Source organism: Coffea arabica, chromosome 11e, assembly GCF_036785885.1.
Source record: "Coffea arabica cultivar ET-39 chromosome 11e, Coffea Arabica ET-39 HiFi, whole genome shotgun sequence".
Lineage (NCBI taxonomy): Eukaryota > Viridiplantae > Streptophyta > Magnoliopsida > Gentianales > Rubiaceae > Coffea > Coffea arabica.
In genome coordinates this window covers 48,735,746-48,805,786 of record NC_092331.1, presented here as the reverse complement: position 1 = coordinate 48,805,786, position 70,041 = coordinate 48,735,746, and the positions used below count along the sequence as shown (strand labels likewise).

Genomic DNA, 70,041 nt, shown 5'->3' with positions numbered 1-70,041 from the left:
GGCAACCCAATATTTAGGTTATATTTGTTAACTTGGTGTGATCTTGCGGTTTGAATCAATGTTTTAGCTAAATTGTTGTTTTTGTAATGTAGGGTTGGCAATTGAAGGCAAGGAAGACCAATTGAGTACAAAAAAGGCGAACTTTGATCAAACAACTCAACCCCTCGATTTGCGTTAAAGGTGTTTTTGATTCATTATAAAGGGGTAAAATGCATGTTTTTAATGTTTTACATTTGTTCCAGCCATTAAAATTGGCAAACAAATGATCTATGATGCATTTTGAGTCATTGGGGTACCTTTTGTAATTTTTCAAAAGTTGAAATTCTGCTAAAAATCGAAGCAGAAAACGCGTTTTCAAAGCAAACGCGACTACAAGTCGCGTTTCTAGGAATCGCGTTTTCAATTCTGCACCTGCAGAAAAGAAAACGCGCCTTCAAAACGCGACCCAAAGTCGCGTTTTAATGGAATTCGCGTTTTCAAGCCTGGATCAAGACTCAAAAACGCGACTTCAGAAACGCGACTCGAAGTCGCGTTTTCCAACACAGTCGCGTTTTCATTCCTGCAAGATTTGGGCAGGAAACGCGACTTCAAACACGCGAGTTGAAGGCGCGTTTTTAGTCGCGTTTTGTGTGTCTGAATATAGCCTTCAGAAACGCGATTTCAGCTTCATTTTTTCCTCTCTTTTTAATTTTTCAGGCGCGTTTTTTTTCTTCTCTTCTACCCACCTCACAAATCTTAGTCGATGACTCATGATTCAAGGCTTCACTGGACTGCAGTCATCTCACTTGGGGAGTCACTTGTTCCTTTCTTTTGTTTCTTTTCTTTTCTTTCCTTACACATTGAGGACAATGTGTATTCTAAGTGTGGGGGAAGAAATGTGTGGTACTTGTGATTTTAGTTGTGTTTGATATAATTCTTGTGCTTAAATGGTGTTTCTTGTGGTTGCTGGCAGGGAGATTTAGTCCACTTTTAAGGGGAGACTCTGTCAAAATTTTTCCAAAACCTTATACATATATATGTTATTAACTATAATAAATAAATAAAATTTTGTCACTTATCCTTTTGAAATAAATATATGCGGTTTTGATACTTCTTTTCTCATGAAATTTGGAAATGATTTTTATGTGATTATAATTTTTACATCTATAGGAAAGTATATCTAGTAAAGTGGAGAAAATTATGCCTACATTTTGTATATTTGATGAAAATTCTTCTTTTTATCTAATTTTATAAGATAAGAAATTAATATGGTTAATAAGTGTCATACTCTTCTCATGATTACTCTTAGAGGGAATTTTATTATATATTGTTAAAAAAAAAAAAAAAATGGTTATTTTACTCCAATGATTCTCGTACCGAGTAACCGGGGGTTGGCATCTACAAATGTCGACATTCGCGTAAAAAGGTACTTGAATTAAGAGTATGCAAAGCAACTTGAGTATGTGAAATGTTGAGTAACCGGGGATCTGCATCTAAAAATGTTGATCTTCGCGTCAAAAGGCATTTTTCACAACTTAAGTAATATTTAATCCTTAAAATATATATATATATATATATATATAAAAAAAAAAAGTAAATTAAATCCCTCTTTAAGAAAAATAAGAAGTTGATCATGAGATTAGTTAGCATCTTTATTGACTATAGGAGTTGCTTGCTTGCGAAATTGGATAAAAATAAGAAGTTGAGTTGAATTGGTAAAATTATGGTATACTTGGCTCTTCTTTGCTTGATATTATGAGTACTTGAACTTAATGGAAAGATCACATAAGGGTTATTTACCTTGATTCAAGGAAATGGAGTTGAAATACTACATATGTTTATTTTAAATTTTTGGATCATTGATGGTTGGAATTTTATATTGCTTGAGGACAAGCAATGATTCAAGTGTGGGGGTATTTGATAAGAGTTTATTTTACGTATTTTTTAGTGCATTTTATTAGTTAATTTTGAGTTGATTATTTAGTTTTATAATTAAAATAAAGAGGTTTTTGATAAAATTATATATTTTTGGTAAAAGTGGATAATATTGCATTTCTATTGATTTTAATAGTAAAAACTTCATTTTTATGCAGGAATAATGAATCAATCACCAAAGGAGGTCAATTGAGGTGAAAAATAGAGATTTGGTGATGAATTTAAGTGGCAACAAGAAGAATGAAGTGAAAAACGTTCAAGTGAGGAAATGCAATACAAGTCAGTTTTGACACTTTTCAGTATTTTGACCATATCTGGAGCTACACTTATCGGATTGAGGTGATTTTTATACCATTTTAAAGCTAAGAAAGAGACCTACAATTCGTATGAAGACATCGAAATCCATTTCTGCCATATTCATGGGCAAAACGTTGGAATACAGAAGCTGCACCCTGTGGTCGGAAGTTAAAACAGAGGTTTGAACAGGTGACAGTATTTCGATAATATCTCAGGCTACAAAGCTCCGATTTGGATGATTCTTGAAGCATTGGAAAGCTAACTCAAAGGGCTACAACTTTTGTGTTTTGCACAAAAGCTAGTTCGGCCTTTATGATAGAGAAAATCGCAGATGAAATAAGGCCAAAGTGAATACGCGAGTACACAAAACGTGACTTGTAACCGCGTTTTGTGTAGGCGCGTTTTATAGCCGAAATTCTGCAATTTGACTCAGCCAATTCTCTTGTGTTCATACCACTTTCCAGCTATAAGATGCAAGGGAATTCGGTGCACATGCTTCAGAAGACAAAAGGGCAAGAAAAGTGGCTTATTTTCAAGTCAAAAATATTGGTTTTTGACTATGCTAACAAAGTGGAGATTTGGGAATCAAAGGATAGAATTTGACTTGGAAAAATGGAGCATTTGAGTGTTTTTTATGCAGAGATATGGGGAGAGATCTAGGAACCATTCGTAGCTTAGTTTCTGACAGAAAAACATAGTCTCTCTAGCTAGGTACTTGCAAGGGACAATTGAGGTTTCATCTTGTAATCATCTAAGTTCAAGACAAGGAGATTTTTGGAAGGCTTCACCATATCTTGGCTAAGACTTTCTTTACTCTTTTTGTATTTGTAAATTTATGATGATTTGCATTAATGAAGTTATGAGTGTTTCATCATTCATGAGTAGCTAATTTCCTTTATCTAGGGAGTAGATGAAGCTTATGGCCAAATGATATGAAGTGATTGTGATTTATGCTTGTTATGTCTTGTATTAACTTATCTACTTGTGTATGTTGGATTACTTGTTGTTGCTTGATCACCAATGGCAGGTTTATAGTTGTTTTTACTCATTGAGAAATGGTAAAAATAATGGAATGACATAAGTAGAGCTTGAGTAGTATATTCATGAGAATAGAAATACATTCAAGTGGATGAAATCTGCATTTCATGTGTGAATAAGAACAGATTTAGTATTTACCAAGAGATTAGGAAAAACTAATCTGTTTTAACCCATTATTATCATGAGAATGTGATTTTGGTATTTCTGGAAATGAATCCTTGGTTAAACAAGAGCAGTAACAAGTGTTGAATTAATTCATTTTAGATCTTTTGTGTCATAAGTGGAATCTACATCCCTAGATCTTAATATTTAGTGAATTCTACTCCTATTGTGAAATTGCATTTATCTATTTAAGAATTTTTGTAGTTGAATTAAAATCTGAAGTTTCTGCTCAAATTAATTGTGAGTCTAAATAATAGAGTAAATTAGTATCTAATAATTGTTTTAAATTGCTCCTCGTGGGATCGACCCGATACACATCTCGTACTACAATTGCGACCTGTATACTTGCAGTCCAACGGGTGTAAATTCGGAATTAAACTTGCATTGATAAAAAAAATCCCGTCAAACATCACAGAGGCTAATTGGCCTATAGCTCTTCAAATTAGTAGGATTCTGAATTTTGGGTATGAGGGAGATGACCGTATGATTCCAAGACTTTGGCAAATTGCTAGATTGGAAAAAATGCCTAACGGCTGCAATTAAATCAGGTTTAACAACATGCTAGAATTTTTGAAAAAACAAGGGAGACATACCATCTTGACTTGGTGCCTTATTAGGATTCATGGAAAAAGAGCTGATTTAATTTCCATCTCATCTACCTCTCTAGTTAACTTAGCATTCATCTCAGTAGTGATAGTAGGAGGTATACCATGAAGAATCTCTGTTATACCCTCACTCCCTGAACTATAGAAAAGGGCTCTATAGTAGGCAGCTACTTCCCTTCCCAACTCCTCCTCACTGTTTGTCCAAGTTCCATCCTCCTTTTGAATGTTAAGCATTCTATTTTTCCTTCTCCTTCCTTTCACACAAGCATGGAAAAATTTGGTGTTTTTGTTCCCTTCTTTCAGCCAATCAATCCTTGCTTTCTGAGCCCAATCCTCTTTCAACTGCTTCTTCAAATATGCAATCTTATCCTTAACTCTTGAGTCCTTAGAGTCCTTGATCTCCTTAATCTGAAGCTTAACTTGATTGATTCTTAGCAAAGAGTTTCTTGTGAATTTGTTTTTCCATTTGAGTAGAGCCACTCTGCAATTAGGAACCTGTCTAGTAATCCTATACATATTGTTTCCCTCAATTGGTAGTTTCCAAGCTTGCTCAACCACTTGATTAATGTCTTCCCTTTTGAGCCATCTCTTATCAAAGAAAAATCTTGATCTTCGTTTTTCTGCTCTAGGCCAATTGTCTATGAGTAGCATGCTATGGTCTGATCCCAGAGTTTCCACATGTTCACATTTAGCTTTATCAAAATTTTGACCCCAGCTTATGGTGCTCAGACCTCTGTCCAATCTTTGCCTTATCTCCCCCTCACCTTCCCAATTGTTGCTCTATGTCCAGGGGTTACCAATAAATCCTAGGTCCACAAGGCTGTTATGCTCAATAAAACCGTTAAAATCCTTGAAGCTTCTATCATCTCTTGCTCTCCCTCCCCACTTCTCTTCATTAGAAAGAATGTCATTGAAATCACCTGCTAGAAGCCATTTATCCTCCCACAATTGTTGTCTCACAATCAAAACTGTCCACTGATGTTTCCTTATATTAGCATCACTGCTCATGTAAACACCAATAAACCACCACTCAAGCTGAGTATCCGGGTCAATCACTAGTGCCTCTATAGTGAGGGCAGTTGTAACAACTTTCCTAACCTCTATATCATTGTTCCAAAACAAGGCCATGCCTTCTTTCTTATCCATAGCTTCCACAATCACACTTTCCTCAAATCTCAGAAGTTTTTGGACCTTTTTTATATAACTATACCTGTTTTTGGTTTCACTTAGAAAGATTAAGTTTGGGAAGAGGAGGTTGTTAGCCTCCCTCAACTAGGGAATTATCAAAGGGCTCGCTGTTCCTTGGCAGTTCCACACCAGAACCTTCATTGAAACATGAGGGGCCAGTTGAGGTTGGCCCCTACCCCCTCCAGATTCTCACTCAGATTCCCCTCCCCCTCTTCCTTTTTGTTTCTCTTAGGACCAACTTCATTCACCTGCACTTCCACCATGTCTTCATCCACCAAATTCAGTTTCCTTTTCCCTTGTTGAGGTGTCATAGACCTGTTCCCCCTCAGTTCTCTCAATGGCTGTCTAGAGATTTTGGGAGATCTCAACTGTTTCTTCATATTCCTGTTATGTTTCTGGGCAGCCTTTGAACCCACGTCAGAAGATCCTGGATCAATTGGCATTAAGGCTATTTCAGGTCTACCAGAATCTTCCTCCACTACTGTTACTTGCATTAGCTCCTGTGCTTTTTGCTCCAGTCCATTCCTCTTCTCTTCACCTTTATTCTTCCCCTGTTTCTCTACCTTCTTAGAGATACTCATCCTTCCTTCTTCAATAACACTGTTACTCTTTCCCCCAATGAGTATTTTTGAAGCTTCACTGGAACAACTTTCCTTCTGACTTTTGCTGCTATTTGAATTGAAGCTATGCATTTTCTCTTTACTGCAGTTAACATCAACTCTTTGTTGTTGTACCTCATCACTTCCAACCTCTTTGGACTTCTCCCTATCTGTCTGTTCCTCTTCATTTCCCTTCCTATTGACTTCTTTTCTCCTTGGCATAAAGTCCTTTTGACTATATTTCATATTCACCTTTTCCTTAGGATTTAACAGAACCATCTCACCATCTTTATAGCCCCAATGATTATTCTCAGAGTTATACTTATTCTGTTGTTCCTTTTGGGGTGATGATTTTCCTGTATTGGTTCTCATCCAAGGACCGTACTGATGTTCCTGTTTCCTTTTGCATATCTGTATTACTTCCTTGCATGACTTTTCTCCATGTCCAAGTACTCCACACTTGTAGCAAAAATCTGGACATCTCTCATATCTGAAGTTCAGCCATTTTAGAGCTCCATTAACTTTAATTGTCGATCCCCTGAGTAGAGGTAGGGAGGTATCTAGTACCACTAGTAGCTTTAAGTGTCTACCTTTCTTCCCTCGAACTTGAGGCACCAGAACATCCTTTACTTCCTGAAATACAGAACCAATTTTCCACCCGGCTTCTTTTGTTATCCAGTGTACTGGTAGATTCCAAACTTGGACCCAGAGAGGTGCCAGGTCAAAAGCAGATGTGTCTTTCTCTACACCTTCAAACCAGTGTTTCATCACTAGAATTTGATTGTCCATGACCCACGGTCCACCTCCTACTATCCTATCCCTGTCCTCCTTATTTGGAACATAAAACTGAAAAATATTTGGACCCAATTCTATGATCCTTAGATTCCTTGGATACCCCCAAGCTGAGTTCACAAAGTTCTTAACTCCAACAAAGTTCACCACTTTCTCCCCTTTAATTCTCCCCACTAAAGTTAACTGACATTCTTGAATACCTCTATCTATCTCTTCGCCTCCAAGGTCAGTACCTTCCCATTCTTTATCTGAAAGGGCGAACTTTCTTATCGCATCTGCTAGTTCCTCCGCCATGGGGTCTAAACAGATTCTTAAGCTACCTCCTACTATCACTACTAAGACCGAGACTAGTCAAGCGAAGAGCCAAAGAAACTACCCAGGCAGACTTGGTCATATAAAAAGAAGGAGGACCACCCTCCCTGATTTTGAAAGAAACCAACAAAAATCTTTTTTTTTAATCAACTTTTTTTTTTAAATTTAGCTATGATCTTCCTTATCCGTAAGAAAAAAACTTTTGGGAAAGAGAGACACCAAAAATTCTAACAAAAAAGAAGCCCACATCAAGGAACAGTGGTAATAGTGGCTCTGAAGATACCTGTCAGCACCCTTACGTCTTCCATGGAGTCTGTTTCCTTGGGCCAGATTAGCTAAGATCGCTGCTGCATGCTCTCATATTCTGCCAGTGTTGATAAACTTAGGTGCAAGCTTTCCCGTGAATGGGGAACAAGATTCTCTCAAAGTTCTCGGCTTTTGTTATCTCACTCTTAATTGTTCGATCTTCTTAACTTCATCAACGCATTAAAGATTCTGGTTGATGTCCGAATCTTGGGATTGTGTGTGTGTGTCTTTGAGGAAATTTTGAAAAGTTTTGAAACTCTCAAGGTTGAGAGACTCGCACTCTTACCTAGAGAGAGAAACTCTCACTTTTGGAGGGAATCTGCTGATTTTATTTCATTTATTCATGTCACTAATGTCTCATATACTTCTTCCTTTTTGCATAATCGGTCTCAAATTTGGTATAATATACATAACTATTGTTTTGTACTATTAGTAATTAATTGATAATTAACCGTAATGAGTAAAAACACTTCATATTGTTATTTTGGTTACTAGTTTTTATAATTACAATTCCTACTCTAACAAATTAAGGACGCCATGCACAATTCATGCAAGAACTTGTGTAGTAGACTAGTGTGAATGCTAATAAATTTTATATTAATACTAGAATTCTCCTTTTCTTTTTATTTTATATATTATGTATATCTATTGTCATCCGATTGTAACTTATTCAAACAAAATAAAACTCTTTAAGTTCAACGATGCTATTGTGTTGACATAAAGTGTTTTTATGAAATTTTATAGGGATTTATGAAGGCATTTGCCATATCTTTAATTTAATTCACCTTTTTTTTTCATTTTAAAGCCCCTGGCTATAACTACTTGAAACTAAAGGGACCATATCGATCGAAACTTCAAACATTAGGAACTAAAAATGTAAAGTCAAAATCAGAAAATTTGGAGAATAGATTTATTTTGGCTAAAACATACGGAACCAGTTTGATATACAAGTCAAACATTGAGTACCAAAACCGTGCTTCTCCCTTTGGAAAAATTTGAGTAGTAGTAATAGAAAGATTTAAAATTGTTAAAGAGATAGAAGTTTTGGCAAATTCTTATATTCCTAAAATATAATAAAGCACATGTCATAATCAAAATTACCAAATTAACCTATCGAACCAAGCAAACTCTCATTCCAATCATCGGATCCCCAAATTCCCTTTCTTACTCATTTTGAGAGGGAATTGAATTAGCACCAAAATCTGAGGCAATCCTTCCCTTCTATTGATTTAAATGAAATTAAATTTAAACCTATAGTTTGCTACTATATTCTTTTGTACCCAAACAGCCTTTTGACCTTTACCCAAAAAACTACAAGTTATTTTCACCTTGATTAGAATTATTTCAAGTAATCATGAAAGTCAGGTCACATGATCCATTTTGTTGTCCAGGTTCTATTTTTCTTTTTTAGTTTTTTTATTCTAATCATAAAAAATGTTCATAATCGCAATAATACTATGATTGATCATGCAAGTATATTGTTTGGATTGCATTTTTTAAAAGGGGGTGTTTTAGAAACAAATTATTGTAACACTTTTTTTGGATGTGATGTATATGATATAAAAAGATCATTGAAAAATGTGTCAAGGAAATATTCCCAAAAAGCATGAGATTTTTGCCCAGAGAATGGCAATCCAAAAAGCTAGTATATTGGCATACTATCGCAAATTAACCTCTTTTCTACAAATATATTTTTTTATAAGTTAAACTATCCAAAAAAAAAAAAGATCTCTAATTAAGATATTGAATTCTTATGTTCAAACTTGTAACATATATGCTTCTAATCAAACTTGTAACATATATGCTTCTAATTAAAAAAATAATGAAAAAGATCAATCTTTAAAAATATTACCTATGGAAGATAGAAGCAATTGATAAAATTAAGGAATTCTTCTAGACTTGTGGTTTTCAAATATCATTTTATTTCCTCCAGTTTCATGTGATCTACTAGGCCCTTGCAATCTTAGTCTTTTGCCATTGCAAGAAAAATGTACAGTGGTAGGGAAAGAATGGTTTTGGTAGTGAAGAATAAGGCAAAGGAACTCTTTGATAGCAACTGTGAAGCCTAAGGGGAATTGACGTAGTTCATGTATAGACAAAACTGATTAATGGGCAATATTGCCTTTCACCCAGTAAAAGAAGAGAAAGAGTGCGTGAGACCTTTTTTTGGGGAATGCCAATATTATTTGCCTTTTGAAAACTCCAATTTTCCTTGTTTCAACTTTCCTCCTCTCATTTATTGCTATTGAGAGAAATCCAATAGGCACCGCTTTCTTACACAGTATGAAGGGTTGTTTTTAGATACTTCTTATTGTTTGCATTGCAAGTATTGAACCTGTAGTGAAAACTCTACCAGATTTTGATTAGTTGGGATTTATAATGTGTTCATGCATTCTTGGTTCTTGGGTTTCTGTGCTACATAAGTCATGATTCTGATAAGAAGATTTACTTTGATTACTTTTGAGGCTATAGGTACGCAAGTTTTAGTAGGGTTTATTGAAGAAGTCTTTTCTTTTTAATTGAGATTGGTCGTTCAGAAAATTGATAAAATAACTTAAGCCTAACACAAATAGAAGTTATTCAAACATTTCTCTTCTTTCCATTTCTAATCGAAGTTCTTTCTTCGCATTAAAAAAATAAAAAATAAGTTCACGAAGGATGTTTATGATTATTTAAAAAATCAATTCAAAAGGTTTATTCTTTTGAGAAACTCAAAGAAGAGATGGTGAAACAAGGAAGAAATGCAGTTTTGATCCCTAATGTTTAGCTTGCACGAAAATGATCCTTAATATTTTGACCCAAAAAAAAAAAATCTTGTCCACAAAGTTTGTGGTTTTGGGCAAATATAGAACAATTGATGAAAAATTCCAATAACTGATGGCCAAAATCAAATTGTTTTAATCCATTGACAGGCATAACTAACCCATGACCACAGTCTCATCCTCTGTTTCTTCAAAAGCATCTTCATTCAATTTTTTTTTCTTTTAATCTTTAGCAACATGTTGGTCAAGGTCATCATTATTTTGCAGATTCTGTGCCTAAAAACTCAAATGCTAAACACTGTTAGAAATTGTATGAAGTTACAAGCATTGCTCAATTTAGAGTTGGAAGCCGGACTTCAGTTTCAGATTATGATTTTGAACATCTTCTTGATCTCAAAACTTCCGTGCCAGAAGAAAAAGACGTTTGAAGCTAGTTTCTTGATAGAAACATATGAAAACTTTTCAGCCGAATAAGAAAATGCCTCATCTTATAATCTGGTAGTCATAATGCTGCATTGCAAAAACAATTTGCAAACAAGATCCATAACTAGGATAAAAGGTAAATAACTATGTAATTCATGTGATTTCGTCAATTACCACATGATTCCTTTAAAGTCTAACCATTCAAAATATTCACATAATTCCCACTATAATTTTATGTAAAGTAAAAATTTGACATAAAGGAGTCTTCATAGAATCGTTATTGCCATTACTCAAGTGTGGAATAAATTTTTGGGGGGAGAAGGAAGGGGGAGGGGAAGGGGAGGAACAATTTTTGTAAAATTATAGGGAATTTTGTGGGCAGACATGAGATAGTAGGATGATTAAATAAATATTATAACTTCGTTGAGATAGTAGGATATGATTGGAGTTACTTTCTGTTCATTTTCAATTTTATATAAAACTATATAGATTTATATGACTATGTGATCGTATATGAAATCAGGGGGGGGGGGAGAGAGAGAGAGAGGACTTTTACAAGTTCTTCTGCAACTGCCCATAGAAGTTTTCCTCAAATACATTCCAAATAGTTCAGTTTCCAATTTCCATTGGCATTTGAAATGAAATATGATGTGGTCTTTTCCTTGTCAACTTTTTCTTTTCAGCTGGTTTTATTTAGAATCTTAGCTACATGTTTGGAAGCCAATCAAAACAACATAGAAGGGGAGTTGAACATTTCTCGAGAATATTGTTAGATTGACTATGACAAATACCTTGCTTTCCTACTCAACTAATCAAAATTTTATCGTTGCCTTTCTTAGCATGAGAATATATGTATTCTAATATGCTTTGCCCATTTCTTAGGTTATGCCCAATATGCTTTTCGTTGCAGGTAGGCAAATCTTTCTTTGTTTCGTTACAATGAATTTATGTTATTTTGCAAGTATTACCAGAGTGCCAATTTAAAAAACGATCTTCTTTGAAATTAGTATCATTTTTGAATTGATTAGATAATGTAAAACACATCCTTTATGGCCCGGAAAACATAAAAGACATTTTATTTTCAAAGCTTGTAAGCGAGAAGATATAAAGGAAAGACATAAGAGGCAAATCAAGGACTTTACCTTTACGTGATTATCATCCCTACTAAAGTAAGTTGGATCTTAGGGACAACATATTTCTTTTTCCTGTCTATTACTTTTACTTAGAATCATAGCTAGCCATTTCTTTTGGGGCAAATTATGAAAACATTAGAAGGGAGCTGAACATTATCTGAAGATTGTTAGATTCCACATGACAAATACCTTCCTTTCCAATTTAAACAATCAAAAGAAATCCAAAATTTTCTCTATGCCTTTCTTAGCCCAAGAGAATAGTTATTCTTTAGCTATGTTTTTAGGTTATGCTCTGTATACTTTTTCTTTTGAGTAGACTGACATTTCACTTTTTGACTACAATAACTTTTGATACGTACTACCAAAATGCCAAATAAAACTCCTTGTCTACACCACAAAGGGAAAAAAAAAGCATACGTTCCCAAATTCATATCATTCTTGATTTCAAATTCATATAATTCTAGAATTTGCTAGCTCATATAAACCGCATCCTCTATACTACAAAAGAAAGAAAGAAAAAGAAAAACAGCATATCTTCTGAAATTTGGATCAACTCTCAAAATTTTTTTGATAAGAAAACCAGCTGTTGAGAAATTTGATTGAGCATCATGGCAGAGAGTGCTGCAGGTTTTTTGATTAACCAGCTCTCAACCTTGCTTTCCCAAGAGATCACACTTTTGGGGGGGCTTAAATCAGACGTTCAATTCATCAAAGATGAACTCGAGAGCATGAAGGCTTTCCTCAGAGAAGCTGAAGCAAAGGAAGACAATGATTCTCAACTCCAAGAATGGCTAAAGCAGGTTCGACAAGTTGCTTATGATACAGAGGATGTTCTCGATGATTTTACCTTCCGCTTTACTCGTGGTTACGTGGATGGATTCTGTGGCAAGGTTGGAACGATCTATAACTCAATAAAGAATTTGAAAGCTCGCCATCAAATTTCTTTGGAGATAAAAGACATCAAGGGCAGAGTTGGAGAGATTTCAACAAGGCATCAGAGGTACGAGTCCCTATATGGTACTCAAGAAAGAGGCTTCAGCTCTTCCCAACAGGCAAATGCAGATTTTGACATTCGTGCTCAATCACTCTTCATTGAAGAAGCTCAACTTGTTGGGATTGATAAGCCAAAAGCAGAGCTCATCTCAAAAATCCTTGATGACCACTCCCAATTGAAAGTAGTTTCGGTTGTGGGAATGGGGGGACTCGGCAAGACTACCCTGGTGAAAAAAGTCTATGATGACGCTGCAGTGAAGAAACAATTTCAGAGCCATGCCTGGATAACTGTTTCTCAAAATTTTCAGTTCAGTGACATCATCAAGAATCTGATCCAACAGTTGTACAATGAAATCAGACAGCTGGTCCCTCGCCAAGTGGAATCCATGGATGTTCTGATGCTGAGTGAATTTGTCAAAGACTTCCTCCAGGAAAAAAGGTACATTCTTGTCCTTGATGATGTGTGGCGTATAGATGCCTGGGAAGCTATCAAATGTGTATTGCCTGGCTGTAATATCACTAGTCGTGTTGTCATTGACAACACGAATAGCCGATGTAGCTTCTGCGTCCTGTTTAGGATCACTTGACTTCGTCTATAAGATGGAGCCTCTTTCTGATAAAGAGTCTTGGACTCTGTTTTGCAATAGAACATATCAGAGCAATGACTGTCCTCCAAATGTAGAAGAAGTTGCTAAAAAAGTACTGAAAAAATGTGAGGGCCTACCGCTTGCAATTGTTGCAATAGGTGGTGTTTTGGCTCTGAAGGACAAGGAAAAGACAGATGAATGGGAGATGATTCTTCATGATTTTGGTGGCGAGGCAGATGGCAGTGGTAAGCTTGACAGGATCAAAAGGGTACTCTTACTTAGCTACAATGATTTGCCTCACTATCTTAAAAGCTGCCTATTGTATCTAAGCATCTACCCTGAAGATTATCCAATTGATGTGGTATCTATACTTCTGAAGTGGATTGCACTAGGATTTGTAGAAGAGAGAGAAAGAATAACATCCACCGATATTGCTATGAGTTATATGAAAGAACTCATCAACAGAAGCTTAATCCAAGTTAAATCCACATTGAACGATGGCAGATTGAATAAATGTGGTCTCCACGATTTTCTGCGTGAAATCCTAGTTTCAAAATCCAAAGAGCAGGACTTCACGACTGTAGCCACCAGGTATTACACAAGATGGCCTGAAAAAGTTCGACACCTAGCAATCCACAACTTCACTGATAATCCACAAGAATTTAGTAGCTTAAAGTGTCTTCGGTCTGTGGTAATATTTGGGTATGAAGATCCTCTCACAACTACAATTTTGTCCAAGTTCTTAAGTGGTGATCCCAAGTTGCTAAAGGTGTTGGATTTGCATGGAGCTGAATTGGACAGCATTCCAAAGCAAGTCTTCAAACTATTTCATCTCAGGTATCTTAATCTTGCAAGAACTGGAGTTAAAATTATTCCCAAATCTATTGGGAAGCTTCAGAACCTTGAAGTAATAAATCTGGCAGGAACCAATGTAACAGAGTTGCCTGTGGAAATTCTAAATCTAAGAAAACTCCGTTTTCTTTGGTTAGGCGGATGGGGTGATTATTCAAATGAGTATGCAATTTGGGGCTGTAAATGTCCACTTGGAATTGGAAAGCTTATTTCTTTGGAGGAGCTGACTAATATAGAAGCAGATAGTGATAAAATAGTAAGGGAGATTGGGAAGCTCATGCAGCTGCGGCGATTATCCATCACAAAGCTGAGAAGAGAAGATGGAAAGGAGTTGCTCTCCTCCCTCTTGAGGCTGACCAACCTTCGAGTGTTGACCATCTCCTGTATTAAAGAAGATGAGACCCTTGATCTCCAACATTCCGTCTCTCCAAAGCTTGAATTCCTCATATCTCTGTGGTTGAAGGGGCGTTTAGAGAGAGTACCGCAATGGGTGACATCACTTCAATCCTTGAGAACCTTACGGTTGGTCAATAGTAGGTTGAGAGAAGATGAGAATGTAACAGGCTCCCTCGGACATTTGCCCAATCTGGTATCACTTACTCTCTATGGTGCTTATGAAGGGGAGACAATATGTTTCAAAAAAATTGGAGGATTTCAAAAACTCCAGAGCTTAGAGCTTGTGCAATTAACAAGACTGAAATGGGTGAGAGTGGAAGAGGAATCAATGCCTAGTCTCAGAAGTCTGCGCTTAGGTGATTGCAAACTAATGCAGGAGTTGCCTTCTGGCATCCAAAACTTGACCAGACTTGAATCTCTTGGGTTTTTTGAAATGTCTGATGAGCTAGTGCACAAAGTACAGAATTTGGATAAACAAAGTGAAGATTATCAGACAATTTCTCATATCCCTCAAGTTTTCATTGGTCACTGGATTGATGGTCGGTGGGAAGGCACGTTCCTCTAAGAGAAGAGAAGCTAAAGAGATAACTCTTTGCAGCTTTCAACATGAATTGGTATTCAGTCAACTCATCTCTTCTATAAGTCTCAGGTTGCTTACTAGCTTTTCCTTTTATTTCATTGAGTTCTCGTTTACTTTTTCCGTTCTACCGCTTATTACATTTGTATCAAATCATATCATGAAATAGCTCAATTCCTCGAAATAGTATGTGTTCATATATCGATTTAGATTTCCTTTTTATAGTTGACCCCATCAAACTTGCTCTCGCTAAGTAAAACATAGATCAGAGCACCTACTACAGAAAAGAGAAGGCAGTCTTCATTAAGTTAATTTTGAAGTGTATGAAGCAGTTAGTGAAATTAGTTTGCATGTATAACACCTTTTGAAGTCCAAAGTCCGGACTTGAAGGTTCTTTTTGCATTTTTTTTCCCCTAAATTCTCAGTCTGTATGCATAACTTTCTCAAATGAAATTTGGTTCTTGATCTTAGAAATGCATGCCTATAACATATTATTTTTATTCTTGAGCTAGTTTCTCAATTGTGAATTTGGAAATGAAACAATTTTTCAGAAGCTAAGGGCGATTTTATCCTGGTCTCAACCTCAGCCACAGATTAATGTGCCTTTAGTCAATAAACAGGTTTAGTAAGCACATGCCAGTGCCTTCAGTTCCTTAAGGTGTTAAGTTTACAATGAGAATTTAGATCCATTTAAAATTAGTGGGTGGTTTTCGATGGGTTATTAGTGTGTGGGTATAGACGAATTAACGTAATTGGGCTGTGACTGACACTTTCCTCCATCAAACTTGTTTTGGTTCAATAAGACATAGAACAGAGCATCTGCAAAAGAAAAAAAAACATTGAAGTGTATGAAGCACAAAAGATGAAGTGGATAACACCTTTCAAAGTCCAAACTTGAAGGTTTAGTGTGCATTTATTTATTTATTTTTCTAAATTCTCATATTTTTCTCAAATGAAATTTGATTCTTGATCTCAGAAATGCATGCCTGAAATATATAATATTATTCTTGAACTAGTTTCTCAATTTTGAATTTACAAATGAAAAATTTTTCAGAAAATAAGGGATTTGCCCCATCTTAACCTTAACTGCACTAGAGATTAATGCCTTTAGTCAATAAACAGGATTAGTAATCATATGCAAGTGCCTTCAGTCCCTAGAATAGATATTACTTGACTGTTAGCGTCAATAGAAAGCAAAATTGGATAGGATCATAAAGGATAGCTAAAGTATTATTTCACATAATATTACGCTTGAATTATAAACACATTTTTATATTATCAACTATCTTTTTATCTCACATACGTTACATCACAAAAAGTGCTACAGTAATTATTTCAATTAATATTTCAAATAATACTCTATCCAAACACACTAACTATTCAAGCTTATTTACAACTTATTACTTTCTATTGAAGTGAAATTACAGTCACCATTTCTCCAAAAGCAAAAAAAAAAAAAAAAAAAAAAACTACGGTTTCCTTACTCAAAGGAAATTATAATACGTTGTTTGCATCTTTGATCTTTCTTGATTTGTACTCATGCATAGGTTTTTTCTATCACACAAAAAATTGCAATCGAGGAACATAATAATAAAAAAAAAAGACAATTGACTTGAAAAGAGAAATATAGAAAACAAAATTTCTTGACTTGTAAATGTGAGATACCCTCCTTTCCAACTTGATAAACAAAAATTTCATCTATGCCATTGAAAGCATAAGAGCATATTTATTCTTAATAGAAAAGTGCATGTGCTCCGAACTTGTCTAAGTGATGATTAATTAGAATCATTTAAAATATAATGAATAAATAATGACATTGTAGGCAAAAAAAAAACAAAATTGATGGAGTGACATAGTACGAACTATGGTTTGATTGAGTAAGGTGTTCTCCTGGCTTCTACTTTTTCAATCCTCTTGGAAATTATGATCATTCCTTTTCATGTTTTGGTATTTACGTGGTCTTTTGAGTTTTTGCCTTCATCACCTTTGGCATTTCTCTTCGTTCTTCCTCTGTTTGATTTGTTTTCTTTTTGGATGCAAATTGTTGTTTCCTTTGGTTGTTTGTTTTAGCTGTACTTGTTGTAGTACTTCTGCAACAACGGCCAACTATACTTGTTATGGCGCTTGTGTTCTTGGACTTGAAATCTATAAACTCCATTTTATCATGATGTAAGATCTTTATCTTTTCCGAAAAAAAAAAAGGATCTTTATCTGATTTTACCCCAAAGGGCCAAGCAATGTGATTGAGAACACGCCATTAATGCTGGGATCGATGTTTTCCAAAATTGAATTTGAATCCTCCCTCGATTTTTGAAGTAAATAACTCTAAGCAATTCTTTGTCATTATCACAACACAGAAACTTGACAGGGTTGCAATGAACATGTTTCATTTCATGCGATTAGACACCACAGGCCATGTAAAGTAAAACTGATGGAAGAGTTGCCTTTGGGTTCACTCTACAGCATATCTGTTGAGCTAATGATCCCAAACTTCAATGGGCTGTCCATAACCAAAGGTAATTTGGGCGGGATGGATTTAATATATATGGGAATACTTGGGTATTGAGCGGGAGTCTTAGGGACCCAATCTTTTGAGTTTTTGTAACAAATAATTTTATTTTTCCTGAGTAAAAGTATTTTTGGATTATATGTTTAATATACGTGACTTCCATGGTATAACACTAGTTGTTTACCACATTTTTTCCCCTACTTTTAACATCTTAAATCCATATGTTTTTCCTTGAGAGATTTTTTTTTTTTTTTAGCAAATGAGGAGCATATACTCTAATGAAGTAAATTCACTCGGAATTTCATTTATACAAAATTAATTCTTAATCTAATACATAGCAATTTGTACAAAGATTGTATTGACTAGAAAAAACTATCATGTTAATCTTGATTTTAGAGTAATATGAACAAATATAGTACCCTCCGTATGATGAAATGCCTAGTAATATTTTTCTTTTAGTATCATGAATTGCTTAGTGGACAAAAATTTGAAATTTAGAATATGGATTTCTTTGGTAGGTTTTACAAGTGGTGGAAACATCTTATTATATTCTAGAATAATCAACCATTTTGTTATATCCAAAATAATTTCTTTGGGCAATTAGTGGAAAAAAATAGGGGTAGGATATTAATCTGAAATGATTTTTTTTTTAGTGGAGCATACTCGAAGAAAGAAGGGATGTAATACGTGCTAATGATTTGAAGATATTAGTTTGTTCATTTTGTTTTCTCTTAGTCCTAGTTAGCTGGCATTTGTAGTGTGCTTATATAATACTCGTTCTCACGTATCATACAAAAAACTCCACATTTCCTAGATTTCAAAAATACTTTGAAAAATGCTCATAGTTTTCAATTAACTATACGAAACACGTAATAAATTTTTGTCATGTATCATACTTTGTGAATTATATTTCAATTTTTTAAAAAAATTAAAATTTAATGATAATGATATGTTCATGAGTTATATACAAAATAAGAACATATAATGTAACAATTGTAGATTTATACATATTTAAATAATATGATAACAAAAAATTTAATAAATTTAACATCTCATACTTTAAAATAAGTTTAAGATTGGTATAGAAGTGGCATATTCTTTGAAAACTATAGTAAATTTATCTATATTTTTAGTTCCATAATTTTCAAATATATTCGTACTATACATGTACAAATTTATATGAGTAATTTTTCTGAACACGCCAAATTTTTAATCGTACCTTTGAAAATAAATCTTGTATAATAGGCATACATATACCTCGTATTATACCCATACCATATTTTACAATCTATGCTCTGAATGCTATAAGTAAAATACGTTGGAACTTAAATGAACAAATTGACTACATATGATCATTTGAGGATCTAGCTTTCAAAAATCACATTGTCCATGGGTTAGGACATGCCCAAGGCTGGCCTAGTGCACACTGCACAGTGCCTTGTAAATCTTACATATATAAAGCGTCCAACGCCTTGTGAACAGTGCAGATGAGCCGGTTATGCCGTGATTTGTCTGGCTTTGGGGGGCCTTTTGGTCCTTTGATGATGGGTGGCAGTGGTTTCGTTGTACATTCCCACTTATGTCCAGGTGGCTCTCTTTTAATTTACACGCGTGGTTGGTCGTTGCTGTCCGAAGCGGTTTGTGGGTCCGCATGGCTCTTATTCTCTTTTGCTCGTTCTCGGTCACCAATTTGCTCTCATTGTTTTCTTGCTTGTGTTCTCAGCTGTTCAGCAAATATAACTTGAGAAAGTTTCTTTTGGTTTTGAAGTGCTTTACTGTTCAGCAAACTTAGGCCGTGAGCTCAATCTCTTTTTGGCTCTGATTTTTCTTCTTAGTTTTCTTTCGCAGCTTCGGAAATAACTTGAACAATTTATGCGGTCAGCAGGATCTTTTTTTTTAGCTTTCACTCTTCTTTTTGGTTTTTTTTGGTAGCTTCGGAAATAACTTGGGAAAGTTTCTTTTGGTTTTGAAGTACTTCACTGTTTGATTGGCTTCGCTGGAAATCTTTTTTTGTTGCTGTGGTTTTTTTTGTATAGTTCATTTTAGGAGTCTGTTTCGTTTCCGCTTCAGCTGTGTATAATATGCTTTGAGAATGGGTCGAAATAGAGTATATGGAAGTTTGGAAGAGGCTCGTGCTGAGAAAAACTCGAAGGAGCCGCGAGCAACGTGCTGCTGCTCAGCGTGGGACAAAGAATGATGCGCCATTAGGAGTGTGTACATTAGCTGTCACAGCTTTTAATATACATGACCGAAATGCTGTGAATCAGCCAAATATGGGTGTGGGTGTCGTTGAATCTTCATTAGGTTCGGGCTCAGTATTGTCATTTGCAGAGAACAATGCAGAGCACTTTCGAGCTGAATGTCTGTGCTTATTTTGAGCATGTCTCATGCAATATAAATTGTTGTTTAAATCTTTTGGAATAAATGTTAAATTATTTATGTTAACAGTGGTTAAGCCTAAGCATGTACTTTGGTAAGACAAACGAGTTTGGCTTAGTTAAACATACTAAACTCACAATCTTTAACTATGCTTTGGTTGTTTTAAAGGAAAATCAAGGAGATATATCTAGGTCTGCTGGTAATGGTGCTAGCGAGGTTCCAACGACTAATTCAGATGCTGGTGAATCATCTTTGCATAGGCGACGTCGGCGTACAAGACGCTCTGTGACTAATCCATTGACCACAATAATTACAGAGCCTGCAGTATTGCTCAGTGATGCAGAGCAATTTCCAACCGTATGTTTGTGCTTATTTTGAGCATCTTTCATGCAATAAGATTGTTGTTTAGACCCCTTGCAATAAATGTTAGACTACTTATATTACCGGTGGTTTTATCTAGGCATGTACTATGGCTAGACTAACCAGTGGGTGAGATATTAGTTTTTGTCTATTACAATTCAGATTGACTGATTTAGCCACACTGAATTCATGGTCCTTAAGTATGCTTTGGCTGGTTTGCAGGAAAATGAACAAAATGTATCTGCGTCTATTGCTGATGGTGCTAACGAGATTCCATCAACAAATTTAGATGCTGGTGAACCATCATTGCGTAGGCAACGTCGGTCTAGAAAACGAGCTGCGACTGATCCATTAACTACAATAGCTACAGAACCTGCTGTATTGCCCGATGTTCCAAGTTGTCCATATTGTCATGCAAAACAATTTCCTCTCATTTTGGCCGTTCTTGTTTAGAAATGTTCTACTACATCTATCATTTTATCAGGTGACAGTTTATCTATTTCCTTTATAAATATATCTTTTTATCCTGTGCTCCTACGCCTTACGACAAAAATTGTAAAACTGGAAAATAATTAACACTCGTATTAAAATTCTCACGATGCCACTTCTCAGGTGACTCCATCATTTTAACATTCTTTTTGTTTGTATTAAAACCTTTAAATCATAATTAAAATTCTCATTAAATCTATTCATCGATATGTCCATTCCCCATGCACATACAAAAACACTATATCTAACAAATCCTATTGTAGTAAATTAATTACTCCTCTCACACCCCAATTTTCCAGACTAATACCCATTATAGTAAATTAAGAAATCCCAACTACCTGACGCACAGCGTCAGGGCAAAAAACTAGTGTACATTAACATGCCCTAAGGGTTTAGCACTAATTGGACAAGCTTACCAAGTCGGATATTAAACAAATAAACTAGATTTTTAATTAGCGAAGCTCTACCATCTTTAATTATGTCCTTGGGATGAATATTTAAGGGTTGGAAGTTGGACTAATCCAAAATGCACAGAAGTTAGCTCAAAATACCACCTGCCCCAACAAACATTAATGAGCAAGAAATTCAAAAAAGAAAAAAGAAAAAGGAGAGACCCTTAAAAATGAGAGATTTATGGCTAAATCCATCCTCATCCATAGATTGTGACAAAAAAGGTAATAAATCTGTTGATTGACTCCATTCCTTGACTAGTTTCTGAATTATAGTGTCTAAGCAAACTGTGTCTATTACTTATATGAATTGTATTGTTTGGATTAAATGCCTATGAATACAGGCTTCTATCCATTCCTTTGTTCGTCAGCACTTACTTCAGGTTTGGTCATCACCGATTCAGGGACGAAATCCTACCGCTAAATCTCCCATATGAGTAGTTTCACAAGGACATTCAACTGGCTTTGACCTTTCTCTTTCGCAATCTCCGATTACATTGCGCATCTTGGCCAATAAGAATCCGTTAGTGCCATGACTTTTTGGGAAACCTCCTGAGAATGCTCAACTGTCTAATCTTCCATTGAATAATAGAATCCGTTAGAAATTTCAGAAGCCAATAGAGCATCAAAAGGAAACTGCAGCCTATAGGCACGAAGCACATCTCTGCATCTGTTCAACCCATCAATATACGGTTTCCATCCAATTTTGCAGCAGTAGTCTACTATCCTAGAGTTGGAAATGGATGTGAAAAGCAAGATTTTGATCATTGGGGGCACTGGAAACATCGGGAAATATTTAGTGGAAGCGAGCGCAAAAGCAGGGCACCCAACGTTTGCACTGGTCCGAGAAAGCACAATTTCAGATCCTAAGAGGGCAGCCATCATCGAGAGTTTCAAGAGTTTGGGAGTCATATTTCTTCATGTGTGCTGTTATTTCTTTCTTCGTTGTCTAAATAGTGTTTCAATTTTTTTTCAAGAAATTATAGAAACTGACATGTACGCATGGACTGAACAGGGAGATCTACACAATCATCAGCAGTTGGTAAATGCAATCAAACAAGTTGACATAGTGATCTCTGCAGTCGGGGGAGATTTGGTAGCTCATCAAGTTAAGATTATTGAAGCAATTAAAGAAGCTGGAAACATCAAAGTAAGCACAATACAGTGTTACAAATTCTTTCTTGATTTTTATTTTTTGCGTTTGTCCCTTTGTGAGTTGTGACTTCCATATTCCTAAAGAAGGAGCTGTATTTGGTTTCAGAGATTTTTACCTTCTGAATTTGGGGTTGATGTGGATCGTGCGAACGCTGTTGAGCCTGCTGCTAGCTTAAACAGGACCAAGGTTGAGATCCGCAGAGCTATTGAGGCAGAAGGGATACCTTACACTTATTTAGTGTCTAACGGATTTGCTGGTTACTTGAATTATATCCTCAACAACTTTGGAGACTCTTTCTCTGCAAGTCCTCCCAGAGACAAAATTGTCATTCTTGGCGATGGAAATCCAAAAGGTATCCGAAAGGGGCTTGTCTGCTGCATATCTTGATTGGTTTAGTATCATCTTTTAGAGTTCTCAATTTTTTCTTCAATTTCATGTATCGTTGCAGTTGTTTTCACCAAGGAAGAAGACATTGCTGCATACACCATCAAAGCAGCAGATGACCCAAGGACTCTGAACAAGAGTGTGTACATTACACCCCCTGCCAACACCTTGTCCTACAACGAAATAGTATCATTGTGGGAAAAGAAAATTGGCAAGACCCTCGAAAAGATCTACGTTCCAGGGGACGAAGTTCTTAAGAAAATTCAAGGTCATCTAACAATAAGAAAAAAGTGCACAAGTTGCTAATTTTTAATACAATAGCATCTACTATTCCACGTTCTAATCAAATTGCTTTCTTTTCTTGTATCTTTCGCAGAGGCTTCAATGCCATTAAAATTGCTCCTGTCTTTGGCATACACATTTTTCGTGAAGGGAGAAATAGCCAACTTTGAGATCAAGGCTTCTTTTGGCATGGAGGCAACGGAGCTCTATCCTGATGTTAAATACACCACACTTGATGAGTACCTCATCCAGTTTGTATCAAATTAGCTTAGATGCTTTCAGATTAGCTCTACCAGATTTTTGCAGCAGTTTCTTGTGTACTACTAGATTTTGTTCTTCTTCCAGATGAGGATTGTCATGAATGTGATCGAAATAAAATCTGTCCTTGATTTGTATCCTGTCTTTGCGTCAATAGCGTCAATATAGAAATGAGCATGCTCCTCTACCTCGAGTTGAAGACTATTGTCTAATACAATGTTGGGAACAAAACAAGATTCCTTCTTCATCTCCTTCCTATAAGAAGAATCATCTTCCTTCTTCCCCTCCCAAAGAGGGGTAGCAGAATGCTCCTCCTCCTCAAGTGGTGAAGTGGTGAACACGCTCAACCTAGCACAATGTGGTGATTTTTGCCCCACAGTTGCGAGCCAAAGGGTAGCAAACTTATTTGGGCCAATTTGCTGTAGGGGCATTGGACTATGACCATGATATTGAGGAGGAAAATAATGGAAGCCTCCGAAACCATAAATTAGGGATCCACAGGAACCAAAAGTTACCTCTAAGCCTAAAGCTGGCATTTAATTCTCGATTTTCCGAGCGCGGAGTTTACCACCACCACCACCACCAGCAGTCTGTGATAAGTTGCCTACATACCAAACCAACTCAAATTCTCTGCCAAACCGACTACATACCAAAATTGGTACATAGTTTAAGTTCTTCGTTTTTTTGGTCAAATTCATGTTTTAATCTTCTGTGAGTAGAGGAAGCACAATCATATTTTGTTTGCTTTTCAAGTTAATTAATGAACAATACGTCCTCTATTCTTAGTGCATTTTGATACTTATTTTCTAAACATGATTTCTGTAATTTTGATAGTCATAGATAACTAAATAATCAAGCCCTAGCTAGCTGAATGTACGGTCAAAGATATTTTGCTCCACTATCTACCTTAATGGGGAAGTTAAGACACCATAATATCTACATGTTTTTATTGTAAGTACCGAATTACAATATCTTTCTTATTCTTTCATCACTTTTGTGATAAAGAAAAGAATTGTTTGTTATTCTTCTCCAGTTCTCACACCGTACAACAATATAGGGCTGTTGAAAGAAACAATAGGCAGTAAAACAACACGAGTTCTTAAAACTTGTACAACTTTTTTAGAGTACATTCTGTTCATGCACTCACAATTAATTTTCTAATGAAATGAAGCTATCTGTTAGTTTTTTAGAGGGAAATCCCATTTCATCTCTTCTCTGCCTTCTAATATTTTGGATTGCACAATTTTTCTCCAGCAATTCTTTGTAACTTGCAATCCACCAAATCTTGCCTTGAACTCTATCTCTTGTATTAAGAAGCCAAAACCTTCACAGATACACACCTCTCACATAAACTATTTGTAGCAAACTGGGTACACAGAAAATTTTTGCTAAAGGTTTTTTTTTTGGGGGGGGGGGGGTGTTGAGATTTTATGCGTATGGGCAGTAATAGAGCCTTACACAAAGTCGAACTAGGCTAAACAAGTATGTCACAGGGATGGAGCTATCATAAGGTATTTTCTTTACTCTTCCCCTTCTATTAACTTCTCATTCCTGTTCTTTATAGTGACATATTTTTTCTAACTTAACTTGTTCATAGTATTTCATGCATATAAGTCATATTACCTATTCTTGCAGACAAATCCCCAGCTTCTTCATTTTCTTTGTAGATTTACAGGTAGTTATATATATATATATATATAGAGGGATTTGCAGGTAGTTATACATTATAATTTGCATTATCTGTAGAAGCATGTGTATAAACTAAAATACCAGACTTAAACTATTACCAGGTTCTCCAAAGTCATCGGCTGCATCTTTCCTCTCCATACGGCTGCCAAGTTCCTCCTCCATACTCGAGTATTCTGATATTCTCATCCCTTTAGCTGACATATTCGCATCCAAAATTTCAAAACCTTCAGCATTTAGACCACTCAAAGGTCCGAAATACTGCAGAGAGTATTTAACCATATAACTGGTCAACATCTCACAGAACATAAATGTGACTTAACGTGAATTAACCTATTTAGCTTTACATACACAACACATGTAAGAAAATGTACTGCAGTTAGGTAACAAGACACTAAGCTGATTACTACACTTTACACCCTTTAGATGCAAGCAGGCTTTCCCATTGAGATAGTTCATATATATGAAATTGGATTAACCGATCAGATCAACTAAACCCCAAAAAAAGGTATGACGGTGAAAAATATCATGCATGCTGCTTCTGCACAAGTTCGGTTGCATAAGTATATAAAAGCCAAAGGCAACTGTCTTCAATAACTGGATTTCATTTAACTGCAATTTCTCTGCTAACAATCACATCAAACAATTATGTCAGAATTGCTCCCAAACTCGAGTATTCTGCCACTAGACCATCTGTTGTACAATCAATTTCTGATTATCCTTGTGCTAATTGTCACTCTTTTAACCAAGATTTCATAAAGTACTATAGCTATCAAGATAGAACCGGGTTAGCAAAAAAGTTGTAGAAAGAAGCATTCTTCTAAGATCAAAAGAGCTAAAAGTCAATCAAATTTTGTAAAAAATTAATGAAAAAAAAATTAAAGAATGACAATAGATCACCACCAGCCAGACTCACTTCATTTCTCCACCAGTTTCCATGACAAAACACTTTACATAGAATAGCCAGCAAGAAAAGATTATCTATATTTGACACATAATTCTCTTATCTCCATAAAAGGATTCAGAGGGACTCTCATCCTTAAAATTCAATAGTTCGATTGGTCACAGATATTTCTGTTCTCATGGAATTCTTCAGGTTTCAATCAGCAATCAGGATATAAAAGTCTTCTATACTTGCAACTGATGGATGTAGAAGAATACAGATAGTTATTGTATCCTAGAGCTCTATTTAGTGCGCAACTTCAGCAACTCACTATTCCAAAAACATAGAGCATGCTTCAAGCTTAAGACCCATGCCCAGATAACAAAGCACTTCCCCAGCTTTTGAAATCCATTAGAAGTACACTAACGTAGCTTCTGACTTACACAGGCTGCTGACCAGTAAAAATGTCCTGAACTCTTTTAACTGATAGTCTTAAAAGCAGCAAACTCATTGATACAAAATTTTAACACAAGCTTTTAACACTGAATGTTATTTGACAGTGGGGAAGATAGGTTCAACTCTTACTTTCTCATTGGTGGATATTCAAGGACAGGAAAAGAAACTACCACATGCAATGGAAGATGGGAGTAAAAAGTCAGGAAGAAAGCCACATATGACACAAAGGTTTAGGACATCACTTCCAAGACAAAGATGCATAAAAAATTCACCAATGAATGACTTAAATAACTCCTTCATGGATGGCCTAACAAACCTGGGTCTGTGGGTGTGTGTACAGTAGTAGATGAAATATGTACTGGGCTTCAGCTCAGCCCTGGGGACCAGAATATCTTATGACAGGAAATTGAGGTGACGAATCCCAACATTTCAATTAAAATCCCTTCCATCAAAGTCAATGAATAAGCCTATGGTCTCAAACAACGGCCGAAGTGTCCTCCACTGTCAGTTTACCCAATACCCATAAAACATAAAATACCAATAAGCTGCTAAAGCACCACAAATTTTAAGTCTCCTGAAATATATAGAATTTAAACTTTTAATAAATAACTCAAGATCCTAAAAAGACTACCCATTCTTCAAAGTGGGTAAATTGGATCTTCAGCCAAGTTTCCAAGAATATTTAAATTTACTCTTCCTTTAAACTCTTCATTCGTTGCATCAGTCGTGAATATTGATGGCATTCAGAAAAAAAGAATAGAACGTATAATGTGTCAATATAACAACATCAGTTTGAAGCCCTAAGAAAACATTCAGCACACACAGCTTTTATAAAGTTCCATGAAGTCAAAAGAATAGAATCTTGCAAGCACCAGATGCACACCTTCCCATTCTCCAAGTTGCTTCATTATTTGTCTTCCTTTTGCAACAAGAGAGGTCCAAGAAATAAAAATGATACAGGCTTTGGAGGGGACTTCAAATATAATTAAAACTCATTCATTTCTTTCACATAGTGATAAGCCTCAGCAACACTTGGCTTCTGGTGTAAATATATCCAAAAACAATTCCAAACAAGTTGTCTGCCAAAAGATTTTAAGCTAACTCTAAATTGTCCACTTATTATTTGGGCCCTAGAAGAGTGCAACATCTCATGCCTATACAAGTACCTTTAGGTATGAATAAAAGACAATTATCCAAAGCTGCTGCAATGAAGAATGCCTTTTTAATGTTATAAGCAAAACTGAAGCTTATATATCTATTTCTTGAGAACTCAAAATAGATGATTGGCAATCAGCTATATATTTCATGCATACAATATCTGATGTCTCAAATGCCTAACAAAATTGGACTAATGGTCTTCTCCTTCCAGAAATATGATCACTTAAGACCATGTCATTCTTTAGAGAAATATAACCATGCACTTATTAAATTGCTTTTATGTTTAAAAAAATTTTCTTATGGCAGAAAATATTGCATATCTTCTATCTATTGTTTCTGATTTATTTTCAAGGAAAACAATGCAAAGGTTCCGTATTAGTAAGGTGAATTTGTGCTTAACCTGTATGAGTTATGTGCTCAAGCTTAAGCTAAGGTTACTATGTATCCATAAGAATCTTCAAATTCAAGGAAATTGGTAACTCACATATATATATACACTGGAAATCTATGAGTGATAAAAGAATTTAACCAGTGCTGCATTTTGGATGTCGAACCCCTCAATACCTAATGCATTTGAACAACACAACATGCCTGTGCCTACCTACTGCATAGCTCACCCAGTTTGGAAAACTTCATCAGTTTTATCAATTAGTTGCCATCCCATTCGCCGTTTACTTATGCTTAATCATTCAAACATCTCTTTCTTTATAAACCAATTCCGTAACATTGCTACTCTTCATCTTAAACCAAAACAATTACAGCAGCGAACACATTATACCAGTAATTCTAGTCCGCTACGGTCTTAATCACTTACGATTACCCCAAGTTCCCAACTTTGCCAGAATTTAAGAATCCCATAAAACCAAGTTCACTAAACCAATTTAACTGTCCTGATTCTCAAGTTAGCATGAACTTTCTTTATTTCTAAAATGTCCTTATTTGACATTATTCCAGAGAACTGACAAGAGACAAGAGCAGAATTCATTACCTTTTCAAGAATTGACATGGCTTCTTTTGTTGCACTCTTCTCCCTCTCTACATAACAAAGGAAGCATTTTTATCAATCACCACACCGCCCAGACTATTCCAAACAATCAAATTGAAAGTTTTCAAAAACCCACATGCAAATTACATAAATAAATGCCAATAAAGTACAAAAATAACAAAGAAAAAGAACATAACTTTCTGGACAGAAGAGATTGAGAGGCCTTACTGATGGGGCAGGTGATGAGGAATCCGGAGTGGGAATGACTGAGGAGAGAAGAAGAGGTGTTGTAGTCAAATCGAGGAATGGTGATCACAGCAGAGTGCTGCTCCCAGGGCTTCAGCTCCTCCTTGGTTTTCAGTTCCACTTTCATTGCTTCTTCTTCCAATTCTTTTGCTTTTTCTTCTGTTTTTGCTGTCGCAAGTTTTTCAGCCATTATTTTATGAGTTTACCAGTGTTTCATTCCCAGTAGAGTTAATGGATTGTTAATTTGTATGGCAAATGAGAATTGTATTTATATTTCGCCCCCTCTTTTGTATGACAAATGAGGTTTTATACCCTTTTTTTCCAAGCCAGAAATGACTTTTTGATAAAATGAGGGTTTATACCCTAGTTCTTCCACTTACTATACTAATAAAATGTGATTTATACCAAATGATTTAGGCCCAGTTTGATAGTCTAATTCAGCACTTAAACTTAATGGATTCATATATGAACATCTTCAAACACATTTGATAACCAAAAATAGAATGTCTAAATTAATTAAGCAATATTGAATACTCTAGATAAAACTTGCTCGAAAATATAAGTGATAAGTTATTCACTTACTCTAAAATACATTCAAATGTATTAGATTTAGGATGCATTTGATAAAATTGAAGTCTGAAAACTGAAACCTGAAGTATGAATTCATTAAATTATTGAATTATTAAGTACTAAATGTGATATATTTGAATGTATATCACATTAAGTGATAAGTGAATAACTTATCACTTAATTTTTGGAGCAAGTTTTGTTTAGGAAATTCAGTGTCATTTTATTTTCTGAAGCAAGTTTTGCCTAGAAAATTTAATGTCATTTAACTAATTTAGATGTACAATTTTTGATTATCAAATGCATCTGAACATGTTAATATTTGAATCTATTAACTTTAAATGCTGAATTGGATTATCAAATAAGGCTTAATAACAATTCAACAACTTAACTTAATGGAATTCAGACTTCAGATTTTAGTTTTCAAACTTTAATTTTATGAAACGCACCCTTTTTTTACCCAAATTCTACTAAACAGAATTTTTCTATATATTATCATCCTCACAATTCATAAAGTCATTTTAACAATTGAGTCTATTAATTGATGTTAGTCGGTTTGGACCGTTGTGTGACATCAAAGGTGAAAAAAAAAAATTATATGTGTACACAAAAATAGAACAAAAAAGAGTGTAGATTTTTTTTTTTTTGAAAAGGGAGAATTATAGTTTTAGTCTCTAATTTTTAGCACATGTGCTAAATTAGTCTCCAATGTTCCGACCAAAATAAATTTGGTTCTCAAAGTTTTGGTAGTAGATACATTCAACAATGACAAAAACTCAACAATAACCAATGGTCAAAATTTGATTACTATTACTTAACAATTTGACTTTATATTTGTGAACCCTAATGTTTGAAATTTTAATCATTTTAGTCGCTTAAGTTTTCAATAGTGATATTGAGGGTATTAGGATAAAATAATATGCGAATTACAACGCAATTGTCTTAAATGGATTCTAGCAATTCTAATTAAACTTTTTTACTTTTTACTTCATTTATTCATGCCACTAATGTCTTATATATTTCTTCGCTTTGGCATAATTGGATTCAAATTTTGTATTATATATGTAATTATTGTTTTATACTATGAGTAATTAACTGATCATTAACCCATAACGAGTAAAAGCACTTCATATTAGTATTTATGTTTGCTAGTTTTTATAACAATTCCTTTTCATAATTACAATTCCTAACTATAACAATTTAAGGCCTGTATGCACAAGCCATGCAAGAACTAGCATGAATGATAATAAAATTTATATTAATACTAGAATTTTCATTTTTTTTAATTTTATATATTATGTATATATTGTCATTTGATTGTAACTCATTCAAAAAAAAATCTCTTTAAGTTCAATGATGTTATTATGTTGATATAAAGTGTTTTTATGAAATTTTATAGGGAATTAGGATGACATTTGTCAATCTTTAATTCAATTCACAACTCTCTTTTTTTTTTTTTTTTTACATTTTAAAACCCCTAACCATAATAACTAGAAACTTAAGAGACCATATTGATTGAAACTTCAAACATTAAAGACTAAAAATGCAAAGTTAAAATCAGAAAATTTAAAGACCATATTTGTTTTGCTGATGCATTAGAGACTAGTTTGATATACAGGTCAAACATTGAGAATCAAATTTGTGTTTCTCCCTTTGGAATACTTTGAGGAATAGTATTAGAAAGATTTAAAATTCTTAAAGGCATATAAATTTTGGCAAATTCACATATTCCTAATATCTAATAAAAAACATGTCATAATCAAAATTACCAAATTAATCTATCCAACCAAGCAAGCCCCCACTCTAATCATCTGATCCCCAAATTCCCTTTCTTACTCATTTTGAGAGGGAAATGAATTAGCACGAAAATCTGAGGCAATCCTTCTAGGACTATCAATTGGGGTCGAGTTAGTTTGAACTTGACTCGGAGAAAATGTCTAATGAGCCTGGCCTTTCATTGAGTTGGATTGAAATTGGGTCTGAATATTAGTTCCAAATTAAATGTGAGAAGAGTTTGGGCCTTATTAGGGTCAAACCCGATATATGCTTGACTCTTTAATATGCATATATATATATAATTATATATAATATATTCATATTTTGATATATATAATTATATATCTAAAAATATAATACTAATACTTATGAGTTATTTGTCAAAATATATTAATATATATAAAAGGAATATTAAATATACAAAATTATGTCAAGAGATTGTTTCCAGTACAAATATTCACAAAAGAAGCGTGTGTATTTCAAACCCGTTAATTCAAACGATTTCCATCGCTTTTTTAAATTAGTTCAAACCATAAGTTATCGGAGTGTATGCTTAGAAACTATAGGGGTTTTTTTTGTATGTTCACTTAACCTCAAGGAGCTTTTCTGTATTTTACCCAATTGTTAATGGCGTAATTCAATTAACCCAAATTTGGCAAAACGGATGGTTCTCCAGCCAGCCGCCACTGCCAATTCTAACTTCTAACGAGGTTTTGAACCTGATATCCAATCCTTTTCCACATAGGAAATCAAAATCCTAATCCTTCCTTATTTTGGTAATAATCCTTCTCCTCTTAGGAATTGGAGCAATTTCTCCTACGCCTATAAATACACAGTCACTATTCTTCTAACTTCCTCACAGAAGAGAAACTCCTCCATCGTTTTCGTTGAAGATATTGTTAAAAAATTTCCCTCCCACGCCCCCGCCCACAACCATGGTTTTTCAGCTTCCCACAACCGTTTCCAGCCACCACAACCCTGTTTTGCAGCCGAACGAATGTTCATCTACTTTGTTCCAAACTATCGCAGCTCCTGCCTCCGTCGTTTGGGCTCTGGTTTCCGACTTTGAAAATCCTCAACGCTACAAGCCGTTCGTGAGATCCTGCAGAATCATAGATGGTCAGGCGAACCAAGTCGGATGCTTACGCCGTGTGGATGTCGCGTCAGGACTTCCAGCCTCCTATAGCATCGAGCGGCTCGAGATTCTTGATCATGATCAACGCATCTTTGGGTTCAGCATTGTCAGCGGCGACCACCGGTTGTCGAATTATCGCTCGATCATGAGCCTACACCCCAATGGCGGCGATGAGACGGTGGTTGTGGAGACTTGCGTGATTGATGCGGCCAAGGCGAACACGAAAGAAGAGACGTGTGCCTTTGTGGATACGATCGTGAAACTGAACTTGAGGACCCTTTCCAGAGTTGCAGAGGATTTGGCGGGCAAAGCTCAACAACAGGTTTGAAAGTTTCAATTTCTTTCACTGGTTTATTTGTTTATTAGCTAGGAAGAGAATTAGAAATTTCAAAAAACAATGAAAAAACAAAAAAATTTAAAAAAATTTTGGTTTCTTCTTTTATTTTCCCTTTTTTATTTGCTAAAAAAACATTGAAAAAATCAAAAAATCCAAAAAAGCAAAAAAGATTTTGGCTTCTTTTTTTTCGTTTACTTTTCTATGGTAGGAAAAGAATTTTCAAAAAAAATTGAAAAATCAAAAAAGTGAAAAAAGATTTCCGTTTCTTTTTTTTTTCTTTTTTATTTGCAAGCAAAGAACAAAAAACATTGAAAAAAAAGACCAAAAAAATCCAAAAGCCAAAAAAGCACAAAAATTTTTGGCTTCTTTTTTTTTCGTTTACTTTTCTTTGGTAGGAAAAGAATTTTAAAAAAATTGAAAAATAAAAAAAAGTGGAAAAAGATTTTCGTTTCTTTTTTTTCTTTTTTATCTGCAAGCAAAAAACAAAAAACATTGACAAAAACAAAAAAAATAAAAAAAGCACAAAAATATTTTGGTTTCTTTTTTTAGTAGAAAAAGCATTTTTTAAAAAAATTGAAAAATCAAAAAAGTGAAAAAAGATTTCCGTTTCTTTTTTTTTCTTTGTTATTTGCAAGCAAAGAACAAAAAAAATTGAAAAATGATTATGGTTTCCTTTTTACTTTTTTATTTGCAAGTAAAGAACGAAAAATTGAAAAAACAAAAAAATCCAAAAAACTAAAGGATTTTGGTTTCTTTAGTCCTTTACTTTTTTTATTAGAAGGGAAAGAATTTAAAAAAAAAAGAAAAAATTTAAAAAATGAAAAAAAGGCATTGAATGTCTTTTTTCTTTTCCTAAAAATAGAAAATTCGCTTAGCTCTACCTAACACGTATCTATCAACTATGCATGAGGTGTTATTGTTTTCAAAAGAAAAAAAGGGTAATGCATAATTTTAAATCTGCCACTTTAATGTCTCAATACTCTCCAGGATCAATAATTAAATTTCTGTCCTTTTGTTAATTAAACAGCACTTGACTCTTTTTTGCCCTATTTAGCCTGCCTATAAACACTGTCTTCTTAACTTTTTAACTGTTTGTGAACATTTTAATAGCTACTGATGATCACTTGAGTTCCTATTAGTATGTCTAAGTGAGTTCCCTATAGATGTGCCTAAATAACAGAGGTGAAAATGATAGGTACTTCCACTTTCAGGCATCAAAGTTAGCTATACTTGGGAATCTGTCTAAAGCTACTTCACACACCTTTGCACGTATAACAACTAGCCCTGTAATTGTGTGATAATGCGACGGTGTAGCTTTGATGTGAATGAAATACTAATTGGCCTCTTTCCATTTCTACCTTGGCTTAGAAACTGAAAGAAGTATGAGTTAAAACTTGAAGTCAGCGCCTAGTGATTGGAGTTGACATCTTAATATACTTAATAAGTTGATGAGGCGATAAAGCAATTAGGGGCAGGTTAGTGCCATGTATCTGTTGTGGTTCCCTGTTCGGTTGTTGCAGAGTAAGCCAAGTCGGGAGTCTCGCCACACCAAATAATAAGTGAGGGTGCAGTTGTGGTTCCCATGCCAAACATCTCCTGAGTGAGCCAGTTGGAATCTCAGGAGACCTAAAAATGAATAAGTGCAAAAAGAGCACAAAATAGCACCAAAAAAAAGGGTGCTTCTGAAAAAAATTGGGATTGCAATTGCCACAAGAGGGACAGCTTTGCAGTCGAAAAACAAAATCTATTAACAAGCTGCAGCCAAGTCCTTGCACTCACACAGCGAGGGACAATGGGGGGAACCCCACCGCAACTATAGTGCAGGCCAACCACTGTCGTTACCATTGTTAACGTCCTGGTTCTGGTGAGCAATCCTAGATCTCACTTAGACCTTCGACTTTTAGGTATATTGTGATTTTAAACCAAAAAACTTGGTTACGGATGGAAAGTTGAGACGAGTCTTTTGGACGTTTTTAACCCAACTCCTGTGAGCACGCCATCTTTCTTTAATATAATTGTCATACGGGCCAATTAGTGTTAAATTCATATCAAATTGTTATGCTCGAACAAATTTCCTTTACTAGGCTAGATGACATTCCATCCCTCACACATGCTGAAGACTGGAAATTAACCAATTATTGCTATTTGATACAGCCTGCTCTACATGTTTTTGAGTGGGAGTATTCATCAATTTTTCCTCGCATTCAACGGCATAGGGGGTATTCATTGTCCAAGGTGATTGTCTATGATCGTGAAGAGATGGCTTATCATGCTTGGCACTAGAGACATGAAGTTTTTTAACTCCACCTGTGTTGACACACAGCCGGTCCCAAGTCCGGACAAAGGAGGAGGGATTTTTTTTATGCTTTAGAAGGCAGCTCTTAGCGTACGTTCTCAAAATCCTTCTGTGCAGATTATATATGAAAGGTTGGTGAATGCGAGTTTTTTTGTTTCATGCTTCTTGGTAGTGCTGAATTTCTGGTCTTCATTTCATAGTTGATCTGGATTTTAGCATCTATCCCGGGTTATGATGCAATCACATTTCTTTCATTCTTCTACTTTGCTTTGTTTTACAGCCGCACTTTACTTTTTCAGAGTTTGTATACTTGTTCACATAAATCTGTTATGTGTTAGAGTAGCTAATGAACTGCTTTTACTGTGAGTAATCAACATGCACTAGTACGTTTGGCATTGGAAATTGACAGGAACTTTTAAGCTGGTTCTCTTCTGTTCATTGAGTCACCTGTATTGTGTTGGAATATGTTCTTAAGCTCACTTGCTGTTGCAAACGTAATGAACAAATTCGTGTGCTATAGGTAGATTTGCAGCACCATTTTAGTCAGAACGGATGTTTAGAGCAAAGTGATGCTGATTACGTTCTAATTTTGCAATTCTTGGCAGGGATAATTCTATGGGATCAGTCTAATGCAATTTTGTATTGTTACAGTTTAATTAAATGATCAAGCTTTTATAGAACCCGTGGACTCACATATGGATTTGAAGTCCTGTGTAGATTAGAAACTCTGTGAGTGGAAAGTATGTCTTTCAGGCAATGTGACTGATTGGAAACTCTGTTGGTGATAGCCTGCAGACCTGGTTTTCAATCAAGAGTTCAAATTTTCCTCAATTATGATGGTTTTATGTGGTTAAAGATGATAATGCAAACAGGGCATGTGACGCAAGATCAAAACAACTCATTCAACCACTTGCAGAAGATTTATATGTTTCTAGGCATTGTTTCGGTGCTGGACATGACCCGTGAACTATGTAGTATACTAGGCCGAATTCAAAGAGAAGAATGTGTTTTCTTAGAACTCTACCCAGATCCAGGAAAAGAAAATATTGTAAATCAGGTCCAAAACTGAGCCCCTTTTTAGTACTAGTACACACAAATGATGGCCATTTTCCTGCTCCAATACTCCCAAAAAAGTTCATATGCCAATGTCACAAATCTCATGCATAAAATGCAGGTTTTAAAAGAACTATTTGACCAAATAAACTATTCAAATACTCAGAACACTTGTAACAAACATAGGAATCATTACTCTAACAATATGTTTAGTCTAGCTGCAATATTGGGCCAAACTATATATAAATATAACCAAACATTACAAGATTTTCCAATGACTACTTCTTTAATAACTTCTTGGAAGAAGAACAGTGAAACCAACAGATACTCCAAAGAGGAGGATGAGCAGGCCAGTGAAGTTGACCATCAATGCTTGTTGCCCTCTTCTTAAGCCCGTGAAGATGAATTTCTCAATCTTGCCATAAAAAATATAACCATGCCAAGCAGGACATGCCCTGGTGCAAAATTTGCTCTAGTTGTGGAGTCTCTGGCTCAGAACCAAAAGGTAAAGAAGCCAAACAGCCACTGACAAAAAAACTTCAGAATCTTCCATTAGATTCTGGCTCTAGTTGTTTTAATAAACTTGTTCTTATTTTTTCATGCATACAAGTCGTATTACCTGTTCTTACAGACAAATCCCCACCCTCTTCATTTTTTTTGTAGATTTGCGGGTCGTCATACATGTTAATTTATCTGTACGAGCATGTGTATAAACTAAAATACCAGACTTAAACTATTACCAGGTTCTTTCCTCCCCAAACTGTTGCCAAGTTCCTCCTCTGTACTTACAGATATTCTCCTCTTCTTAGCTGACATATTCTCATCCAAACTTTCAGAACCTTCAGCATTTAGAATACTCAAAGATCTGACATACTGCAAAGCAGCATTTAGTAAAAAATGTCCCGAACTCTTTTAACTAATAGTCTTAAAAGCAGCAAACTCATTCATACAAAATTTGAACACAAGCTTTTAACACTGAATGTTATTTGACAGTGGGGAAGATAGGTTGAACTCTTACTTTCTCATTGGTGTATATTCAAGGACAGGAAAAGAAATTACCACATGCAATGGAAGATGAGAGTAAAAAGTCAGGAAGAAAGCCACATATGACACGAAGGTTTAGGACATCACTTCACTACAAGAAATTTGGCCTTTTGTGACAACATTCTCTGCGACAAGAGAGAAAGTTGTCACAATTGAAAACTTTAGTGACGACTTTTAATATCGTCATACTTGATCGTGGGTTCACCCGTCAACAGTGACAACACGAGATAAGTCGTCACAATATGGATGGTGCGCAACTATCCAGTGTGGCGGGAGATCACCGTTGTGACGACTAGAAAACATGTTGTCACTGAAACTCGTCCTACAGTGACAACTTAAAATATCGTCACAATATGGTTGTCAGTTCTAAATTAGTGACAACAACTAGTCATCACTGTCCAAATCATTTATTCCCATCTCACTTTCGCTAATTCTACTATATCACCCTAATATTTTCAATATGACCCATATGTTGTAAATAAGTTTTATTAATTCTACCATGACACCCTAACTTTTACATTTTGACCCCATATACCACCTTAATTTTTTTAATATGGCTTATGTGTTGTAAATAAATTTTATTAATTTTGCTATGACACCCTAACTTTTACATTTTGACCCCATATACCACCTTAATTTTTTGAATATGACCCATGTGTTGTAAATAAATTTTATTAATTCAACTATGATACCCTAACTTTTACATTTTGACCCCATATACCACCTTAATTTTTTCAATATGACCCATGTGTTGTAAACAAATTTTATTAATTCTACTATGAGACCCTAACTTTTATATTTTAACCCCATATACCACCTTGATTTTTTCTATATGGCCCATACGCTGCAAGTAAATTTAATTAATTATATTATGACACTCGAACTTTTACATTTTAGTCTCGTATTTGGTAAACTAATCTCATTAACTCTACCATGACACCTTATCTTTTGCAATTTAGTATCGTATGTGATAAAGAAAATTTTTATTAATTTTATTATGCTACCCTATGCTTTTACACTTTAAGTTGTGTTTATCATTAGAAAAATGAGGAATATATTGTAAAAAACAATGTTTACCTATTTTTCAATTATTCCAAACATAGCTAATACCTTGTTATAAAGTTAAAAAATATCATGAATTCTTTATTTAGTTCTCTTGACAACATATAGGAAATTACTGATTCACATAGTGTGAAAATAATGGAACAGAATAATAAAATTTAATATGAAATTAAGTAAAAATCTTGACAATTCCATGACTGGAGTTTGTTATGTATTACAATTTACAATAATCAAATTATTTATGGTTTATGAATCAGTACATGTATCAAATAGATTTAGTGTTTCATGCATGTATTAGTAAACCATTTTGGTTATTTGATCAACTAAACAGATTGTTTGGTCTTGTCAGACCACAATTCGTAAAATTATTAAATTGATACAAAAAATATTTGCATTAAAATATCTTTTTTAAAATCATAAACATATTTTTAAAGTGTTTGTTCCTGACTCACTTTCATTATTTCTACTATGCCACCCTAATTTTTTCAATGTGGCTTATATGTGATAAATAAATTTTATTAATCTTATTATGACACCCTAAATTTTACATTTTAGCCCCATATGTAATAAACTGATTCCATTAACTCTATCATGACACCTTATCTTTTACAATTTAGCCTCGTATGTGATAAACCGATTTCATTAATTCTATTATGGCACCCTATCCTTTACATTTTAGTTGATGTTTTTCATTAGCAAAATGAGAAAGATATTGTAATAAAATATATATACATATTTTTAAAATTGTTCCAACCTTGGTTAATAACTTGTTCCGAACTTAGCTAAGGTTAAAAAATATCATGGATTCCCTATCTATTGTCTTGACAACACATGAAAAATTATTGACTAGCATAGTATAAAAATAATGGCAAAGAACAATAAAATTCAACATGAAATTAAGTAAAATCTTGACAATAGCATGGTTGGAGTTTATTATTAATTACAATAATCACATTATTTATGGTTTATAAATCGGTATTTGTACCAAATACATTTAGTGTTTCATGCATGTATTAGCAAACTATTTTGGTTAATTGATCAACTAAACAGATTGTTAGGTCTTGTCAGACCACAATTTCGTACATAATTAATAAAATTATTAAATTAATACCAAAAATATTTGCATTAAAAGATTTTTTTGAATCATAAACATAATAAGACACTAAATATTCCAAAAACACTAATTTTCAAAAACACTAAATTAATCCCAGAAACTCTAAATTTTCCAAAAATTATCCAAAAACACTAAATTTTCAAAGTTTTAATGTAACAAATAAAGTTCCATATACAACTTGTGAAGTAAAAAAGCTCAAAATAATAACCTTATTGTTGCAATTTTTTTTCGAACAATAATTTGATCAATTAGCCGTACAAAAGAGGATGAAAGTGTTATTTTTTGGTCTTAGCTAAAATGGAAGCGGGAAGCTGAAAATTGAAGAACTACAGGCGGGTGAACAAAAGAGGCAGAAACGACATAGTTTTGGCTTTGTTGTTTGATAAAAACACTCACAACACTTAGCAAAAATTTCAGACAAAATTTTCTTTCCCTCTTCTTGCCAGTTTTGGACACTATCATCTTCTTCTTCTCTCCACTGCCATCTTGTTGAAATTATCCAAAAAATCACTTTGAGCCACCATTTTCATCCCTAATTTGAGCTACCCAAAAGATTTGTGTAGATTTTGTGGAGTTGCAGATAGCAAAAATCCCTAGATCGGTGCAGCAAAAATCCCTAATCAGGAGGAGGAGCTGCTGCACAATCGGGTCACCGGAGGCCGCCTAGTGTTCATTTTGTTATCTCTCTGCCTCTCTCTTCGTCGTCGTCGTTCCCCTTCATGTTTTCCGCCAGTTTTCAACTACCTGTCAAAAAGCACTACTCCTGCCCACTGCCACGGTCTCTTCGGAGGCCGTTTCTTACAGTCAAGTCTTAGACAAATGGCCAGATATCAGAACCTTGAAAAAAATCCACTGCAGGATCATCTTACATCTGAACCTCAACTCCTGCATTTCCTTTGGCATCAAGTTGATGCGGGCCTATGCTGCTCGTGGCCAAACCAGTATTACCCGCCAGATATTCGATAGAATTCCCGAGAGAAATGTTGTGATTTTTAATGTTATGATTAGAAGCTACGTCAACAACCATCTTTATCATGATGCTCTCTTCATGTTTAAGAGCATGAATTCGAGTAACACGAACCCTGATTATTATACATTCCCCTGTATTCTAAAAGCTTGCTCTGCCTCTATGGATCTGCGGGTTGGCTTGCAAGTTCATACCCAAGTCTTGAAAATGAATCTTGATGGAAATTTATATGTCGGGAATGGTTTAATAGCCATGTATGGGAAATGTGGGAGTTTGACGGGTGCTCGTTCTGTCCTAGACGAGATGCCCAGGAGAGATGTTGTCTCTTGGAACTCAATGGTCGTTGGATAATAGCGAAGAAAGATTTTAATTTGGCGAAGCATCCCGAGATTGATGTCCCAAACTTGCAGGTGATTAAGCTGATGCAGAGCTTCAAGTCCAAGGAGAACGTCCGGGAAACCTTCGCTTGGATGCATTACTACTGGTATCTTACGAACGACGGCATCGAGTTCTTGAGGACTTACCTCAATCTTCCCTCTGAAATTATTCCTGCTACTCTTAAGAAGTCCGCCAAGCCCCTCAGTCGTCCTATGGGTGGACCTCTTGGTGACTGCCCTCGCGGACCACCAAGGTTTGATGGGGGTAGGCCCAGATTTGGTGACAGGGAGGGGTATCGTGCTGGTCCCCTAGACCTCCTGGTGAGTTTGGTGGTGAGAAAGGTGGAGCTCCTGCGGATTTCCAGCCTACTTTCAGGGGTTCTGGTGGAAGGCCTGGCTTTGGCCGTGGATCTGGAGGTATAGTTCAGCACCACCAAGTTCAAGCTTCTCTTAGATTCATGTTTTGCTAAATTATGTTATTTGCAATTTAGGCTCTCAGATGTTGCAGTTGAAAGTTATGCATGTTGAGATACGTAGTTGATTGAGACTTATCTATAGTTTTGGTTGCTCTAGGTCTTCAAATCAATCTAATGAATTTCTTAAAAACATGTGGTGGCACATTTTTTCTGGTGGGGTTCCGTGGGTTTTGCTCATTATTATTATTATTATTTGCTTCTGAAGCTGAGACCATGTCCATCACGAGGAAGCAGATGCAGACTGCAGAGAGACGGAGGAGGAGGAAAATGGGAAAAGGAATGATGAAAGCTGGAAGGAGGACAAGAAATGGCAGCAGTCAAGGGATCGGATACAATGGGAGATCACGTTAGGAGGTTTATTGTTTGGACGAAATCAGCATTTGAGAAATTGGATGAGATTTACAGGTCATTTGATAGGGGATTAAAGCAGTCATCTGGTAAACTTGAGATATTAAAGCATTTCTATAATCTTAAGATATTAACTATATATGTCAGGCTGCTATTTGAGCTGCAAATTTTTTTTGCATCTGTTACATAGAAACTTTCTTCAAGTGAAGAACATTTAACTATTGAACTTTGATAAAGATATGAGTAGGGTAAGGGCGAATATATACATCAACATTGAAAAGCCGGTATTCATTACAAAAGGCAAAGACAACAAAGCAGTTATTGCAAGTAATATAATGTGAGATGTTAAACTACATTTTCATTCTGATGGAGTAGGTAGTAGTAACTAGGCATTCTTATGTGATAACTTTATCTCAGTTAACTATTTGCAAATGAAATTTATTTAGGCAAATGACCGTGAACTCCAGTTTTCCACGGTTGATGGTGATTTCAAGAAGTTTGAAGGAAAATGGTCTGTCAAATCTGGTAAAAGGTAAATTCTGGTGTAACATATTTTGCATCTCCTTCCTGGTGATGTGTGTTTCTGAGGATGATTAAAGACTCAAGTATCATTTGGTTCTTAACATTCTAGGACTTCTTTTTGTGTGCCTAAGATGTTGTCAAATTTAATAGTTTGATGGTCATATTTTGATCAGCTATTGATTTGTTAAATTAAGTGGCGTTTATTAGATCAGCTATTAAATTAAGTGAAGTTCAAGGATGAACACTATCACACACATGAGTTTTCTTGATGAATGGATTCACCTTGTCAAATTTATCTTGCATCGAGCCTCCAGTGATGAAGAGTCTAGCTATAAAACTGATAAACGCCTATAAAGTATATATTTTCCATTATATAAGCAGCGAATGTCCTAATAATTGGAGTTAGATTTTGGAAGAAATACAGCATTTTTAGAGGTGGGGACACCTAGAAAAATTTGTGTCTTATTATCTAGAAGTAGTCCCATTCCTCAAGGTCTGAGTAAAGCATGTTAAAGTAGCGACATGTACTGCTTTTTCATGCTTAATATAAGTGGTACAGGAAGACATTTTTATTCGGCCGAAGTTGGTTGCTAATCGGTAGTTCAAGACTTTGGCACTCAGATTACACTTTTTCTAGAGGGAATGGAATGGGTCCTGTTTTCGGCTTCAATTAAATAGAAAAGAGCGTTGTCTTTGAGGTCATAGATGAGAGCTGACAAGATAGAAAATGGAACTAGATTATGAATCAGGATGAGAAACTTGTTTGTACTTTCAACTTCCTTAGTGGGAGATGTCTGTGATAAAAATCATGGAGCCATGTTTTGAAGCATACTTTTGTTTGCAGGTCGTGCTAACTCCGACACATTTAGCTATTGTGATGGAATATGCTGCTGGTGGAGAGCTCTTTGCAAAAATTTGTAGTGCTAGTGGATTCAATGAAGATGAGATGTAAAAACATGCAAAATATATTTCGTTTGCCTTGATCTCATTTTCTTTTGGCATTGATTTTATAGAGAGATACTTATGGGACTTTCTTATTGTTAAAACGCAGGCTCGCTTTTTCTTCCAGCAGCTAATATCTGGTGTTAGTTACTGTCATTCAATGGTGAGATATTAGAACTATTTATTCTTTTTGAGTCCTCTTATTATTATCTCATTGTTCTCTCAACGCAGGAAATCTGTCACAGGGACTTGAAGCTAGAAAACACACTTTTGGATGGGAGTCCAACACCACGTCTTAAAATATGTGATTTTGGTTATTCTAAGGTTACAAATCTTTGCATTTGGAATTAAAAAAAATTGTGATTCAATTGACTTCATATTTTTTTGTGGATAATTTGAAATTTTGTTGGTTTCTGGCATTTACTTGCAGTCTGGTTTGTTGCACTCACAACCCAAATCGGTAGTTGGAACACCAGCATCTATTGCACCTGAGGTCCTGTCAAGGAAGGAATATGATGGGAAGGTCTGTATCATCAAAATTCTTGAAGAATTTACAGAGATTCTCTCCCTCTGAGCATTAGTTTCCTCTTCTCGTTAACTCTTCACTGTGATAGTATAATGGGATTTCCTCCCTTTTGCTGTGATATGGTATTACTAGATCGACTAGTATCCCCAACTTGCATCCAAACATAGTCAAAAGTAGTAGTACTGTTGCTTCTAAATCAGCAATATGGCCCTTGTCTCAAGTATCTTGTAAACTTTGTGCTAGTGGTTATGCTTGTTCAGTTCATTTCTTCCTGCTTAACAGGCAGGCACTGCTGCCTACTTTCTGCTCATTAAATAGTTTTGTCTCAAGAAGGTCTTCATTCATTTTGTAATTGCTGTCTATTTTCTAGATTGCAGATGTATGGTCATGTGGTGTGACATTGTACGTGATGTTGGTGGGAGCTTATCATATTGACTTAATTGGATTTTTGTTCAGTATGACTATTCATTCAAATTCAGTAGTGTATGCTTGTAATGGCATATTTTTTGACTGAAATCGATTCTAATGCATATGATACTTTTCTTTCAATGCAGTACAATGCTATTAAATGCTCTTGAGGAGGTGAAAAAGGTTGGCTTTTGGATATGCTCATGAAGATGACTTCAGTTTGACACAAATTGCTGCTTTAGTCTATGTTTTTGTTTGGAAAGAGTACTTTGTTTTTTTGGATGCGTAATGGTTGCTACTAGTTGAACTAATGTGAATTTAGTACTCTATTGTTTGGATGGATAATGGCTGTTAGTAGTTGAACTAATGTGGGCTTTGGAACCCATTTTGGTTAATGTGTGTTGTGATGAATTTAGAGATGTTTATAACTATATATATATATATATTTGAGGGTTCATTGTACATTAATTACTATCATTTTTTGCATTAGTCGAGCCGCAATTTTCTGCTATGGTTGTTGAAAATGCAATAGAATTGCAGCTCTTGTAGACAAAGTTGTAAGTTCACTAAGTGACGATTATTCTTGTCACAAAATACTAGGAGTGAGAGTGACAAGTTTAAGTCGTCACTGTGCGCGTTCAAATTTGTGATGACCTCTGCTATCTTTTATGACAAAAAAATTTTGGAAACAGTGACAAGAAACTTCGTCACAGAATACTATTCTTTAGTGACAACTTAGTCTTCGTCATTAAATAATAATATTTAGTGACGACTTTGTAGAGGTTGTCACACGTACCCATTTGTGACATAGAATTAGTGACAACGATGTGACAATGGAAAAAGTCGTCACTATATTCATATAATGACGACTTTCTTATTTTTAGTGATAACTTTTTATTGTCACAAAAGGCCAAATTTCTTGTAGTGCTTCCAAGACAAAGATGCATAAAAAATTCACCAATGAATAACTTAAACAACTCCTTCAAGGATGGCCTAACCAACCTGGGTCTGTGGGTGTGTGTACAATAGTACATGCAATATGTACCGGGCTTCAGTTCAGCCCTGGGGACCAGAATGTCTTATGACAGGAAATTGAGGTGATGAATCCCAACATTTCAATTAAAAACCCTTCCATCAAAGTCAATGAATAAGCCTATGGTCTCAAACAACGGCCGAAGTGTCCACTGTCAGTTTACCCAATACCCATAACACGTAAAATACCCATAAGCTACTAAAGCACCATAAATTTCAAGTCTACTGAAATACGTAGAATTTAAATTTTTAATAAATACACGAGATCCTAAAAAGATTACCCATTCTTCAAAGTGGGTAAATTCGATCTTCAGCCAAGTTCCCAGGAATATTAAAATTTACTCTTCCCTTAAACTCTTCATTGGTTGCATCAGTCGTGAATATTGATGGCATTCATAAAAAAAGAATGGAACGCATAATTTATCAATGTATCAACATCAGTTTGAAGCCCTATTTCAGCACACAGCTTTTATAAAAACTCCATGAAGTCAAAAGAATAGAATCTTGCAAGCACCAGATGCACACCTTCCCATTCTCCAAGTTGGTTCATCATTTGTCTTCCTTTTGCAACAAGAGAGGTCCAAGAAATAAAAATGATACAGGCATTGGAGAGGACTTCAAATATAACTGAAACTCATTCATTTCTGTCACATAGTGATAAGCCTCAGCAACGCTTGGCTTCTGGTGTAAATATATCCAAAAACAATTGCAAACAAGTTGTCTGCCACAAGATTTTAAGCTAACTCTAAATTGTCCACTTATTATTTGGGCCCTAGAAGAGTGCAACATCTCATGCCTATACAAGTCCCTTTAGGTATGAATAAAAGACAATTATCCAAAGCTGCTGCAATGAAGAATGCCTTTTTAATGTTAAAAGCAAAACTGAAGCTTATATATCTATTTCTTGAGAACTCAAAATAGATGATTGGCAATCAGCTATATATTTCGTGCATATAATATCTGATGTCTCAAATGCCTAACAAAATTGGACTAACAGTCTTCTCCTTCCAGAAATATGATCACTTAAGACCATGTCATTCTTTAGAGAAATATAACGATACACTTATTAAATTGCTTTTATATTTAAAAAATTTTTCTTATGCCAGAAAATATTGCATATCTTCTATCTATTGTTTCCGATTTATTTTCAAAGAAAACAATGCAAAGGTTCCGTATTAGTAAGGTGAATTTGTGCCTAACCTGTATGAGTTATGTGCTCAAGCTTAAGCTAAGGTTACTATGTATCCATAAGCCTCTTCAAATTCAAGGAAATTGGTAACTCATATACATATACTGGAAAGCTGTGAGTGATAAAGAATTTAACCAGTGATGCATTTTGGATGTCGAATCATGTCATTTACTCAAGAAGGCACAGCAGACTTAAGCAGTCACTCGATTGAACAAGTGACAAATGACAGAGTGTAAGCAAAACAACTTGAATAAGACTTGTAAACAAGGACTAAACCATACTAATCTGTGACCTAAAAATGCACCGGCTACAAATAAATGGATGAAGTGGAAGATCATATGCAAAAAAATTTGAAACCAGCTACTAGACTCATATGTTAATAACCTATTGGCAGGATAATTGACATCTTATCCTTCTGTTTGTCAGCAAACCGAAATCTTAATCAAGTTTAGAACCCAAAAATCATAAACATTTTTCCTAGACTAAGTTCAACAGATGGAAATAGTGTTAAATGCATAATTTTGCCATTATTCTCACAGATGAAGACCATTAGCATTACACTTCATTTCCAAAAATTTATCACGTTTAAAACAGTAAACAACTTTAGTTTGTTTGCCCCCCCCCCCTCTCCAATACCTAATGCATTTGAACAACACAACATGCCTGTGCCTATCTTCTGCACAGCTCACCCAGTTCTCCAAACTTCCTCAGTTTTATCAATTAGTCGCCGTCCCATTCGCCGTTTACTTATGCTTAATCTTTCAAACATCTCTTTCTTTAGAAACCAATTCTGTAACATTGCTACTCTTCATCTTAAACCAAAACAATTATAGCAGCGAACACATTATGCCAGTAATTCAAGTCCGCTACAGTCTTATTCACTTCCAAATACCCCAAGTTCCCAACCTTGCCCAGAATTTAAGAATCCCATAAAACCAAGTTCACTAAACCAATTTAACTGTCCTGATTCTCAAGTCAGCATGAATTTTCTTTGTCTAAAATTTCCTTATTTTGACATTATTCCAGAGAACTGACAAGAGACAAAACCAGCAGAATTCATTACCTTTTCAAGAATTGACATGGCTTCTTTTGTTGCCCTCTTCTCCCTCTCTACATAACAAAGGAAGCATTTTTATCAATCACCACACTGCCCAGACTATCCCAAACAATCAAATTGAAAATTTTCAAAAACCCAGATGCAAATTTCATAAATAAATGCCAGTGAGGTACAAAAATAGGAAAAAAAAAATAGCTTTCTGGACAGAAGATATGGGATGAGGGGCCTTACTGATGGGGCAGGTGATGAGGAATCCGGAGTGGGAATGACTGAGGAGAGAAGAGGGGCGTTGTAGTCAAAACGAGGAATGGTGATCACAGCAGAGTGCTGCTCCCAGGGCTTCAGCTCCTCCTTGGTTTTCAGTTCCACTTTCATTGCTTCTTCTTCCAATTCTTTTGCTTTTTCTTCTGTTTTTGCTGTCACAAGTTTTTCCGCCATTCTTTTCTGAGTCTGGTGTTTCATTCCCAGTACTATTGAGTTAATGGATTGTAATTTGTATGGCAAATGATACTCGTATTTATATTTCGCAAATGAGGTTTATACTAACTTTACTAATATAAAACGTGATTTATACTAAATAATTTAGGTCCTTTTTGATAACTCAATTTCCCACGATTTAAGGGTGCCTTTGATAAAACTAGAGTCTTAAAATTGAAATCTAATTCCATTAAATTATTGATTTGTTAAATATTAAATCAAATATATTTTAGTGTATCACATTCACTGATAAATGAATAATTTATCACTTATTTTTTTAACAAGTTTTGCCTAAAAAATTCAATACCACTTAATTAATTCAAATGTTCAATTTTTCGTTATCAAACATATTAGAACATATTAAGATCTGAATCCATTAAATTTAAGTGCTGAATTGGTTAGTAAACAAGGTCTAAATTAATTAAGTGGTATTGAATTTTCTAGACAAAATTTGCTTCCAAAATGAAAATAGAAATCTGAAGTTTGAATTCATTAAATTATTTAATTGTTAAATACTAAATATGATACATTGGCGCCTAGAAAATTCGGTATAATTTATTTTTGAAGCAAATTTTGCCTAAAAATTCAGCGTCATTTAATTAATTTAGTTGTGCAATTTTTGGTTACCAAATGTGCCAAACATGTTAATATCTGAATCCATTAATTTTAAGTGTTAAATTGAGTTATCAAATTGAGCCTAATACTTAACAATTCAACAACTTAACTTTATAGAATTCAAACTTCACACTTTAGTTTTCAACTTTAATTTTATCAAACGCACCTTCTTTTTACCCAAATTCTACCAAACAGAATTTTTCTACATATTACCACCCTCACAATTCACAAAGTCATTTTAACAACTAAATCTATTAACTAATGTCAGTCGGTTTGGACCATTGTGTGATATCAAAGGTTAAAAAAAAAATTCAGACTTGTGCACAAAAATAAGACAAAAAAAAAAAGGAGAATTGCAGTTTCAGTCTCCAATTTTTAGCATATGTGCTAAATTAGTTTCTAATGTTCCAATCAAAATAAATTTGCTTCTCAAAGTTTTTGGTAGTAGGTGCATTCAATAATAATGAAAACTCAACAATGACTAACGGTCAAAATTTAATTATTGTTATTTAATAATTTTGACTTTCTACTTTTGGACCCTAATATTTGAAATTTTAATCATTTTAGTCTCTTAAGTTTTCAATAGTGGTATTGAGGGTATTAGGATAAAATAAGACACGAATTACAACACAATTGTCTTAAATGGATACTAGCAATTCTAATTAAAATTTTTATTTTTTACTTCATTTATTCATGCCACTAATGTCTCATATACTTCTTCCCTTTGGTATAATTGGTCTCAAATTTGGTATTATATATGTGATTTTTGTTTTATACTATTAGTAATTAACTGATGATTAACCCATAATAAGTAAAAGCACTTCATATTGGTATTTATGTTTGCTGGTTTTTATAATTGCAATACCTAACTATAATAATTTAAGGCCTATATGCACAAGTCATGCAAGAACTGGCATGAATGATAATAAATTTTATATTAATACTAGAATTTTCCTTTTTTATTTTATATATTATGTATATATTGTCATTTGATTGTAACTTGTTCAAAAAAAAAATAAAACTCTTTAAGTTCAATGATATTATTATGTCGATATAAAGTGTTTTTATGAAATTTTATAGGAATTTAGGATGACATTTGTCATATCTTTAGTTCAATGCACAACTTTTCTTTCATTTTAAAACCCTTAACTATAACTAGAAACTTAAGAGACCATATTGATTGAAACTTCAAACATTAGGGACTAAAAATGTAAAGTTAAAATCAGAAATTTAGAGACCGGATTTGTTTTGGCTGATACATTAGAGACCAGTTTGATGTATAGGTCAAACATTGAGAATCAAATTTGTGTTTCTCCCTTTGGAAATTTTTGAGAAGTAGTAATAGAAAGATTTAAAATTCTTAAAAACATATTAGTTTTGGCAAATTCACATATTCCTAATATCTAATAAAACACGTCATAATCAAAATTACCAAATTAACCTATCCAACCAAGCAAGCCCCCACTCTAATCATCTAGTCCCTAAATTCCCTTTCTTACTCTTTTTGAGTGGGAAATGAATTAGCCCAAAAATCTGAGCACTACAAAAAAAGTGAAAACCACACTTTCTTTTGTCATAGTTCTCAATTCGTGTATAAAAGTGACTTTTTGACATGGTTTTAGTAACCGTGATGTCAAAAACTTCTTACCACACTTTTGTTGGTAACAACAATAAATCGTGGTAATTATGCTACTATTTGCCACGGTTGATTAATCATTGTATTTTTTTTCTTGGGCTCATGAATTGGATTCTAGATGTACTTTAATATTGACTTTGTGCCTTTTTAACTTCTTTGGTGATAATGTGATACTAATTACAGTTTTAACATTGTTTTGTAGGGTACGATTAGTAATGATGGGGAATGTGAAAAAATTCATCCAGCTCATTCGTTCTCAGATGTTTTTGGAAGTAATTTGTAATCATGAAATCTTTATTGGGTGGTCCCAAAATGTTAGTGTACTAGAGATGTTCTTCTAAAGGGTTAGACCATTGTATTAGCTTTCAAATGGTAATCACTTTGGATTGGCATAATTTCGTGCAATATATGCTATGTTTTTGGTAACTTGTACGCACTTATTTGTGCGATTTTTAATAAAAACTTTAGCTATTTTACTTGTGTAAATTATGGCAATAGATCTTAAACATTTATCTTTTGATATTTCTTTTAAGGGCAAATTTCACTTTACCCCCCCTGCGGTTTAGTGTTTTTTACATAACCCCCTAATGGTTTAGATCAAAAAATCAAAGTGACGGAAATGATCATTCGTAACGGAGTCACCTAAAATGTCAAAGATACTCTTATGTAAAGTTAAAAATTATTTATTAACCAAGGGAGGTTATGTGTATATTTTGAAAATCATAAGGGAGTTATATGGTAAAGTATTAAGCTATAAGGGGGTTATATGGTAAAATATAAAAATCATATAGGGTTAGTGTGTCATGTATTTATAGGGTAATTTCGAAATTTTTAGAAATTCCGTTACGAATGACTATTTCAATTACTTTGACACTTTAATCCAAACCATGAGGGGGTTATGTATAGCTTTTGAAATCATAGGGGGGCTATTTAAAAAATACTAAACCACAGGGGGTAAAATATAATTTACCCTTCTTTTAACAACATTGGAAATTAGGATGATTAATAAGAACCTTTCTCCTCGGAACCAAAACTGTGAAATTAGTCCATGACAAAGACCTTTCTCAATGCTTTCCAAACCGTGGCTACAATTTGTTGCAAAAAAGTATTGGTAACAGTTTCGAACCATGTTAAAAACTGTGGTAAATAGTCAATGATATATATCATAGTTCTTTTATGACGAATTTAAAACTGTGATTTTTCAGTGGTAAAAAGTATTTATCACGGATCCAAAACTGTTGCAAAGCATTTGCGACGGCTGTATACAAGATGCCTCCAAAATCGTTGCAAATTTGTGGCAAATACTATTTTACTGTTTAAAGTACTTTTTATCACATATTGGATGCGCGGCAAAAACTGATTTTTTTTTTTTTTTTTTTTGTAGAGGAGGCAATCCTTTTAGGACTATCAAAGGGATCTGGTCAGCTTGAACTCGGTTCTTAAAAAAAATCTAATGAGCCTGACCTTTCATTGAGTTGGGTTGAAGTTGGGTCTAATCCCAAATTAAATGTGAGCAGAGTTTGGGCCTTAATAGGATCAAACCCAATAGAGGTTCAACCCTTTAATATGCATATATATATATATATATATATATATATATATATATATATATATATATATATATATATATATATATATATAATTATATGTAATATATTCATATTTTGATATACACATATATAATTATATATCTAAATATATAATAATACTTATGAGTTATTTGTCAATATATATATAAGGAATATTAAATATACAAAATTATGTCAAAAGATTTAGAAGGAGAAATCTTAGTACGAGCAAATTGAGGATCTTTGAAAATTTATTGACTATTGATCATATTTTATTACTATTTTCCATGTACATTGAATTAATTGGATATATTATTGTTGAAAAATTCTTGGTTTATATATTTTTTTAATGAACTATTACCGGTTCTTGTATAGTTTTAATGTTATGGTCATGTGGATATTAAATTAGTTTAATACTCAATAATTATAGTAATTATATTAGAGAAATTAAGGAATTACAAGTGAGCTTAAGTTAAGTTCGAATTAAACTCACAATCTAAATATTTTGTGAGTCAAGTATAAGTTTCACATTTATCAATCTAAAACCCATACTTCGAAATTCGAAAGTGATACTAACTATAAAAGCAGAACCTGAGTTTGTTAAATCTCGCTTCAAATGGCCCAATTGACATGCCTAAATCCTTCCCTTCTTTTGATTTAAATGAAATTAAGTTTAAACCTATAGTTTAGTACTCATATTCTTTTGTACCCAAACAGCCTTTTGACTTTTGAAAAAAATTACCCGAAATACTACAAGTTATCTTCACCTTAATTAGAATTATTTCAAGTAATCATGAAAGTCAAGTCACATAATCAATTTTGTTGTTTAGGTTCTATTTTTCTTTTTTAGTTTTTTTATTCTAACCGTAAAAAAAGGTTCCTAATCACAATACTACTATGATTGATCATGGAAGTATATTGTTTGGATTGCATTTTCTGGAAGGGTATATTGTAACACTTTTTTAGATGTGATGTATATGAAGTAAAAAGATAATTGAAAATGTGTCAAGGAAATATTTCCGAAAAACATGAGATTTTTGTCCCGAGAATGGCAATCCAAGCAAACTAGTATATTGGCATACTACTGCAAATTGACCTTTTTTCTACAAATATATTATTTTTTATAACTTAAACTATCCAAAAACAAAAAAGATCTCTAATCAAAATATTGAATTGTTATGTTCAAACTTGTAACATATATGCTTCTAATAAAACAAAAAAAATTATGAAAAAGATCAATCTTTAAAAATGTTACCTATGGAAGATAGAAGCAATTGGTAAAATTCAGGAATTCTTCCAGACTTGTGATTTTCAAATATCATTGATTTCCTCCCGTTTCACGTGATCTAGTAGGCCCTCGCAATTTTAATCTTTTGCCATTGCTAGAAAATGTATAATGGTAGGGAAAGAATGGTTTTGATAGTGAAGAAAAAGGCAAAGGAACTCTTTTATAGCAACTGTGAAGCCTTAGGGCAATTGCAGCAGTTTACGAATAGACACAACTGATAAATAGGCAATATTGCCTTTTTACACAGTAAAATGAAGAGAGAGAGTGCGTGAGACCCTTTTATATATATATATATATATATATATATGTATTTGCCTTTTGAAAACTCCAATTTGGGAAAGAATGGTTTCAACTTTCCTTGTCTCATTTGTTGCTATTAAGAGAACTTATGAAGGGTTGTTTTTTGGTTCTTATTGGTTGCATTCTAAATAATGAACCCGTAGATTTTGATTAGTTGGGAATATTTAATATACATGAGACTAGAACCAGCAAATGCCCAATAAGAATTGAGAATACTGCGACGGAGTCCCATGAGTTTTTTTATAACAAAAAATTGAGAATATTTTTTATAACAAATAATTTTATTTCCACAAAATTTTTCCTGAATAAATGCATTTTTCAATTATATGTTCAATGTACGTGAACTTCCATGGTGCAACACTAGCTCTTTACCTCCTCTTTTTTCCTGTACTTTTAGCATCTTTAATCCATGTGTTTTTACTTAAGAGAATTTTTTTATAAGCAAATGAGGAGCATTCAGTGTAACGAAGTAAAATTCACTCGGAACTTTATTTATGCAAGATGAATTCTTAATAACTAATACATAGCATTTTGTACAAAGTTCTTGTTCGTTAGAAAAAATTATTGTTACGTTAATCTTGATTGTAGAGTGATTGTGATACAAATTTATTCCCCTCTGTATGATGAAATGCCTAGTAATTTTTGTTTTAGCATGACGAAATGCTTAGTAGACAAAAATTTGAAATTTAGAATACGGATTTCTTTGGTAGGTTTTACAAGTGGTGCAGATATCTCATTGTATTCTACAATTATTAACCATTTTAGTTATATCCAAAACAATTCATTTGAGCAACTAGTGGAAAAAATAGAAAAAAAATAGGGGTAAGGTATTTGTCTGAATTGGTTCTTCCAGTGGAGAATGCTTCAAGAAAGTTGGGATGTAAAATGGGTAAATTATTTGAAGTATTAGTTGGTTCCTATTGTTTTCTCTTATCCTAGTTCGTATATACTAATATTATACTCATAGAATATACGTTCTTACGTATCATTCCAAAAAACATTAATATTTCCTGCATTTCAAAAATATTTTGAAAAATACTTATACTTTTCAATTAACCATACAAAACACGTAATAAACTTTTATAATGTATCATCTTCGCAAATTATACTTCAATTTAAAAAATTTTAAAATTTGAGTAATGATAATGACATGTTTATGAGTTATATACAAATAAGAGTCACATATAACATAATAACTGTAGATTATACATATTTAAGCAATATGGTAACAAAATTAATAAATGTAACATCTCATACATGAAAATAATTTTAAGATTGGTATAAGAGAGCAGCATATTCTTTGAAAACTATAGTAAATCTATCCATATTTTTAGTTTTGTAACTTTCAAATATGTTCATACTATTTATGTACGATTTTATATGAGTAATTTTCCCGAACACGTATTTTTATGCTGAATTTTAATCATACTTTTGATAAAAAAAAAACTAGTCTAATATGTATGCAGATAGCATCTCGTATTATATCTGTCCTGTATTTTATCAACTATGCTCTTAGTGCTGTAAGTAAAATGTGTTCGGACTTAAATGAACAATAAAATAAGTCTAGTTGGTATAAGCGATGAAAACGAGCCGAGTCGAGGTTGAGTAGTGCCATACTCAAACTCGACTGAATCTCGAACTCGATAGGTGATACTGGTACTTGAACTCGAGTTCAAACTCGTTTGAGCAACTAATATATGGCTTGAGCTCGACTTGTGAGGAAATTGTTTAAGCTCGAACTTGATTCGATAAGGCTGGAGTACTTATCAAGCCAAATCGATCCTTATCAAGCTCGAGTACTCACAGAAAGAACGAGTCTCCAAGCTCAAAAATCTTGGAAAAACAATCAGTTAATAACATAGTCTGATTCAATATGAAATTTGTGAACTTATCCTAGAAAATCTCTTATCACCAAAAGAACAAGTTTCTAAACTCAAAAATCCTGGAAAACAATCTGTCTATAACATAGCCTGATGTATTCAAAAGTTTTATATTGCATCAGGCTATGTTATAGATAGATAGGATTTAAGTTTGGATTTGGGTTTAAGTATGAATCATATAAAATCAGACCCTACTCAAATGCATAATTCTTTTATAGGGTATTGCTCTGAGTAGGGTATGAATTTAAAAACTTAAATCCAAACCCCAAATAAATATGGTGGATCTGGATTGGATCTGAATAATATCCCACTCATTGACATGTCTGATAAAAAATTTCTGTAGAACAATAAATTAGAAAGACACGCCTGGAAGCTGTGAGAAGTTAATTCCCAATGAATCCTCTACGGGGTTGGAATATATATCATTAAAAATTAACTATATATCTTCACTTGAGGGTCTAGCTTCAAAAATCACATTGTTCATAGGTTAGGACATGCCCAAGCTGTATATAAGAATTCTCGTCATGGATCGTAGGCAGACTAAATGGGAGAGCAGTGGAAGCTCAACTGCATTAACAGAAAGAATTTCTATAGAAAGAATCAAATAGCTTTTTATGCTATTTAGATGGAATCAAAAGAGGAAACCAAACAATAGTTATACCTTCCACTGGTGCAAGAGAAGAAGAACTCTTATGCTGAGATTCTGCATTATCCTTAGATGTTGAAGCAAATCGAAAGCACAGGCTATCTAATGTAGAAGCTACATTATGAGACAGTGTTCTATGTAGATTCTGATTATGGAGTTGAAGTTTGTCAACGCCTACTATATTACCACCGTGACTATGAGTGGCAAGTAGTTCAGAACCAGGCGTCCAAACACCTGTTTCAATGTGACCTAATTGTGTCTTAGTAATATAACTTTGCCGCTTTCTTTTTACTTTCTAATCCGTGCTACAACTGAAGAACCTGAGTTTTCAACCTACTTGGCTTGCTTTTTTAGATCATAGGATTCTCTACACAAAATGAATCACACACAAACAAAATAAACCCGCAACCACTAAAAGTGCGATACTTTAATCTCCAACAGGACATGATATAATTACCACTGCCAATAAAAAAGACTAAATCCTATATACACGGACGTTATATGCATTATCACTATTGAATTTATGATACATGTATAAAAGTTGAATTTCAAATTTAAATTTTGTATAGCTATTATTTGTCCAAAACTGATAGTATATACATTGTCAGTATAGAAAAGATTAATTCAAAAAAATATGCAAACAAGCCTCACACTTCTAGCTTTCTTCACTCAACCAAAACAGCAAAACCAAGACTCACGTGCAAACCATAACCAAATGGAGGACGACGAAAGTCACTGGAAAAGTTCCTTAGCCACTTTGTATATACGTACATGTCTCTGTGTGTGTGTGTATATATAATAAATAATTGAAAGTTCTATATAAGGCTAAAGATGTGTACATTTGTCAATTATTTGAGTTCTATAATATTCAAACAACTGTCACTCTTGTTAACATTCACAATTTGTCGTATAAGCATTAACATCCTACCTATTTATTCGAGCAATAAGCTTGTACACAGAGAGCCATTGGTTCGTGCATGACTTTTCCTTTAATTAATATTTGCCCCTTGCTTTATAAAATTATTTCTAGTAGCTGAAATTTGAAAATGAAAAAACAAAGGTATGTTTGGTATTAGCGGATGAACAGAACGAATATGGCGAGACTTGAGTCAACTACGATGTCAGATACTTTTGAGAATCTCCTCTTTTCTGTTTTTCTTTTTTCAAAAACTAACATTTATTAAAATTTATGAATAATAGTGTATTATCTTCATAGAATTGGGAGTACCATTCCAATAATAAAATGTGAATGTAGGACATTTGAACATTGAGAAGCTTGTCATACATCCACATATTTTGTGATTATAGTGACATGGTCTATGGATCAAAACATGGCTAGCGCAAGGGAGTGCAAAGTAAGGATGGAAGGGTTCAGTCACTATTTCCGATGGTATATTCATGTATCGATTGAAGAGGAATTGAAAGACAGAAGATAGCGGTAATGGGGGAAGAGCAACGTGAATTAATCTATTTTTTTTAAAAAAAAAAATTTTGAACTGCTAAGTGAAATGGAGGAAAATTTTATATCGATCATGCCTAATAATTGTTTTCAAACCAATGAAATACAAGGGTTCCACCTGATTTTATATAACATGTCAAGTGGATTTCACTTAACATGTAAATTAGTAAGTAAGATCCTCATATATCCACTTGAAACTTTTCTATTGTTCCTGGATCATGTCTAATAGTTGTTTCGAACATACATAAAATTCCTCGTGAAGCAAATGATAAGTTTTTAGTATACTGTTCAACCCCAGTTCAAACATTTAATTGTAAAACAAAAAAAGAAAAATAGTAAATCGGTTCCAGAGTTTTGGATTTTACTGGTTGTGGCCAGTTTCATAAACTCTATGAATCATCCGACATATTAACCACTAAGGTGTTACAAATAGGAAAGAGATGCCAAAATAGTAGTTGAAACAGTAGCCAGCTTGAAGTTATAGCGTGGACTAAGTAGAAGTTAATTGTCAAATGAGCATATGAATCAACTCGGCCATAGCAAACATATACATAAGCTCTGAGAGCAACCATTAGTAGAGAATTATTGATCTTTGACGGGCAAGTTACACTTTACCTCCCTGTGGTATAGCTAATTTTTACATAACCCTCGTATAGTTTTAAAAGTTATATATAATCCCTCATAATTTGGATTAAAGTGTCAAAGTGACGGAAATGATCATCTGTAACAGAACCTATAAAAATGTCGAAATTACTTTTGTTTAAAAACTAAAATAGATGGAGTGACCAAAATATATAAACATAATATGCATGACACTCTAATCTCGTATGATTTTATATTTTACTATATAATCCCCTTATGGTTTAGTGCTTTACCATATAACCCCCTTATCATTTTTAATATATATATATATATACATAACTCCCTGTGGTTAATAAAAAATTTTCAACTTTATATAGGGGTATTTTTGATAGTTTAGTTAACTCCGTTACGGATTGTAAATTTCGTCATTTTGACACTTTAATCCAAATTATGAGGGGTTATGTATAGATTTTGAAATCATAGGAGGGTTACGTAAAAAAAATACTAAACCACAGGGGAATAAAGCGTAATTTGCCCCTCTTTGACACTAAAACTAATAATGATTCACTGCACTCGTAGCATGAGCCTCTTCCGGTTGTTATCTACCACTTCTATGTATATCTCAATTTTCAGTCATTGAAAGAAATATGGGCACATTTAATTTTAATAACTTTTCCAGTGATATATTGCCCCTTTTCAATGCCAACATTTTTTTAAAAAAAAAATTTCACAAACATTTTTGGGCAACCATGTGATGTCCAGCTAATTTCTGACCTCACAAGATATTGTGGAACCAAGAATCGAAAGTTGAATGTGACTTTTTTGTTTTTTCCTTTCAAAGCCAACTTCAGTGTGATGTTGATAAGGGCTGTAACTATCAGAAACAAACGCGTGTGTGAAATAATGCAACGCGTGTGTGAAAAAGAGTAAATTAATTTGATATTATCATGATCGTTGATCCGAAGGTTCATAGCATTTGGTCTTTTCCATTGGGCAACCATGTGATGTCCAGCTAATTTCTGACCTCACAAGATACTGTGGAACCAAGAATCGAAAGTTGAATGTGACTTTTTTGTTTTTTCCTTTCAAAGCCAACTTCAGTGTGATGTTGATAAGGGCTGTAACTATCAGAAACAAACGCGTGTGTGAAATAATGCAACCATTCCATTGGTTTACATTTGCCACTTACAATTTTTATTATAAAACATGACTCTAGTTTTTGGAACCTGAAGCAATTATAATAGAACGACTTTGGCCAAGAACACTGACAATTGTAGGTGACACTCAGAATAAAAAAAAAAAACAGTTTATTGAATAGAATATGGGACCGCAGGCATCCAATGACTGAATCGTGCAATTGTATATAGGGAAAGCCACTTGCAAAAAATTAATGAGAAACTTTTGACTATGGACCATTTTGACCTTAATTGTATATAGGGAAAGCCACTTAATTGTCCTTTGCACTCTGGAAAGCATTATTGGAAGAGACAGCATCACAAAAAGCAGCAATAAGGTACCTTCCTTTTTCCATTGATCATTTGCCACTGTGAAGTCTTGGCCTGCCGACTCTTGAGAAATTTGATTGAGCATCATGGCAGAGAGTGCTGTACGTTTTTTGATTAACCAGATCTCAACTTTGCTTTACCAAGAGATCACACTTTTGGGGGGGCTTAAATCAGATGTTCAATTCATCAAAGATGAACTCGGGAGCATGAAGGCTTTCCTCAGAGAAGCTGAAGCAAAGGACGACAATATTAATGATTCTCAACTCCAAGAATGGCTAAAGCAGGTTCGAGAAGTTGCTTATGATACACAGGATGTTCTCGATGATTTTACCTTCCGCTTTGCTCGTGGTTACATGGATGGATTCTATGGCAAGGTTGGAAAGATCTATAACTCAATAAAGAATCTGAAAGCTCGCCATCAAATTTCTTTGGAGATAAAAGACATCAAGGCCAGAGTTGGAGAGATTTCAGCAAGGCATCAGAGGTACCAGTCCCTATATGGTACTCAAGAAAGAGGCTTCAGCTCTTCTCGTCAGGTGAATGCAGATTTTGACATTCGTGCTCAATCACTCTTCATTGAAGAAGCTCGACTTGTTGGGATTGATAAGCCAAAAGCAGAGCTCATCTCAAAAATCGTTGATGACCATTCCCAATTGAAAGTAGTTTCGGTTGTGGGAATGGGGGGACTCGGGAAGACTACCCTGGTGAAAAAAGTCTATGATGACGCTGCAGTGAAGAAACAATTTCAGAGCCACGCCTGGATAACTGTTTCTCAAAATTTTCAGTTCAGGGACATCATCAAGAACCTGATCCAACAGTTGTACAACGAAATCAGACGGCCGGTCCCTCGCCGAGTGGAATCCATGGATGATAATATGCTGATTGAATTTGTCAGAGACTTCCTCCAGGAAAAAAGGTACATTCTTGTCCTTGATGATGTGTGGAGTATAGATGCCTGGGAAGCTATCAAATGTGTATTGCCTGACTGCAATACCGCTAGTCATGCTGTATTGACAACACGAATGGCTGATGTAGCTTCTGCGTCCTGTTTAGGATCACTTGACTTCGTCTATAAGATGGAGCCTCTTTCTGATAAAGAGTCTTGGACTCTGTTTTGCAATAGAACATTTCAGAGCAATGACTGTCCTCCAAATGTAGAAGAAGTTGTTAAAAAAGTACTGAAAAAATGTGAGGGCCTACCGCTTGCAATTGTTGCAATAGGTGGTGTTATGGCTCTGAAGGACAAGGAAAAGACAGATGAATGGGAGATGATTCTTCATGGTTTTGGTGGCGAGGCAGATGGCAGTGGTAAGCTTGACAGGATCAAAAGGGTACTCTTACTTAGCTACAATGATTTGCCTCACTATCTTAAAAGCTGCCTATTGTATCTAAGCATCTACCCTGAAGATTATCCAATTGGCGTGGATGATATACTTCTGAAATGGATTGCACTAGGATTTGTAGAACAGAAAGAAGGGATAACATCCACCGATATTGCTATGAGATATATGAAAGAACTCATCAACAGAAGCTTAATCCAAGTTAAATCCAGATCGACCGATGGCACATTGGCTACATGTGGTCTCCACGATTTTCTGCGTGAAATCATTGTTTCAAAATCTAAAGAGCAGAGTTTCACGACTGTAGCCACCAGATGTTACAATTGACTTAAGTTCATATTGAAATAGTAACAATCAACCTCAATTCCTCAAAATATGCGTATGTACAAGTATGGATTTAGATTTTCATTTTCCAGTTAACTCCATCAAAATTTTTCTGGTTCAGCAAGACATAGAACAGAGCATCTACCGAAGAAAAAACAAGATCAAAGTGTATGAAGCATAAAAGATGAAGTTTGTCAAATTAGTAAAGCTTCGATAACACCTTTCAAAGTCCAAAGTCCAAACTGAAGGTTCAGTGTTCCTTTTTTTTTTTCTTTCTATATCCTTAGTTTGTATGTATATTTTTCTCAAATAAAATTTAACTGATAGTGGTTTGATATCACAAAACACTATCCAAACTCATTCGCAACTGATTTCCTTTCTATTGAAGTCAAATTACAGTCACCTTACTCAAAAGGAAATTATAATACGTTACTTGCATCCTTGAACTTTCTTTGACCTGTACTCATGCATAGGTTTCCTCTAGCACACAAAAAGTTGCAATCAAGAAACATAATAAAAAAAATAAGACCATTGACTTGAAAAGAGAAATATGGAAAACAAAAAACGAAACACAAGAAGAAGGGAAAAAAATGGTGAAAACAAAGGGTTATATGTAGAAGATCACATTTGCGATGATTTGTCCTGTAACCTAAAGAAGTTCCACTCAAAGACATTTATAAAGATAAAATATTACACTTCCATTTTCTGTCGGCAATTTAGACGTAGTATGATGTGCTGATTATCATGCTAAATTCTTAGACTTGAGGATTACAAGAATTTGATTGTCTTTCTGACGCCAACTTTCTCCTCTGCCGGTGGTTTTATTTAGCCTCATAGCTATAATATTTAGAGCCAATTAATTGAAACAACATAAAATGGAATTCTAAATTAAACTATGGTTTGATTGATTAAGGTGCCCTCCTGGCTTCTAATTTTTAATTGGCTTCGAGGATTTTGACTATATGATCATTCTTTTTCATGTATTTTGGTATTTCCACATAATTCTTGCAAGGATTTTGTTCTTTCTAGCGTTTGATATGTTTTGTTGTTTGCTGCAGCTTGTTGTTTCCTTTTATTTATTTATTTTTTTCAGCTGTATATACTTTGTTCTATCGCTTCTGCAAAACAACCAACCACACTTGTTATGGTGCTTGTGTTCTTGAACCTGAAATGTGTAAACTCTAATGTGATTGAGAACACGTCATTAAATGCCGGGATGTTTTCCTAAATTGAATTTGAATCCTCGATTTTGGAAGTGAATAACTCTAAGCAACTCTTTGTGATTTTCAAGAAGAGCTAAGCTAAAACTTGGCATTATATATCACAGCAGAAAGTTGGAGGTTCACACTCAAACTCGACAGTGTTGCGATGAACACAGCATGGAACCTGTTTCAATCAATGCGATTCAGATACCACAGGCCATGTAAACTGATGCCTTTGGGTTCTATGATATGCCTATTGAGCTAATGCACAAAGTACTGGATTTGGATAGGCAAAGTGAAGATAAACATATAATTAATTTCTCATATTCTTGAAGTATGCTTTGGATGTTGGCAAATGATCTCAATGGGCTTCCTTAAAATCAGATTCATTTAGAATTCAAAATCAGGCTCAGTAAAACTTCTATTTTAAATATTTAAGTGGAGTGGATTTTCTGGAAATGGAGTGAAAATAACCGCAGTAAAAGTCAACAAGGAGATTCATACAACAACGGGGTATTAAAAGTGCAGTGGCAAAAAACATTTGAGTTCACCAATTTGCCAAACATATGTACTATTACAGAATAGAATTAAAGGGAAAAAAAAATCTCACCGTATATAGATACACATCCTCATATGCTTATTCTTGCCATCCACTTCTGGTCAGGCAATCCCTTTGACTTTACTACAGAACGGAGCAGGTCATTCAAATAAACTCCTGTCAAATATATGATAGGCAAAAACACTGATGCCGAAAGTTGTGAACAAGTAATTCCCTTCCACACACGAGGGATAATAATGAACCAATCGCGATCCTCGACAAACCTTGAACACTTTTGTCAATTTCCGCATCAAAACACACAATAACAACTTGATCCCCAGCACCGATAGGAAACAGGATGTGGCGCTGAGGGGCAAATTCTTGTTCCAATGGAGGGAAAGAGAGAGATCCTTCAACAGGAGGTTCACCAAATGGAAAATTACAGCTCAGAGGATGCCCATTGATCGTCTACCTCATTCCATAAGGACATAGATTTTGCTACCACTGATTGCTTGGTGAGTGGGCAAAAATCTGCATGCAAGCATGGGAGGAACTTTGAGCCACCCATTCTCAGGCTTGGAGGGGCATTGTTGAAGTAAACTGCGTGATCCTCTTCATCGTCAGGCTTCATGACATAATTAGGACCATCTTCAGTAAGGTGAAAATAGAATCCTCCCAAGCCATAAATTGGGGATCTACAGGAACCAAAAGTTACCCTTAAGCTTAAAGCCATCATTTGCTTCTTGAGTTTCCAAGCACGGAGTTTACCACCACCACCAGCCTGTGATAAGTTGACTACATGCCAAACTGACTCAAGTTCTCTGCCAAACCGACTACAGACCAAAATTGTTTAAGTTCCTTATTTTTGGGTTTTATGTTTTAATCCTCTCTGAATAGAGGAAGCACAATCATATTTTGTTTGATATCCAAGTTAATTAATGAGCAATATGTCCTCTATCTTAGTGCATTTTGAAACTTATTTTTTAAACATGATTTCTGTAATTTTGATAATCAAGCCCTAGCTAGCTGAATGTAGTGTGTGATCTAAGATATTCTGCTTCACTGTCTACCTTAACGGGGAAGTTAAGACACCATAATATCTACATGTTTTTTTGTAAGTACCAAATTACAATTATCTTTCTGATTCTTTCATTGCTTTTGTCATTAAGAAAAGAATTGTTTATTGTTCTTCTCCAGTTCACACACCATACATCAATATGGGGCTGTTGAAAGACAGAATAGACAATTGAAACAACACAATTACTTAAAACTTGTACAACTTTTTTAGAGTACATTCTGTTCATTCATTCTAACAGCTAATTGTCCAATGAAACACAGCTATCTATTCATTTTTGCAAGGGAAATCCCATTTCATCCTTTGTCCGCTGCTAATATTTTGGGTTGTACAAGTTTTCTCCAGCAATTCTTTGTAACTTGCAATCCACCAAATCTTGCCTTGAAATCATCTCTTTTAAGAAGCCAAAACCTTCACAGATACATACCTCTCACATAAACTATTTGTAGCAAACTGGGTAAGCAGAATACTTTTGCTAAAGGTAGGTTGGGGGAAGAATTCTCACATATGGGCAGTATTAGAGGCTTTTACAAAGTCAAACTAGGCTAAATAAGTATGTCAGAGGGATGCAGCTATCATAAGATGTTTTTTTACCCTTCTTCAATTAACTACTCATTCCCTGTTTTTATAGTAACATATTTTTTTAATAAACTTCTTCTCATTATTTCATGCATATAAGCAATATTACCTATTCTTGCAGACAAATCCCCCCCCCCCCCCCGGGGCAGCTCTTCATTTAATTTGTAGATTTGCAGGTAGTTTTTTTTTTTTTTTGGGGGGGGGGGGGAGGAATTTCAGTAGTTATACATGGTAATTTGCACTATCTGTAGGAGCATGTGTATAACCTAAAATACCAGAGTTAAACTATTACCAGGTTCTCCAAAGTCATCGTCTGCATCTTTCCTCTCCATACTGTTGCCAAGTTCCTCCTCTGTACTTACAGATATTCTGCTCTTAGCTGACATATTCGCATCCAAACTTTCAAAACCTTCAGCATTTAGAGTACTGCAAAGAATATTTTACCATATAACTGGTCAACATCTCACAGAACATAAACATGACTTGACTTGAATTAACTTATTTAGTTTTACATACACAAGAAGACATGTAAGAAAATGTACTGCAGTTACAGGTGACAGGACACTAAGCTGATTTCTACACTTTACACTCACTAGATGCAAGCAGGCTTTCCCATGGAGATGGTTCATACACATGAAATTCAATGAATCCAATCAGATCACCTAAACCCCAAAAAAATATATATATATATGGTGAAGAAATATCATTCATGCTGATTCTGCACAAATTCGGCTGCATGAGTATCTAAAAATCACAGGCTATTGTCTTAAAGAACTACAATTCATTTAACTGCAAGTTCTCTGCTAACAATCATGTAAAACAATTATGTCAGAATTGCTCCCTAGACCGTCTGTTGTACAACCAAGTTCTGATTATTCTTGTGCTAAGCGTCACTCCTTTAACCAATATTTCATAAATTAATACAGCTATCATGATGGAACCTGATTAGAGAAAAAAGTTCTATTGCAAGATGCACTCTTCTAAGATCACAAGTGCTAAAAGTCAATCAGATTTTGTACAAATTAATGCAAAAAAAACAAAAAACAAAAAAACGTAAAGAACAACGATAGATCAGCACGAGCTAGACCAGACTCCCGTTCTCCACCAGTTTTCATGAGAAAACCATTTACATAGAATAGCCATGCATAAAAATTCACCAATGGATAACTTTAACTCCTTCATGGATGGCCTAAAATACCTGGGTGTCTGGCTATGGGTATGGTGGAACATGCAGTTTGTACCAGGCTTCAGCCCCAGGGACCAGAATATCTTATGGCACGAACTTGAGGCAACGAATCACAACATTTCAATTAAGAACCCTTCCATCAAAGTCAATGTATAAGCCTCATGGTCTCAAACAATGACTGAAGTGCCCTCCACTGTTAGTTTATCCAATACCCATAACACATAAAAACCTATAAACTACTAAAGCACCATAAATTTTAAGTCTACTGAAATATGTAGAACTTAAAACTTCTAATAAATGACTCAAGATCCTAAAAAGGTTACCCATTTTTTGAAGTGGGTAAACTCAATCTTCAGCCAAGTTCCCAAGAATATTTCAATCTAATATTCCCTTAAACTCTTTATTGGTTGCATCAATTGTGAATGCTGGTGGCATTCATAAGGAAAAGAACAGAATGCATACATGTATCAATGTATCAAAATCAGTTTGAAGCCCTAAGAAAACATTCAGTATACACAGCTTTTATAAAAACTCCATGAAGTCAAAAGAATAGAATCTTGCAAGGAACAGATGCACACCTCTCCATTCTCCAAGTTGGTTCACGCTTTGTCTCCCTTTTGCTACACACAAAATGATACAGGCTTTGGAGGGGACTTCAAATATGACTGAAACTCATTCATCTCTTTCACATGGTGATAAGCTGCGGCAATGCTTGGCTTCTGGTGTAAATATATCCAAAAACAATTCCTAAAAGTTGTCTGCCACAAGTTTTTAAGCAAACTCTAAATCGTCCTCCTATTATTTGGTTCCTTATAGTCCTAGAAGAGTGCAACATCTCACGCTTATATACGTTCCTTTAAGTATGGACAAAGGACCATTATCCAAAGATACGGCAACAAAGAATGCCTTTCTATTTTTAAAAGCAAAAATGATGCTTACATATCTATTTCTTAAGACCATATGCTACATGATTGGCAATCAGCTAAATAATTCATGCATGCAATACTGATGTCTAAAATGTCTTACAAAATTGGACTCATGGTCTTCTCCTAACAGAATTATGATTTCTTAAGACCATGTCATTCTCCAGAGAAATATAATCATATCCTTATTAAATTGCTTTTATATTTATAATTTTTTTTCTTACGGTACAAAATATTGCATATCTTCTATAAATTGTTTCTGTTTTATTTTCAAAGAAAACAATGCAAAACTTCTATATTAGTAAGGTGAATTTGTCCTTAACCTATATAAGTAGTGTACTCAAGCTTAAGCTGACTATGTATACATATGCCTCTTCAAATTCAAGGAAAATAGTAACCCATTCATATATACACACTGGAAAGATGTGGGTGATAAAGAACTAAACCAGTGTTGCATTGTGGATGACAAATCATGTCATTTACTCAAGAAGGCACAGCAGACTTAAGCGGAGTCACTTGATTGAACCAAGTGACAAATGACAGAGTGTGAGCAAAGCAAGGTGAATAAGAGATGTAAACAAGGAATAAACCATATTAATCTGTGACCTAACAATGCACTAATTACAAATAAATGCGTGAAGTGGAAGATCATCAGCAAAAAAATTTAAAGCCAGCTACTAGACTCAGATGTTAATAACCTATTGGCAGGATAATTGACATCTTATCCTTCTGGTTGTCTGCCAACTGAAATCTTAATCAAGTTTAGAACCCAAAAATGATAAACGTTTTTCCTAAACTAAGTTCAACAGATGAAAACAGTGTCGACTGCATTATTTTGCCATTTTTCTCACAAATGAAGACCATTAGCATTACACTTCATTTCCATACATTTATCACATTTAAAACGGAAAACAACTTTAGTTTGTTTGTTTTTCCTCCCTCCCTTAATACCTAATGCGTTTGAAGAATACAACATGCCTGTACCTACCTTCTGCATAGCTCACCCAGTTCTCCAAACTTCACGAGTTTTATCTAATAGTTGCCATCCCATTTGCTGTTTACTTACGCTTAATCATTCAAACATCTATTCCATAACATTGCTACTATTCATCTTAAACCAAAACAATTACAGCAGCAAACACATTATACCGGTAATTCAAGCCCGCTACAGTCTTATTCACTTACAAAAGCGCCAAGTTCCCAACCTTGCTAAGAAATTAAGAATCCCACCAAACCAACTTCAGTAAACTAATTCAACTGTCCTGATTCTCAAGTTAGCATGAATTTTCTTTATGTCTAAAATTTCCTTATTTTGACATTGTTCCCGAGAACTGAGAAGAAACAAAACCAGCAGAATTCATTACTTTTTCAAGAATTGACATGGCTTCTTTTGTTGCACTATTCTCCCTCTCTACATAGACAAAGGAAGCATTTTTATCAATCTCCACACTGCCCAAACTAACCCAAACAATCAAATTGAAAATTTTCAAAAACCCAGATGCAAATTACATAAAAGAAGCGAATAAATTACAAAAATAACAAAACAGAAGAGTAAAAAAGAACATAACTTTCTGCACAGAAGAGATGGGAAGAGAGGCCTTACTGATGGCGATGGGGCAGGTGATGAGGAAGCCGGAGTGGGAATGATTGAGGAGAGAAGAAGGGGCGTTGTAATCAAAACGAGGAATGCTGATCACAGCAGAATGCTGCTCCCATGGCTTCAGCTCCTCCTTGGTTTTCAGTTCCACTTTCATTGCTTCTTCCGCCAATTCTTTTGCTTTTTCTTCTGTTTTTGGTGTCCCAAGTTTTTCGGCATTCATTCCTTTCCGAGTCTACTTGGGTTTCAATTTCGGTATGGGATAATTTCAGAAATCTCCCTGAGATTTTTGACAATTTCACTCGACTCCCTTAAGGTTTATATAATTACCAAAACCTCCCTTAACATGATCAAAAGATAACAATACCCTTCATTAATTGTCAACTCGTTGAAAAATTTTATCAAATAATAAAACTTCTTATTATTATCTACCAATAACTCAAACTACACTATTTTCCATTTAACTCTTTATCATATACTGTCGTCACTAATAAAATCACCATACACACCAAACCACCAATACTTACCTATCTCGGTATCTATTCCCAATTCTCTCTTTTTTATTATTATTAAATAGTTTCTTTATGCTCATTTTTGTTTCCAATTTTTGATAGACATTAGCAAATTGAAATTGACAAATGATAAATTGAATGATAATTTCATTTTCAAATTAGATGGAGATGAGGATAGTGGTAGTGATACAAAATAAAAAATTAAGGATAGGAAGTGGAATAGAAACTAAATATGAGTTATACTGTTATGGTTGTTATGAAAAAAAATGTTCCTGATATATTTATAATTGCATTGTGTTTCTATTTTTAATTTACAATTATTGATGTTATTTCTATAGAGAGAATTTGGTTTTTGAACTCTGTGCCACTAGAGTATATTGGATATTGATATTAGTAGTGATGATTTAGATTATTTTGTATTAAAAATGTGGCAACCATGGAATTGAAATTTATGGATATTGATAAATATTGTAATGTATTAAGTAAAATTTGATATTGATATAAGATTATAAGTAAGCTTTTGGGCATCTGAAGCGGCATTTATAATTGATACAATGGTCTGTATCAACAATTTTTAAGGAAAAGAGGAACATTAGAACAAAGATATGTATTTATTTAGTGGTGATTTGGACATTGAAGGTAGGTAATAGTGATAACAAGTAAGGATGAATGAAATAAAGACTATGAACCATTTTTTTTTCCTTTTTATTTTTGTTGTGAATTATAACTCAAGGGCATTACAGGATTTTTGAAAAAAAAATCTAGCATTTTGGGTCTAGAATGTTACTTAAATAATAAAATAGGAGAGATTGGTGTAATTTTTAGAACTTGAGGGGAGCATCTTGTAATTCTCAAAAACCTCAGGGGAGGTATGTGAAATTATCCCTTTCAGTATATTGAATTAATGGATTGTAATTTGTATGGCAAAGTAGCAAACAAGACTTATATTTATTTTCCCCCCTCTTTTTTTCTTGGGTATAAATGAGGTTTATAACCTAGTTCTTCCACTTAGTTTACTAAAATGTAATTTAAACTAAATGATTTAGTCATTCTACCCAAAATCATACCAAACAAAACTTTTCTACTTATTACCGTCCTCATAATTCACACAGACATTTTAACAGTTGAATCTATTAGCAGATGTCAGCTGGTTTGGACCATTGTGTGACATCAAAGGTGAAAAAAGAAAAAAAAATCACATGTGTGCACAAAAATAAAACAAAAGAAGGTGTAGTTTTTTCTTTTGGAAATGGAGTGAATTGTAGTTTTAGTCTCCATTTTTTAGCATATGTGCTAAACTAGTCTCTCATGTTCCGGCCAAAATAAATGTGGTTTTGAAGATTTCTGATACTAGTTGCATTAAGGACATTTGATGGAAAGTCAATAAATGAGTAACGGTTAAAATCAAATTACCATTATTTAATAGTTTTGATTTTGCTCTTTTAATCCCTAATGTTTGAAATTTTAATCATTTTAGTCGCTTAAGTTTTCATTAGTGATATTGAGTGTATTTGGATATAATAAGATGCGAATTACAACGCAATTATCTTAAATGGGTACTAGCAATTCTAATTAAACTTTTTATTTTTTATTTCATTTATTCATGTCACTAATGTCTCGTATACTTCTTCCTTTTTGCATAATTGGTCTCAAATTTGGTATAATAAATGTAATTATAGTTTTATACTATAAGTAATTAATTGATAATTAACCCATAATGAGTAAAAGCACTTCATATTGGTATCTATGTTTACTAGCTTTTATAATTACAATTCCTAACTATAACAAATTAAGGACTATGTGCACAAGTCATGCAAGAACTTGTGTAGTAGACTAGTTTGAATGCTAATAAATTTTATATTAAAACTAGAATTCTCCTTTTCTTTTTATTTTATATATTATGGATATATTGTCATCCGATTGTAACTTATTCAAAAAAAAAACTCTTTAAGTTCAAAGATGTTA

At 34.3% G+C, this 70,041-nt stretch overlaps 9 protein-coding genes and 2 pseudogenes across 20 annotated transcripts; 7 read left to right on the top strand and 4 right to left on the bottom strand.

Moving 5' to 3' along the window:
- Positions 1–4,031: 4,031 nt before the first annotated feature.
- On the bottom strand, positions 4,032–5,162 carry LOC140021336 (uncharacterized). The gene is made up of 2 exons (XM_072072097.1): positions 4,814–5,162; positions 4,032–4,675 (listed from the first exon to the last, which is right to left on the bottom strand). Exons 1-2 carry the CDS (start codon positions 5,160–5,162, stop codon positions 4,032–4,034), a joined length of 993 nt encoding a protein of 330 aa, XP_071928198.1.
- A 6,875-nt stretch (positions 5,163–12,037) lies between these two features.
- Positions 12,038–14,940, top strand: LOC140021036 (disease resistance protein RPM1-like; annotated as a pseudogene).
- Positions 14,941–19,056: 4,116 nt separating this feature from the next.
- Positions 19,057–20,745, top strand: LOC140004430 (uncharacterized). The gene is made up of 2 exons (XM_072072879.1): positions 19,057–20,181; positions 20,407–20,745. Exons 1-2 carry the CDS (start codon positions 19,909–19,911, stop codon positions 20,635–20,637), a joined length of 504 nt encoding a protein of 167 aa, XP_071928980.1. The 5' UTR covers positions 19,057–19,908; the 3' UTR covers positions 20,638–20,745.
- A 1,078-nt stretch (positions 20,746–21,823) lies between these two features.
- LOC113719673 (phenylcoumaran benzylic ether reductase POP1-like) lies at positions 21,824–23,342 on the top strand. Its single transcript, XM_027244942.2, has 5 exons — positions 21,824–22,044; positions 22,138–22,272; positions 22,384–22,630; positions 22,727–22,930; positions 23,039–23,342. The coding sequence occupies exons 1-5, from the start codon at positions 21,862–21,864 to the stop codon at positions 23,209–23,211; spliced, it is 942 nt and encodes a 313-aa protein (XP_027100743.1). The 5' UTR covers positions 21,824–21,861; the 3' UTR covers positions 23,212–23,342.
- A 783-nt stretch (positions 23,343–24,125) lies between these two features.
- On the bottom strand, positions 24,126–28,826 carry LOC113718363 (uncharacterized). The gene is made up of 4 exons (XM_027243271.2): positions 28,599–28,826; positions 28,374–28,420; positions 24,990–25,149; positions 24,126–24,526 (listed from the first exon to the last, which is right to left on the bottom strand). The coding sequence occupies exons 1-4, from the start codon at positions 28,804–28,806 to the stop codon at positions 24,381–24,383; spliced, it is 561 nt and encodes a 186-aa protein (XP_027099072.2). The 5' UTR covers positions 28,807–28,826; the 3' UTR covers positions 24,126–24,380.
- Positions 28,827–31,894: 3,068 nt separating this feature from the next.
- Positions 31,895–32,422, top strand: LOC113718362 (abscisic acid receptor PYL4-like). The gene has a single exon (XM_027243270.1). The coding sequence runs from the start codon at positions 31,895–31,897 to the stop codon at positions 32,420–32,422; it is 528 nt and encodes a 175-aa protein (XP_027099071.1).
- Positions 32,423–36,047: 3,625 nt separating this feature from the next.
- LOC113719159 (uncharacterized) lies at positions 36,048–47,350 on the bottom strand. Of its 4 annotated transcripts, none has more exons than XM_027244255.2 (3): positions 47,076–47,348; positions 46,851–46,897; positions 44,918–45,159 (listed from the first exon to the last, which is right to left on the bottom strand). In XM_027244255.2, the coding sequence occupies exons 1-3, from the start codon at positions 47,304–47,306 to the stop codon at positions 45,087–45,089; spliced, it is 351 nt and encodes a 116-aa protein (XP_027100056.1). In that variant the 5' UTR covers positions 47,307–47,348; the 3' UTR covers positions 44,918–45,086. The 4 variants fall into 4 exon arrangements, with proteins under 4 accessions (XP_071929142.1, XP_027100056.1, XP_027100057.1 ...); XM_027244256.2 differs by having other exon boundaries at positions 44,918–45,279; positions 47,076–47,347; XM_027244258.2 differs by having other exon boundaries at positions 44,918–45,442; positions 47,076–47,346.
- LOC113717563 (small ribosomal subunit protein eS10z-like) lies at positions 39,357–41,677 on the top strand (annotated as a pseudogene).
- Positions 41,619–44,034, top strand: LOC113718411 (serine/threonine-protein kinase SRK2A-like). Its single transcript, XM_072072893.1, has 7 exons — positions 41,619–41,693; positions 42,535–42,616; positions 42,704–42,795; positions 42,864–42,956; positions 43,063–43,155; positions 43,529–43,613; positions 43,713–44,034. Exons 1-7 carry the CDS (start codon positions 41,619–41,621, stop codon positions 43,724–43,726), a joined length of 534 nt encoding a protein of 177 aa, XP_071928994.1. The 3' UTR covers positions 43,727–44,034.
- An 11,310-nt stretch (positions 47,351–58,660) lies between the features above and the next one.
- On the top strand, positions 58,661–60,560 carry LOC113719491 (disease resistance protein RPM1-like). Its single transcript, XM_027244699.2, has one exon. It carries the CDS (start codon positions 58,887–58,889, stop codon positions 60,465–60,467), a length of 1,581 nt encoding a protein of 526 aa, XP_027100500.1. The 5' UTR covers positions 58,661–58,886; the 3' UTR covers positions 60,468–60,560.
- A 1,585-nt stretch (positions 60,561–62,145) lies between these two features.
- Positions 62,146–67,770, bottom strand: LOC113717685 (uncharacterized). 9 transcript variants are annotated; one of them, XR_011825327.1, is made up of 4 exons: positions 65,623–67,770; positions 64,151–64,284; positions 62,920–63,037; positions 62,146–62,829 (listed from the first exon to the last, which is right to left on the bottom strand). XR_011825327.1 is itself a non-coding variant. In XM_072072488.1 (4 exons), the coding sequence occupies exons 2-4, from the start codon at positions 65,086–65,088 to the stop codon at positions 62,832–62,834; spliced, it is 234 nt and encodes a 77-aa protein (XP_071928589.1). In that variant the 5' UTR covers positions 65,089–65,177; positions 65,623–67,770; the 3' UTR covers positions 62,146–62,831. The 9 variants fall into 9 exon arrangements, 2 of the variants coding, with proteins under 2 accessions (XP_071928589.1, XP_071928588.1); XM_072072488.1 differs by lacking the exon at positions 62,920–63,037 and adding an exon at positions 65,057–65,177 and having other exon boundaries at positions 62,146–62,899; XR_011825325.1 differs by lacking the exons at positions 62,146–62,829; positions 62,920–63,037 and adding an exon at positions 63,446–63,690 and having other exon boundaries at positions 65,623–67,378; positions 67,571–67,770.
- Between the last annotated feature and the right edge of the window lie 2,271 nt (positions 67,771–70,041).

Excerpts from the sequence above, each read along its gene's own strand:
- LOC140021336 (XM_072072097.1), bottom strand. The coding sequence starts at position 5,162 with ATGGATAAGAAAGAAGGCATGGCCTTGTTTTGGAACAATGATATAGAG. Across the intron at positions 4,676-4,813 it reads TGTGGACCTAGGATTTATTG|ACCATAGCATGCTACTCATA; the intron begins GTAACCCCTGGA and ends CTCTGGGATCAG.
- LOC113719491 (XM_027244699.2), top strand. The coding sequence starts at position 58,887 with ATGGCAGAGAGTGCTGTACGTTTTTTGATTAACCAGATCTCAACTTTG.
- LOC140004430 (XM_072072879.1), top strand. The coding sequence starts at position 19,909 with ATGTACTTTGGTAAGACAAACGAGTTTGGCTTAGTTAAACATACTAAA. Across the intron at positions 20,182-20,406 it reads ATGCAGAGCAATTTCCAACC|GAAAATGAACAAAATGTATC; the intron begins GTATGTTTGTGC and ends GCTGGTTTGCAG.
- LOC113717685 (XM_072072487.1), bottom strand. Across the intron at positions 63,691-64,150 it reads CGATGACTTTGGAGAACCTG|GTTTTGGCTTCTTAAAAGAG; the intron begins GTAATAGTTTAA and ends GTATCTGTGAAG.
- LOC113718411 (XM_072072893.1), top strand. The coding sequence starts at position 41,619 with ATGACCGTGAACTCCAGTTTTCCACGGTTGATGGTGATTTCAAGAAGT. Across the intron at positions 42,617-42,703 it reads TGCAAAAATTTGTAGTGCTA|AGAGATACTTATGGGACTTT; the intron begins GTGGATTCAATG and ends TTGATTTTATAG. Across the intron at positions 42,796-42,863 it reads TTAGTTACTGTCATTCAATG|GAAATCTGTCACAGGGACTT; the intron begins GTGAGATATTAG and ends CTCTCAACGCAG.
- LOC113719159 (XM_072073041.1), bottom strand. The coding sequence starts at position 47,306 with ATGAAACACCAGACTCAGAAAAGAATGGCGGAAAAACTTGTGACAGCA. Across the intron at positions 36,654-47,075 it reads CCTCATCACCTGCCCCATCA|TATGTCAGATCTTTGAGTAT; the intron begins GTAAGGCCCCTC and ends GCTGCTTTGCAG.
- LOC113718362 (XM_027243270.1), top strand. The coding sequence starts at position 31,895 with ATGGTTTTTCAGCTTCCCACAACCGTTTCCAGCCACCACAACCCTGTT.
- LOC113718363 (XM_027243271.2), bottom strand. The coding sequence starts at position 28,806 with ATGGCTGAAAAACTTGCGACAGCAAAAACAGAAGAAAAAGCAAAAGAA. Across the intron at positions 25,150-28,373 it reads CCATGTCAATTCTTGAAAAG|TATTTCGGACCTTTGAGTGG; the intron begins GTAATGAATTCT and ends TACTCTCTGCAG. Across the intron at positions 24,527-24,989 it reads CGATGACTTTGGAGAACCTG|GTTTTGGCTTCTTAATACAA; the intron begins GTAATAGTTTAA and ends GTATCTGTGAAG.
- LOC113719673 (XM_027244942.2), top strand. The coding sequence starts at position 21,862 with ATGGATGTGAAAAGCAAGATTTTGATCATTGGGGGCACTGGAAACATC. Across the intron at positions 22,273-22,383 it reads AAGAAGCTGGAAACATCAAA|AGATTTTTACCTTCTGAATT; the intron begins GTAAGCACAATA and ends ATTTGGTTTCAG. Across the intron at positions 22,631-22,726 it reads TGGCGATGGAAATCCAAAAG|TTGTTTTCACCAAGGAAGAA; the intron begins GTATCCGAAAGG and ends GTATCGTTGCAG.